This window comes from Ambystoma mexicanum, chromosome 3q (assembly GCF_040938575.1).
Source record: "Ambystoma mexicanum isolate Mex_15411 chromosome 3q, UKY_AmexF1_1, whole genome shotgun sequence".
Lineage (NCBI taxonomy): Eukaryota > Metazoa > Chordata > Amphibia > Caudata > Ambystomatidae > Ambystoma > Ambystoma mexicanum.
In genome coordinates this window covers 863,383,324-863,455,412 of record NC_090926.1, presented here as the reverse complement: position 1 = coordinate 863,455,412, position 72,089 = coordinate 863,383,324, and the positions used below count along the sequence as shown (strand labels likewise).

Genomic DNA, 72,089 nt, shown 5'->3' with positions numbered 1-72,089 from the left:
GAACTACTTTTCCTGTTGGGTGGGGCAGGAGCCACTCCCTAGGTTCAGAACACTGGAACTCTTCTGGAAAGCAGGAACTCTTTTCTTACCTAGGTGTGGCTGTGGAAGGAGACACCTGAGCACTACAGGAGGCTATTTAAACCACACCCGATGGATGAATCTTGCTTTGCGTTATTCTGCATCCTCTGCAGCAGAACGCTCATCGTGTCTTCTGCATCTGATCCTGGGCCTAAGGAAAAAGGCTTACCATCCTGAATCCAGTCTTCAGCAACACCTATAAAGACAAGAAAGAACAGGTTAGCATTACGGTCTTCAGTGACAGCGCTTCACTTACCTGGTCCATCGGCTGTCACCAACGCCTCGCACTGCATTCCGGCATCTGAAAGACAAAGGCTTACCTATTCTTTGTGCGCTCCGGAGGTCTTCGCACTGTATTCCGGCATCTGAAAGACAAAAGCTTACCAACTCTTCGCACGCTCCAGAGGCCTTCGGCGCTGCATCCCGCATCTGAAAGACAAAACAAGGTGCGTTTAAAGACATTGGGGAACTTTAATACTCACGTGCCATTACTCCTTTCCACATCTAACCCAGTGGGTATTCCGGCACCCTGCAGCCGCTCCGAACTTGTACCTGCAAAATAAAAAGACAGAGCGCATCGTGAAGCAGGCAACAAGCGCTTACTTACGTGCTTCCAGGCGCTTCTATTCATCACACGGGCTCCATCTTCAACTCACTTCAGCCCGTCATCCGCCATCGCCGGAACCCTGCAAAACAAGAGACATCATTACTAAAGACTTTTAAAGACATTAGAATTACTCGAAACTTACCGTTCGTGCAGTAAACGACGGACAGCAGTCCTCTGAAGTCAAGAGGCCTGCTGCCCTTATCCAGTGAAGAAACTGGTTACAGCACCCTGCCCCGAGGCAGATGGAGAGCACGGCGTTCACTTACCTAAGGTGAGAGCGTTAACCTTTGGGGCTCTACAGGAGAAGAGAAAAGGAAGAAGAGAGAGACATTCAATAACCCAGTTCATTAATCCCATATTTTCTATCTGCAGACATCTTACCCTTCGAGTCAGACATACAGTGCACAGAGGTCCAGCCCAAAGAGCCAGCCGTGTGTTACACATCACCTTTGAAGATACGGTATACGCCCAGTCAAGACCGGCGCCTCTACGGGAATCAGGTGAGCGTTACACCTAAATCCTTGGATCGACCGTCTAGATCCCCACAAGCCAATTTCCTCATCATACCTAGGTTTAAGCTCCAAAAGGCCGGGGGCAGAAGTTTTCCTAGCCTAGCAGCCAAAATTTGGAACACCTTACTGCCCACCCTCAGAGTTGAACCCCTCCTTCCACAAATTCAGAAATCATGTAAAAACTTGGCTCACCCTGAATGAAGACTAATATCTAGCACTGAGTCTCAGCGTCCTCCCGTTGCAAATTGCTCTTCCGCTGTGTTTATAATCTACTACCTCAAATCTTTCCATTTTTTATCTCTTTGCACAATGCCTATTCAATGTCATATGTAAATATTGGTATATTCTTACTGTAAATATATGTAATATAAAACTGAAAATATTCTATGTAAATGTAAGAAATGTGCCCAGATGCCTCAGGGCTTGGCGTGCTATATAAATAAATACAATACAATACATTTTTACATAGGGCCGTGTTACAATTAAATTAACCTACACTAACTTCAGCTGTTGAAACTGCCCAAAGTTTTGTAGATGCTGATCGTCATTTCCAATCTTTACATCGGAATGAAGAAAAGAAAGCCAGTCAAGGTCCTTATGGCTCTATGCGGTTCTCAACAAGATCTAACCGGGATACCAATTAAACCAAGGGAACCAATAAGTAGACAAAGTTGACAGAAGAGCAAAATTTAAAGGCAAGGAAGATGTGAAAAGGGGTGAGATTAAACCTAGTAAGACCATGGGCCTCATTACACGGTATTAGCACCTTGGTCCATGCCGGTAAAATACTGGCACCGCCTTGGTGGAAAGGGGAATTACCACCCTATTCCAAGGTTGGCGGGGCGGTAATTCCCCTTTCCCCCATTGCCCTTCCCCATTCCCATTTTTGCCCCATAGGGCTCTATGGCAATGGGGAAGGCGCTAATGACGGTGCCCCAAATTGCGGTACCGTAATTAGCACCCTGGTCCCTTTGCGGGTTGGTTTTGTAAGCGATCAACACTACAGCCAAGTCAATGCCTAGTCTGGGATGCTGAGGAAAACCCTTATTAATGTATTTTTATGTCTAGTTCAGTACTCTGGATGACCACCCTTGTATAACACCCCCCTCTTAGAATCCCCCTGACCCCACTGAGCCAAGAAGTAGGTTTGTTTTGCAAATTAAAAGGTTTATTTGAGAATTTAAACTATATATATATATATCACACTTTATAATAAATTAATATCTGATAGTACACTTAGACATATGATGTTGATCAACAATGGGTAATCTGGCACTAGCACACTTCTTTACAATCAATGAGGAGTTAGTATAGGATGGATAAAGTAGCAAAAATACTTTTATGATTTCAAGGGAAAAGTAAAGAGGAATAAAATGCAGTACAGAAATACTTGATATGATTTTAGCAAAAGATAAGATAATCACTTTTTCTCTGGCAATTCGCCCCCGTCCGCTATGCAATGTAAGAAATGGAAAGAGGAGCACACAGTTCTCAGGAATGCAATCAAATACAATAAGAAATTCAGTTCCCCCCCAGCAAGCTTAGAGGAAACAGGTAGGAGTTTGAAACACAGGCCCAAAATGCTTTTTAAATGTGATGGCAATGGATGGGAAAATGTGCCAACTGATTTTAATTCCCTCTAGAGATTCAGGGTGAGTGGGAGATGCGTGTTGGTATTAGTTCAGGCTCACTTTAGCAATGCTCTATGAGTTATTACCAAGCTGCAAACGGATTTTAACAAAAGAAAGAATGGAGCTGCTATTTTGACAAGTGGAGAAATTGAGCCAAAATCGCAAATCGCGGTAAATTTCGCAAGTGCGTGAATCGCGATTGCGGTAAAAGGAAGTCGGTTCTAGGTTTGTTGGAAAGCTTAGATTCTAAGCTTTCAGATGAAAGTTAAATTTCGTTCCTAGTCCAAACGGTTCCAGAGATACGGACGATTAAATAAAGGTAGTTTTTCGGATTTAAAGTAAACTCAAAATGACAGGTGACAGCTTGCAGCTGCAGAATTGACGGGTGACAGTTGTGCAGCTTTAAAAATGACAGATGACACGATTTCTAGGAGGCAGTTCTACTTAGGTTAAAATAGTTTGGATTAGATTATTTTAACTAAGAGATTGGTTCTGCACAGTTCTGCTAGTTACTCACAATATAAATTTGAACTAGGCCTCGTCACGGATCTGGTCAACACGTCCGGCTGCGGTTCTGTCTGCTCGGCGGGTCAATCAGGCACCGGTTCTGCTCACAGCGATCTGGGTCAGCTCTGCTCTGCTGGTCTAGCCTCTCTGGATTCTGGATGTAACACTGCTTTCTGGGTACTGCTACAGGTTCTTGCAAAAATTCTCAGCAAAACTTCAAACAGCTCGCCCGGCTGTTGAATAGTTTGGTTAGTTTTGAGGCCTGCTGAAGAGGATTCAGCTGGTGGATTCAGGCCTCTCTGCTACAAATTCTGGAGTTAGTTTCTGCTACAGGTTCTGGAGATTGATGGATTTGAAGTCTGGATCTCTGGATGTGAAGTCGTCGGTCAGCATGCTCCGCAGCAAATGGAATTGAATGTCTCTACCTGTCCCAGCAGTCTCTTTTTATGTGTTTTGGAAAGTGGGTGTGTGCGTTGGTCATAACTAAACCTGCCCCTCTCACTTATCATTGGCCAATTCCTCCTCTCTCCCTTGATTGGGGGAAGGAAATGTGAGTCAGAGTGATGCTGTAGGTTTTATGGTCAGAGGAACCTCCCTTTGTCAGATTGCACACAAATCTATTTCTGACCCAAATACATATTTATCTATGTACCATTTTTCTAATATTATAGGTCCAGTTAACATATTTTCTGTAGCACCAAACCATCCGATCCCTGTCTTTGTACGATGTCATGTCCACTGATGACAGAATTCTCCCCTTTTCATCCAGATAACGACCTCTAAACCTTTCCAGATTTTACACAAATGTGCACCAGGGATATGGTTTACAGATGATAAAGTGTCAGATTTTTAACATGCATACATTTGGAGTGAGACCCTATTTTCCGCTAGCAACCCCCCAGAATACACCACAGGGTCCTAACGCCTCTTAAAATGCTCACAGAAAAATCACAAAAATAATGATATTACTTATATACTTCTGACAAGTCTGCACTATGAGTTATCTATCTTTTTAAAATTATGCTCTGGTCAAAAAGGGGTGTGGCTTCCCACATCACAGAGTGGAATAACTGGTTTATCCACTTCCCCTAAGCTCAGCTGGCTTGCAGAGGCACTGCCCCTCCCAGTTTCCCCTAAGAGGAAGCCACATTACGACGCCCCCAATATAACATTTGCCTGAGTCCAGGACAGGCCTTTGTTCAACTCCCTGTAGTCCCCAGCTGCTCCACCCCTAATCTAATCAGAGAGGTGTTAACTCCTTTTGGCCAGGGGCAGAGTGGCTGAGCATCCAGTTTCAACTCCTGTCGGGGGTAGTTGTCAGGCAGAATTCAGTTTCATTAAGCCAGGTTTCAGCTAAATGTCACTTTTTGTTCCCAGTTTTCTACATTCAAATCAAACTGACAATTTTTACCTATACATTAAATAATTACTTCCTTCAAGTCATTTCAGAATATAGTTTTACATTGTATCCACCTCTTAGCAAGTCTTTCCTTGGTCTGATTTTGTTTCATTTGTTCCGTTTTACACAACAGTCTGGTGGTTTTAAAACGCCGGCTTTCTGATAGTGGTGAGTACTGGTAATGCAACCATTTTTGGGATTAAGAAAATGAATTCCCCACAGTTCTGGGTTGCTTTTGTCAATCAGCATTGCCATTCCCAATGGTTTCAGGCTACTGTGTGTGTAGCCCAATGGTGGTTAGGCAGTGCCCTCCTGTGCTCACAACATAGGCAAAAATGGGTGGCAGCCTATTCTTCATGTTTTCCCTGTGCACTCTCTGGGGAGTTCTGGCCATCATGATGTTTTCCATGCCAGTACTGCACAGTTTTATGGTAGGGCTTGTATGCATGGGTAAAAACATCCCACAGTTTTTAACGCCTGCAAAAAGCAATTTTTGAGTAATGAGGTCCCATGACACTTACGTTTCTCTTGTAAGGACATTTAGCAAGGAATTTTCCACAAAATAAGAGGACCCAATGGAAATTTGATATTTACTAGGAGAAGAAGAATGGGGGACCCAGATGAGGAAATATAAACTTGATGTGCCTGTTTTTGTGGAAAATCATCCAATTCCACTCATGAACCGGCTATATATTTTTTTTTTTAAAGATTTTTATTCAAACCAAACAACAATACAAACCAAAACACGCAGTGCAATTTACAACAGTTCCATTATTCACCAATTAGTCTTGGTCACTGCTGCCCCCCGTCCCACTCCCCTTTTTTGAGGCTACTTGTTCCTTGCGTTCCGTATCTGCTACACGTGGCAGGGTCTCGCTTCCCTCGGATTCTGTTGGATCCGATATTGCTCCAAACAGTTCTGCTATTAATAATTTCCATGCCATCAGGATACCCGCTTCTTCCTCCCCCCCACTATGCTGTTCGCCTCTTGCCATACCATCGTTTCAGCCTCCGCCCATTTCTGCAACTCCTTCCACCATACCTCCACCCGTGGCTTGTGACACATCTTCCATCCCATGGCAATCCTTCGTTTTGCGAGCACATATGCCATATCCTTTACTTTCCCAACATGTTTTAGCTTCCGTGATCTGGGGAACCCTCCCAGCAAGCAGGCCCAGGCCGTGTTTGTAATGAGCGTGACCCCTTTCTCTGCTAGTTTTTGTGCCACTTCACCCTAGAAACGCTCAATCACTGGGCATGACCGAAACATGTGTCATGTCGGCGTTTTCCTTGTCGCATTTGGGACACGCCTGTTTCCCAGCGTTTTCGAACTTAGATATTCTCAGAGGAGTCATGTATGCTCTATGCGTTATATACAGCTTTATTTGTTTTAGTCTAGCATTTCTTGACACCTTCTTGTGGTATCCCAGGGCACGTTCCCACATCCCATCCTCTAACGGGGCTCCTACCTCCACTTCCCAGTCTAGTCTCAATTGTGTCAGCTCCTTTCCGACCTTAGTCATCACCATCTCATACAATCTAGAAATCTCATGCCCCCCTTCCGATATGTCATATATTGCCCCCATGATAGCATCTGGTTCTTCTGCCAATACTGTTTCAGGCCACGTTTTCCGAATTTTCTGCACCATCCTATGATACGTAACATATTGGCCCGTATGTAATCCCGCCTCTTCCCCAAGTCCTTCCAAATCCCTAATGGTCCCCTCTTGCCAAATGTCCCCTAACGTTACCAGCCTCACCGATTCCCAGTAGGTCCTGATAATCACCCTCAGCCGCTTATCTCCCCCTGCCAATGCAACCAGCGGTACCTGCGGGGAGCATGGGAATGGGACCATCATCCGGCATGCTCGACGCCATATTTTCCACCCAAGCATCAACATCCCAGGGCGCTCATTCAGGCAGCCAGATAATTTCCCTTAAGTAAAACTGGGCACCATCCTGCCCAAACAACCTTAGTTCAGGGGTCGCTTCATCGGAGAGCCACTTAGCCACATATTGTTGCTGACTCACTACATAATAAACCTCAAAATTAGGCAGTTTGACCCCCCCCCCTTTCATAAAAGTTCTGCAACTTCCATAGCGCCATTCTGTTCCGGGTACCATGCCACAGGAAGTCCCTACACATAAGTTTCAGTTTAGCAAAAAACTTCTTGGCCATCATATGTGGAATATTACTAAAATAATGTAGAAGCCTAGGTAGGACTACCATCTTAAGCATTGCCCCTCGTCCCATCATCGCTAGGGGCAACTTCTCCCAAAACTTCATGCATTTCCCGATTTTCTCAATGGTAATCTCGGTGTTGTGCCTATGTTCCTCTTCTGCCGTGTGATACACGTTTATTCCAAGGTAACGCAAAGAGCTAACCGCCCATGGTGTTTGTATCACCGGTAACTTTTTCACAGTGGATCCCTTATAGCTACCCAGCGGGAATATAATAGATTTTTGAGGATTCACCGCTATTCCGGACAGCCCCGCATACCTCTCTATCACTTCCAGGATATACTGCAGATTTTCTTCCGGGTATTTCAAGTATAATAACAAATCATCCGCATATAAGGATATCCGGTGTCGTTCCCCCCCCTACCTCAATACCTATCGTATCATATTGTTGCCTAAGGTATATTGCTAAGGGCTCCAAGGCTAGAATGTAAAGCATCGGGGACCAAGGGCACCCCTGCCTGGTGCCTCTACTAAGTTGCCACCTCTCAGATATCACTGATCCTGCTCGAACTCTGGCTAGCGGCTCACTATATAGCATCTTCTCCCCCACCTGATGTAACCGGGCTCCATTCCGTACCCTTCCAGGGCCACCGGCAGCCATGGCCACTTGACCGAGTCGAAAGCTTTTACCGCGTCTAAAGACACAATCGCCATTTCGCCTTCAGTCTTACCCCATTCGACCACCCGGTGGAGTCGCCTGTAATTATGAGTTATGTTACTATTCGGGACATAGCCCGTTTGGTCCGGGTATATTGACTTGCTAATTACTCTTCGCATTCTGTTTGCCAGGACAGCTGTCAATATCTTGCTGTCCTGGTTCAGCATCGGCAAAGGTCTGTGTAAGAGCCACAGCTATGCCCCGGTTTGTTAGATTTGGGAAGCGGTATTATGATCGCTTCTCTAAGCGACTCCGGCAACCGTCCCACCTCAAACGCTTCATTAAGCATTTCTAGCATTGGGGGGGCACTTCCTCTCTATATACCTTGTAAAATTCACTAGGTAAGCCATCTGCTCCCGGGGCCTTACTGGTAGGCAACTGCCTCACCACTTCTTCTAACTCCTCCAAAGTAATTGGTGCATCAAGCTCCTCTCTTTCCTCTCCACTTATCTTGGGCAGTCCTATATCTTCTAGTGTTTCGGTTATCTCCTCTTGGCTGCCTCCCTCATTATCCTCGTACAGCACCCTGTAGTAATCTGCAAACTCCTTGTTGACTCCTTCTTGGGTGTCCGCTACCCCACCATCTTCTCTCGTTATCGTTCTAATCGGGGCCATGGAGGTTTCGCTCTTGTATAGCCACGCTAAGGCCGTCCCGTTTTATCTCCTCCCGCATGCTATCTCTCTATATATTTTTTATAATTGAGGTTGCAGAGCCTTTCCCAGTGTTCCGCACACTGCTGCTGTAGCTTAAGTACTAGCTCCATGTCCACACTTCCACTTTTTAATGCTCTTTCTAGTTCTCCTTCTGCTCTTTGTAGGTCAGCCAGGACCCCGCCCTGCAGGCCCTTTTACTTAGCTATGGCAGCCCCCACATAACTACCTGAAAGGCTTCCCACAGTGTACCCGCCGAGTCAATGCTACCAGTATTCACCTCAAAGTAGTTAATAATCTCTTCTCTTATGTCTTCTTTAAAGACTGGGTCTTTGAGTGACTCTGCTCGGAGACGCCATGTCGGGATCCGCGTCCTCGGGGGGCAGTATTGCCACGCGAGGACCAGGGGTGAGTGATCCGAGAGGACCCTCGCCTTATATTCTATCTGAGTAATCTCTGTCATTACATCTGGCATCGCAAAGACATAATCAAGTCTTGTATGCAGCTGCTGCGGGGCTGAGTAGTGCGAATATTGCTTCCCCTGGGGATATTTTGTTCTCCACACATCTACCAAGCCAAAATCATCTAGCAGCTTCTGTAATGCTTTAGCCGCTGGGGTGGGCCTATCAATCCTGCCATCAGATCTGTCTACCTTGGGGTTCATTACACAATTGAAATCCCCGCCCCAGATCACCGCACCACCCATACACATACTAAGGTTGGTGCACAGGGTTCTGAAGTATGCCGCCGTGTTTTGATTGGGGGCAAACGTATTTACAATGCATACCTCTTTATTCTCCAACAGCCCCCTCAATATGACCATCCTCCCATCCATCTCCACCACTTCCTGTAATAATTGGAACGGGACGTGCGGCGCCACCCAGACAAGCACTCCTCTAGCATAGGCAGAGTATGACGAGCCCACTACAATCCCTTTCCATTTCTTCCCCAACAACTCCATCTTCTCTTGCGTCAGATGCGTCTCCTGCAACAGTGCAATATCTATCTTTTGCCTTCTCAGATACAGCATGACCTTATTCCTTTTCAGATAGCTGTTAAGTCCCCTGACATTCCACGTAATTATCTTAAGATCGCCCATTGCTCGTTAATACTCCACTCCCTTACCTCCAGCCGATCCCTCCCGCCCGCGCAATACAGATACAACCATCCGGCTCTTCTATGTAGGCTCATGTTTGAACTTAAACCCCCCATAACTATATACATACCAAACTCCCAGCCTCCCCCCTCCACCCCCCAACCCTTCCCCAACAACACCCTCCCCCCTCCCAATTCTTCCCCAACAACACCCTCCCCAACTGTTGCCCAGCTCCATTCCTGGCTCTCAGGCACCCCCACATCTAGCCCTGTCTAGCAGAAGTCTATGCTCAGGGCTCAGTAGGGTGAAGCCGCCCTAGTGGCCACTTAACTACTAATCTTTCGGGGTTGGGTTGCCTTCATCCCGTTGCTCCTATTTTCTGACTTATTACGCTTTATGTTAATGCGATGCAGCTCCCACTTGCATTTTACCCACTATATTCCGGTCCATGCCGAGCACAAGGCCCAAATGTTACCCATTGTTCAACCAGTCTCACTTTTCCAGTATAACCAGGGTCACCCTCCCACTTACCCCCTCAGTGTCCGTGGCACAAACTCTTCAGTTGTCATGCTCCTGCCGGTCGTGGTCCGCCTCTTGTTCCGGGCAACCCTGCAGGTCCAGCCATGACACCACCTCCTCCGGAGTATCAAAGGAAAGAGCTCTGCTCTTATGCAACATTTTCAGCCTCGCCGGATACAGGAGCATGTGCTTGATATGATATTATATGGCATTTATAACGCGCCTATACACAAGTGTACAAGTGTATACGCACCTATACACGCAGCCTCCTTTTGACGGCCACATAGCTGTACCTCTGCACCAGCATCGTGTAATCCGGGTATGCCGTGAAGTTGGTGGATGCTCTCTCTATTGTTCTGCCTTTACGAAAATATTCCAGGATCTTCTCTCTCTGTCTTTATAGTTCAAGATCCTCGCGATGATCGGTCTCGGCGGAGCCCCAGGTCGTGGTTTCCTCGTTAAGGCGCGATGCGCCCGCTCCACCGTGAACCCCTCGGAGAGCTTGTCTGCTCCTATCTCCTGGAGGATCATGTTCTCCACGTAGTTTGTGGGGTCCTGGCCCTCCTCCCCCTCCGGCAGGCCGACCACCCGTATGTTATTCCTTCTCGCCCTTCCTTCCGCTTCTTCCACCCGATTTTCAAGATTGGCTACCTGCTGTTTTAGCACATGGACTTCCTTTGCATTGTTCGTGCTGACATCTGTATTGGTCTTAACTGCGCTTTCCAGACCACTCGTTCTCTCTGCCAGCGCCCTGACATCTTGTCGTAGCAGGGTAAATTCAGTTCCTACCGCATCAATTTTGGTCTCTAGGGCTGTTCGTAGGTCTGCCATTGCCGAGCCCCATTTGGTGCTCAACTCCGTTACAGCCTCCAGGATCTGATGCTTGTCTCCTTCTGGGGCTTCTTCTGCAGGAGTCGTGGCTGTGCTCTGTGCCGATGTTGTAGGGGTCCTCTGCGTTTTTGTAAAGACCTCCATTGTGGGTTGTTTGGTCTTGACTCTTAGTCCTTTCACCGACATAACGCCACCCTTCACACGTGTCTGGCTCCGGATCAGTGCTGCTGTTGTGCCACCTCCAGTTCCTTCAGTCGTTCGGGTCGCTATCTCCCAACTTACATTTACTATGGCACATGTAATTGTTATTCAGGTGGATTGTAGCCTCCCACGTTTCACTTTCCACATATATAATTCTTATTGGCGCACATGTCCGCTGCCACCTCTCCCTATGGTCAGGTTGCCTAGGCGCACGTGGTGTAAGCAGGGTTTGGGTGTTCTTTTGAGGTTGCACCAAGCGCCCTCACTGATTGGTTCCCGGCTCACCCTCCATGGCCACCAAGTGCCACTTTAAGGAGTGCGTTAGTGTTGCACTACACAGGTCATCCAAGACCTCCCAGGTCACTTTCCTGTAAGCGTCCTGCTGCATCCACATCTGACTTTGATCACAGACCCTCTGCCATGCGCCCAGCAGCGCTTTGCTCCTGGAAGTGTCCCGGTCCCCTGCAGGTGTGTGCCCCTTCTCAGCTTTGTCTTATCACTATCACTCCCGGAGCCATTCGCTGCAGTCTCCATCTCTCCTTGTATGAACTCTGCAGTGTTTGTGGAGCCTACTCCTGGACTGCAGGGCTTACCCTGGGTGGCTCCGGATGGCACTGTTCTTCAATGTTTACTGGTCATCTCGTTTTCTGCATCACTCATGCAGGCTTTGTCTTGGCTGCTTTCCCCTGTTCGTAATATATGCTGCTGCAGTGACCATATGTGGGTCTGAGGTGTTCACGCTTCCTCGCTACCGTTTCGTAGCACCAAGCCTTTGTCCAGTCGAGTGACGGGCGCCATCTTAGGTTTCACTGTGTAACGAATGTTCGGCAGCGTGTTCGTTTATTCCATGAATCTACTGCGGATCGCAGTTGAATACAGTTCCGTTGCCTGCCTCACACTTTATATGTCCGCTCCCTCTTTTTCCCTTTTTTTCACCAAAGGTACGTTTGTTCACAGCTCGCGCACTGCACGTTCCCCCACTGATCTGGGCTTGTACGTTGTTTGCAAAAGTGTATCTCAATTAGATACTAATTATCCTTGGCATCGCCCCTTCAGTGCCTCCGCCACAGGCGTGCTGGATACTTCCCACTATGCTTTCGTAATGTGCGCCGCTTCTGCTTGTCGGTCGGTGCCGTGCATCATTCTGTCACCGCCGTTCTACAGCACCGAGTCACTTGTTATCTCAGGGCAGGCGCCATCTTCCGATTTCAGTCACAGAGACCGCCGTACTTCTGTTGCTATATTGTTCCAGCAGGCTTTATTTTCAAAGGGCAAAGTTCCGCTGTTTGCTCTTCCCATTCATATAGCCGTGGCTTCACGAACACTTGACACTGCATGCATTTTAAGCCTTTATTTTCCTTCCGATCAACGCCGGATCACAGGAGCTCTCGGGATCCGTGACCTAGCTCATGGCCCTGTAGCCACGCCCCCCCCAGAATGTATACAGTTAACCAGTACAAGCATTAGTAGACACTGTGAGTAGACACTGCCATACAAACTGACCTCATCTTTTCAAAAAATCTAAAAAATGCAAACTTGGTAAGGGTGTCATGTGTCCATGGAGACCAAGAAGTCTATCCAAAAATACTCATTCCCATCCAAATAAGAGGCAATCATAATGTTGTTTCATCAGCCAATATACCAGGTCTCCCTGAAGATGTTATTATTGGTACTGACTTCCCAGAGTTTTCCTATCTGGTACAGGACGTTCATTCATACCCTCCAATATTTTCCCCTTTTTCCAATTGGCAGGAAGACCCCTTTTCTCCTTAATCGAGCTCCTGGAATTGGTCAACTTTCCTTGAAGATTGTAAAAAAAGGGCTGAATTGGAAACCAATACAAAAATCCCCTTAAAGCATAACCTTAACAGAATACAGGATTTCCAGGACCATAGACCTGGCGATTCAACAAAAGAACCAAGAGAGGAGCAAAAGCAAACTAAAGTAGTTTTTTTATCTTGGTTTCTTTGTGCAACACCTCCGTCCAACCCACATTGGGGAAGGGTATATGAGAAACCTGAAGGTACTCTCACATCTGCTCCCAAGGGATCTTCTGTTCAGGTGGCCAGGGAAGGGCCATCGGTTTTGGATCATGATCCTGGAGCTGATCTAGCGAGGGAGGATCAATTGGGTGGAGGGTCATTGGGGATTGGAGAGAGGGTACCTGAAGGCAAGACATGGTATACCCCCTTCACTAACATTGACTTATCAGACCCTCCCTCAGTCTTTATGGGTTATTGTCAGTCCTTTCCAGCTTTCCCTTCTAATCTCACATCAAGTACTGAGACGAGGAAGAAGCAGCTAAGAGTAATGCAGACAGAAACACCACTATAGTACTGGGAGGAAGAAGAGGGAATCTGAACACTACAGAGCTGAAAGTCTGGCATATCCCAGTAATTGGTCCAATTGGAATGAGGCAAAACAGGCAAGAGAAGCACAACTGAACACCCTTGATGGGATACCGGTGTATAAAAGTGTGGCGTGGCAGTAGCAGAGGGAGAAGAGCTGAAGAAGAGGGTGGCAGAGGGGAAGAAGAAGCAGCAGAGAAGCCATTGGGAATGGGAGGAGAGTGGAACGTGAGAACACTGGAAAGTTGCAGAGCATGGCGCTCTGCAGAAGCGTGGCGAGGGAGCGGTCTCCACGGAGCCGGTGAGGTTGGAGGAAGGAAGCCATATGCAGTGTCAGCCCTTCTCGTTTGGTTCTGCAAGTGCTCGTTCCTCTGGGCAGAGGAATCGGCCTAGGAGTGCCTGAGGGGCAGGTGGTGAGTCCCTGACCTAGGTTTGTGAGAAGCCGCAGAATCAAGTAAAGCGACCAGTGAGTTTGTGTGTAAAGAAACCGGTGTGCAAGCGAGAGGAAAAGATGGATTATGGCAGAGCGGGCACATGTTGCCAATAAACTTGTGAGTGCTTCTGAACTGTATGAACAATCGAATGCTATGCTAACAAAGCTGATTGAAGATACTGTGTATCAGAGTGAATGCGCATTTGGGATTTGAAAGCTTTTGAAAGCCTTTCGAGTAACAGAAAGACTGACATGTTGGCAACAGAATATCTTGAAACCGGATATCAGAGTGGTGAAGTGCAGGCAATAGGTACCGTTTCCTGGATATCTAAGGATGAATAAAAAGTATTTAAAGAACTACGAGTGAAGAGAAAGTTGATAATAGCAGTTGGGAGAACAGCAGAAGGGGCAGCAGTGAAGTGGGAGCAAAAGATAAACTCAAGGCTGCAAACCCCAGCGAAGGAAGAAACGGGCTGAATATAAAGTTAACAATTGAAAGTACGACGAGTCAAGTAATGCCAAAGAAAGACGCTTGGACAAGGTCTCAAGCCGAAACATACTGCCAAAGGCCCCTGGTTGCACGACCTGTAATGGGTGGACCGTGCGGTCAGACAACTGCGCCCAGACCAGAGAGCCCCAACCAAGTGTATGGAAGTTGCTGAAGAAAACTTAAGAACAAGTGTTTGGTAGACTTTTGCTGCATCTGTGCTTCTAGCTTGGTAAAGGGAACCCTAAGCTTCTTCTGAACTTTGTATAATGAAACAAAATGTGCTTTGGGGAAGATATGCTCAAGTTCTGAAAGAACAGTTGAAGCCTATAATTGTTGGAACTGTAGCCTGAACTTGGGGAAGGGAGCTAGAGAGTGTTTCCGACTTTATATTGAACACTATTTGAGTTTGAATAATTCTACACTAAATTTTTGTATTAGATGTGAGGGCAAGCATAGGTTTTGACACAGGCAGGCTTTTGATTTGGATTTACGGACAGAGACTTTCCTTAGTTTCTTTAGGTAGGGAAATTCCCTCCATAGTTGTAAGGCAAGTTAGGCATTAGATCCATCCTGATAATGAATACAAGTCATATTGTTGAATTCACATTTTCAGATTCTGTAATCTGTGTCATCTCTTAATAAATGACTGCCTCACAGATGTTAAATCTATATTGGGGTTATGATACTCTGGTAAGAGTGGAGGTGAGACTATTGATCGAGTACCAGACGAGGTTAGATCTGTCACTATTAGGTTTAACAGATTCATTTAATCAATCCTAACCTTGTCAGCTGACTGGAGAAGGCACACATATTGTTCAAAAAACTAAAAGCCCAACTTTGTCACAGCCTGGTCCTTATCAGGCCAGACTTATCAATGGACAGGCTGATGCTTCTCTTGTTGGTTTAGGGGCGGTCTTGTCACAGAATAAGGATGCGTAGTGTAAGGAAGGCATGGATATCCGAAGTACGACAGACCCAAGGAGTACAATCCAATGGTGTTTATTGAAGAGTATATGGGTGAGAAAATCACCTAATCTAAACCTAAATCTAAGATGGGAGCAAGCTACAACCATCAAAGTAAATAAAACGCTGTCCTTGTTGTATCATGTCAAACGAAATGGCCTATACTAATAAACCTATTGCCAAATCCTTACTCTATATGACAAAAGGGTGCGGAACAAAGATATGTATAGCAAAAGAGTGTATTACAAACTGGAATGTCCAAAAGGGTTTTATTTCAGGACTGTGGAACTAATGCACTACCTTCCCCACGTTGCATCATGGGACAAGGCAGAACAGTGGCATGACTGTGAGCACCCCTTCAGTCTATAGACATCAGGAAGCAGTTTCTTCAGAAAAGGCAGGATCCCTCTAATCAATTTCTTTTGTTTGGCATCACAAGACACTTCCCAAGCTCTCACCATGCGGGATTCCCCTCTTCCCCGGCTTTCTCGTGATACCCCTTTGTTGGGTTCACCTTCGTCTTTACACCACTGTTCAGTCACTTTATCAAAATGCGGGATTCACTTTCCCTTTCTTTCACTGGACATTCCTCCGTCAGGTTCACTGTAGCCTTCAAATCATAGTACAGTTAACTTTACCAGTGCTACTAGCTTATAACACTCAGGAGCTCTTAGTGTCTTTTTAAAACAAATATTTGGTCACTTTCACCGTTTCTCTCGGGTCCCCCTCCTCCAGGCTCAGACCTTCCACTGTAGGCAGTTCTTGCTGTCCTCGATTAGGCGCAGGCCTTCAAACCGCTAGCATCACACTTGTTAGTTTGTAATCTTTCACGCTTTCATTTCAAAGTACTTGCAAGTTCAATACAGAAACTTCTGATAGGTGATTGCGTCTCGCCGGGTCACTCTGTTATATTGGAGCAAGTGCGTTTACTTTCAACAATCAGGCTTCTCTTTCTCACGGCTGCCATCCTATGTGCATACCACAATACTGGAGACAGTTCAAAGGTTTATACCGGCCTCCTCTCCCAAGGCCTTCTGCTATCTGCAGTTCTTAGTAAGCATCACAGGACTAATAATTCCTTAGGTTAACTTTGTACTTCGTTTCCCCTTTTGTCAAAGACTTTGGACTGTGCAATAGGGGGTTTTTACCCTTGACTTTACCCTTGTATGACCACTTTGACTATTTGCCTCCTTTCTTGTTTATTCTCCCAAGTGCGTCAGATTTCTTTTGCGGCTTCTCTCACACACACACAATCTCGGCATTCTTCATTCTTGCTGTAATGTGCTTTCGCTTGTGGTTTCTCGACAACCCAACAAGCACTTCAAACGTTAATGTACTTTTCATTTGTCAACACAAGCCGGTCTCCCATTTCACTCACTGGCAGCGGCTGACACAGTTTATCAAGACCTTCCGTCTAGTTAAGCCTTTTGGCCCAGCGCTTCTCGCCTCCTTAAGTCCTCACACCGCACATGAAGGAGGTACCGCTGTGACCTTCTGCAGTAGCAGGGAGTTTCCCCTTTGGGATTCTGCAGCAACCTTCACCCCGTAACTGATAGGACCCACAGCCTTTCAGTCACCTCCTGGTACGTCTGCTCTGCTTCCATGGTTGCGTCGCTGTCCCAGGATTTCCTGCCCTTCCGTTCTGCTGTTCTTTATTGCTTCAGTTACCCTTCTCGCCTTGCTCTCCGGGTGCTTTCATGCTCTGCCTTTTATCCCAGTGGGGAAAGGTAACAGGATTCAGGTGCGAGTCATGTTAAACAGACTGGCTGTGAGTAAGTCTGTCTTTCCGTCAAGCGCTTTGTCCATGCAGCAGAGTGTGTGCAGGAAAGGGGATTTAAAGTTCCTAGATAGTGCATGGAAGGAGGGTGTTCTACTGGAACATGGGAACAGGAATACTGCGTCTCTCCTCTGGGTGCCCCACTCCCACTCCCCAGGGACGCCACATCCAGGTGATCCTCCCGCACTAGTCCACTCCTGGGGTATCTGGATAAAATAGCGATGGCCGTGCCCCGGCCACCTGGATGATTGATCCCAAGGGACTGGTCGCTGAGACACCCTTTGGGTTCTCACAGTAGGAACAACTGGTCCTCTATATCTGGAAGTTGTTTTTAAGGGAGAACTATCTCATTGAAAAAAAAATGATTGGCTATCAGATGGACCATTCATAGCCTGATGTATTACTTGGCTGGTAAGAAGCTCACAGTGGTCACGGATCATGCCCCTCTGTTCTGGATATCCTGTAATAAGCATATTAAGTCCAGGATGCTGCAGTGATGCTTAGTTTTACAGCCATACACATTATCCATGAAGCACAAGGCTGGGAAATGCCAAGCCAATGTTGACTTCCTTTCCCAATACCCTCATTCAGCTATACTGGTCGAAGAAGAGGGGGCGGGCTCAGAACAAGGGGAAGATGTGTGACAGGGACTGGGCCCTATTGAGGAGGAATCGAGACCCCCTTCCAGCCTGGAGCAGTGGCCCTACCAGCATAGAGCCAGCGACAGCCATGTCCCAGACGTGGGTAGTGGTGGGTGGCATGTTCTGGGGCAGGCGTGGGCAGTCCATGAAACCCCCTCATGTGCTTTGGCTGGAAATACCAGTACCACCTTCTGTAACACAGTGCCTCCCAGTACCTTTCCCAGAATGTTTTCTCTCTTTTACTTTGCTGGACTACAAGTACCAAAGGCCCTGGCGGCAAGGCACGAACAAAGTGAGCAGAAAGAGAGAGAGAAGGTGTCCACAAGATTACACGATGATACTGGAAAGAGATTCCAAGTTTAGAGAAAAGACACACCACTGACTGCCACCAAGAGATTTTGAAACCGCAAGACCACAGCATATCACAGAAACAGCAGGACGACCCGTGAGGAAATAGGGGTGAGGTTAACAAGGGTTTGTGAAGCCTCACACTTTTGTAACCCGGACCTCAGGGAAAGCAGACCAATGGAAGGGGGAGTGGTAGAACTAGAAGAAGAAGAAAAGTATGAAAGGAATGAAAATGAGTGCAGGATGTATGGGTGAGATTGGAATGAGTGTAGGCGGACTGAGGTATGACGCAAAGGAAGTATGGCAGAGAAAAATGCTGAGGCGTTGGTGCAGAGTTAGTTTTGAGAGAGTGTGGTACCGTTTTGTGAGTTTGTCGCTGTGAATGTGAGCGAGTATGTGAAAGTGATTCCAGTGAGATGGGTGACTGGGAATACAGGTTTGTTCAGGGGTAAGAGGTGAAGAGTAGATTGGCAAGGGGAAGGGTGAGTGGAGAGCGAGTGTAAACATCAGGGGATAGTAAGAGAGTTGGTGTGTAATAAGACGGCTGGCGGGAGTGAGAAAGGATGGGAGAGGGGGCAGAGTGAGATTAGAATGGAGGATCATATCAGATAAAGGGGCAACATGGTTCTCCTGAAGGAGAGAAAGGTGAAGGGTGTCTGGCAATCTCAGAAAATTAGAGAACCACATTATTTTTGTTCAGGTGACCTGGGTAGCAGTAGGTAGGCAATCCTTAAAAGAACCTTGGAGGAAGTCTGATGTATCAGGCCCTCACCTATAGCTAGCCTCAGATAGTAGATGTTAATGAATGCTAGTTGGTACGCACATGCTAGTGTGGATGGTGCCCACAGGGGTTTGAGAAAGAGAAACCTTTCCACCTGACCACAAAAAAAGCTATACCTTTCCCTATTTGTGAAATAAGGCCCCTTGAACCATCTTTCATAGGGTGTGTTTGTACTGCTATCTATGCACATTTTGATTGTATAGCATACAGTTCAAAGCTAGTGGAAGTTTCTATGATCTCTTCAAAGTTAAACTAAAAAACGAATGTGTTATGTGCTTCAAACGCATGTACCCAAAGGTGAATACATAGTGGATGGACTCATCTTGTGGCTGGCCACGGGAAATAAAAACAGGCCTTGAAGCCCAGCCTTGTAAGCTAGCTGAAACCTGGGGCATCATCATATGTCTTAAGGTCATAAGTTGGAACAAGCCTACAATTCTAAATGTGCTAAACAGGCAAATACGTTTTGTTCTCTTGCTCGAACATGCATCAGTTCAGTATGTATTCCTTTTCATTCGGCCCATGTGCTTTTACGACAAATCTCTAGGTGTACGAATTGCATTATGTGAGTGTGCATGTGTGTGTTTCCTTCATTTACATTCCCTTTAACCCTGTCACTCTTGGTTTTCAGTCCAATTCTTCAGAAAATATTGTGGATTTTTTGGGGGTAAAACTGGCAGAACCCACATACATTTTATCTTGCTGATTTGATCATGCATACATCTCCCACCATCATCTCTAGTATTGGATTTTTGGTTGTACTTGTCCCCCTAACTTAAATCAAAACATGGGTCAGGAGCAATGAGGTTAGATAGATATAATAAAACAGAAAAAACGCCACTGCAAATTTGCGTCTAAAGAAAAAATATATTATTAATTTTTTTTGTATCAATATACACGTGTACAATATAAAACAACCGTAGAAACTATATATGCCCAATTGGTTTGGGCCATACCTTTCATACACTTTCATACCATCTCATATTCCCATGTTGCCCACACATTTTTAGTATATATCACCAGTGTAACATACACTGTAGTTTTGTTTCACTTATTTACAGAAAATAATTGCGGCCCTATATTTCCTTTACAATTAGGTGCCTTTCCTCGAGCCACCTTTCTATACTGGTGGCCCCTGTCTACATATGTTTCAGTCCTCTACTGGCACCATTGTTGCCCCTGATTTTCAGGACTTTCTTCAGGATGAAATGTAATCTACAGAACAGTAGTGAAATCTTTCTGTTCGTGCCAAACTGTAGGTGATAGGTGTTTTCATAGGTTATATAGTTCTCAGTCACCTAAAAGCAATAAAACAAACAAACACACTAGTTACCATCCAACCTCTATTTCTTATTCACGGCATATTAAATTTATGCAGCACAACCGTAAATCAATCTGTTGTGTTCTCGCACACTCACCTCCGGCTATTATTTGCAGGGGGCTTGTGTGTGTCGGGCAAAGCTGTCCCTCTGGTTCTCGCTAAACCCGTAGTGGTCTTGGAACCACATGACATTACGACAAGTACAACAATCAAAGACGCAAAAGAATAGTAGGAAAAAAATTGAGGTTGAACTCAAAAAATTCCGAGATCTCAATTTGGACCGAAAAATCAATAAATTACAAAAAGATCATTACAAGGAGGAACGCACCTACCCATATTTGAGGGAGGGATTCTACACAGAGACCACAATTGGTCCTCAAAACCGAAGACCAAACAGGTACATAACGTTCTCAAATTCCTCAGGTTCATTTAGAGACCTGGACCAACTAGCTACACCACAGGAGAATAAAGAGGAAAAGGGCCCACAACAACAATTTTTTTTCCAAGAGGGGGACAGCGGGGCTGCCTGAGGTACCAGTGACAACAATTTGGGCCGGGCATGCGCACACGCCAGTGGTATTCGAACCAGTGAAGGTAGACAACATTCCCATTTTTAATCCATCGCAATATCCACTGTCTGATATCGAACATAAGGTTCTATCTCGTGGCATGTCATTTGTCCCAGTAACAAAAGCAAATCCTTTTCAGTGTGAAATGGTGCTCCAGCGTTTTTTCAGGAACATTAGACTCCAGCACTTCTTTGAGGTATATTTACCTATGAAGAAATCAGGCACTGAATCTATACGAGATGATGAAGAGATGCCTAATGTAACCGGCTTAAAGAACAAATCCCGGTTCTACCCTCCACCACATACCTGTCCACCAGAAATATTGGTATTTGAAAAAATTGTGACTAAATGGGTACAAGAGGCCCTTAGAGATTAGAACTTCCATAGGGATAATCTTAGTAAAATAGAACGTGACAGTCTGAAAAACCTGTGTGAGAATACGGATATCACGATCAAACCGGCCGATAAGGGCGGCGGAATCGTGGTAATGGATACCGTGAAATACGAAAATGAATGCCTAAGAAGATTATCAGGTGATATCAATGCATACAAGAAGCTGGATAGAGATCCCACCTCAAGATTATGTGAGGAAATAAGTAGCCTCATGAGACACGCGTTGGAAGAAAACTGGCTCAGCAAGGAAGAAGGTATTTTCTTGGTCAAGACTCCTCCCAAGACGGGGGCCTTCTATACCTTGCTGAAAATACATAAAACCCACTAAATCCACCAGGGAGGCCGATCGTATCGGCCATAAATTCTCTTTTGGAACCACTCTCTATCTATAGTGAGGTTTTCTAAAACCATTTGTCCTTAAAGTGCTGAGTTACATAAAGGATACTACAGATATGTTAAACATGTTGAAAACACTGACCATCAATGACGGGGATATTCTAGTGACCATGGATGTGGAATCACTTTATACATCTATCCCCCAATTGGAGTGTATGTCGGTATTGTGTATGTACCTTGACCAAAGATCAGAACCTCATATACCACCAACAGGGTTCATCCTCGAGTGTGTATACGCATAGACATGTGTGAAAACCTTTTCCTGTTTAAAAGACAGATGTATAAACAGCTGAAGGGCGTCAGTATGGGTGCTACATTTGCACCCGACATAGCAAACTTATACATGGTTAATTTTGAGGATTTGTACACCACTGGAAACAACAGTTTACTGAAACAGCAAACATCTACAGCTAGTCTTATATTGTGGAAACTATACAATAGACTACGTGTTTCTAATTTGGATGGATGATATTACCTCACTGTTGCATTTCCTAGATTGGGTCAACACATGTGACTCTAACATCAAGTTCACGATGGAACACAACAATACTAAAATCAGTTTCTTAGATCTACTGATTTCCAAGTCAGGGGACAAGATAGAAACAAATTTGTTCAGAAAAACCACAAATAAAAATTATTTGTTGCATTTCCAAAGTTTTCATCCTGAAGGCCTTAAACAGAACCTACCGTACGGGCAATGTCTTTGTTTTCGGAGAAATTGTGCTGAGAAAGAAACATACTTGGAGCATGCTAAAATTCTAAAAGAAAGACTGACAGACCGGGGCTACCCGAAACGGTTCTAAAGCAGAACATGAAACGGGCACTCAATACAAATAGGGATGTGTGCCTGTCAAAGAAAGAAAAAATCAAGAAAGATCAATTAATCTGTGTTTCGACTTTTTAGCCCATTAGTAAGGCCATTAAAAAAGAGCATTACACATAATTGGCACTTGGTTAAACACCCTGGCAGCCTTGAGAAAAAGCCCCTTTTTGCCTTTAAAAGGAACTGGAACGTGCAACAAAAGTTGGTGCACACTTACCTGGAGACATGGAATGATGAACCTACTGTGTTGAATCAGTGGGGGCTTCCCCCTGTGATAGGTAATTATAAGTGTGGGCATTGCGCAGCATGCCCTTATACAGAAACACTGCATACTTTCGAACATGGAAGAATTAAATGGACCTTAAGGGGCCACACCAACTGCCTCACCAAAAATGCAGTGTATGTTATACTATGCCCATGTGAGTTGATCTACGTTGGCAAGACCATGCTCCAGATGCGCATGAGGATTTCCGAACACAGGTCATGTGTAAGAAATCAGGTGAAGGACAAACCATTGGTTGACCACTTTGTAAGAGCTAAATGTAATGAAAATGACCTGAGATGGTTTTGTATTAGAGACTGTGAAAGTTCCTAATCGAGGGGGGCGACCTGAGTGGCCTACTACACAAACTGGAACAGAGATGGATAAATTTGTTTTATTCAGTCAATTAATGTGGCAGTGGAAGGGAACAGGCTATTATGAACATAGGTAGCTGTGATTTAATTTGTAATAAAGGGCGAAAACATAAACACGCTACTGTGGCTTAAGAAGAGACAGGAGATGCACATAGTTGAGTAGAGAGGGACTCGTATCCTCTGTTTTTGCCATATAAAAATTCGCCCAACACTATATTATTTTGGTTTCGCTGTAGATATGAGTAAATTTACAATTTGCTCCTATACTAATTCCTCTCCTCTTTCATTGCCTGATCAATGACACAAGTGTGCAAGAGACCTCCCTCCCTGTGATCTTCCACACAGTGGGCTGCACATGATAGATTGAGATATGCAAATACTAACTTATGTGCCAGACACGCACGGATTTAGTCATTTTTCGTTTAGTCCCATTTCTACAACCGTCACGGGATCCTATTTAAATAAGTCTGTCGTCTGTGTCTATTGAACTCTACACGGCTGCCGGTAGAGATAGATGCTGACAGATTTGACTACGCGGCAGAGCCATTCGCGACGAAAGGAGCGAGGAGACATCCATTCAAGTAAGGAACGTTACTTTTCCCTTCCCATTTATCAGCACCATGCGGTTTCCCGGATCCGCGTTGGGTGCAGCTCAGCCTTGAGCCACATCAAAAAGCGGCGGAAACCGCAGTACTTAGTTAACGGTCTTCGTATGCTAAGACAATCTAGAAACTGTGCTGCATAAATGATGTGAGGAATTTCTAAATGATTGGCAGAATTTTCCCGCACGCTATTATGGCAATTTTGTATCTACTTGTCCCAGACACTCACCTTAGGCATGTGCCCTTGATTGAGCCGGACACGAATTTGTGACTCTTTGATTCGGATTAAAGTTTATGCGATAGAGGAGCGAGAGACATCTTTCTTTCCCCTATGTGGTGATGGGCACTATACCAACTTGACGGGCACTGGGTTCCATATATTGAGAACTTCCATATATTGAGAACGAAGGAGGTTTTATTAGTAGGCGCTAATACGAGTGGCCTTCCATTTTAGACACTGCTAAGAAAATACAGTGCTCCCTAACCCCAGCGGAAGTGTTGTGATTCCTGCTTCAATATTGGTGAGGGTTGTTTCCGTCATTTGCAAAGGGAATGCAAATATATCAAAATTATTCTAATAAGGCCATCATGTTATAGGTTAACGAACGGTTATCCTGACCCACAGCAGATGACCGAGGCAACCAAATCCTTTGACATCTAGATGAAGAAAGTTGCCTTTAAGAAAAAAAAAATGTTTAAATATGTTTTTATTGTGATCGACAAATACATTGGCCAAAAGCCCAACAAAACAATTGACAAGATTAACAATGCGATCACTGACAATACATTTTTCTATTTGAAGATAACAGGTGTGTGAAAAAAACCCCAACAATGAAACAAGTCTGAATCGGAAAGTGGAGGGGGAATAGTAAAGGAGAAGAGAAGGACAGAAAAGAAAGAGGTGAAAAAATAAGAGCCAGAAAGCCGACCCCACCCACCCAACTCTTTTGTGGGCCCGACCAAGGACGACAATAGTAGACTAGCTGGATTCAATTGTGTTCAATGCTTATCAAGGTGGTATGACCTCTGACGTACGTGGAGGGACTCTGGCAATCCCGGCGCCAAATGTAATGCGAGGGAACTTTTTCCATGCTCGGGTCACCACGAGACCTGCGTTCATGTAGGGGTTTCCGGCCATGTAGGATGCTGAATCGTATTCGACAACACAGTACACTGTCTGTTAGAAGCAAGGGGGTGACCCCTAGGACTGGGCTGCCCGAGCATCCCTATGAAACTGCTTGAATGTTAACTATTGCTGGTCTAAATGCGTGCATGTTTCCATTAAAAGAGCAGTCAGACTTTCCAGTTCATAAATTTAATTCGCTTTTCTCAACCAGTCCTTTTTTGTAGGAAGGGAGGGGGCGACACAGACACAAGCTGCTAATAGTACATTTCTCGGCATGTGTGGGAGCAGCGTGTATCTGTCTTCAATTAGTTCGACCCCAAAGAGAATCGGGAAGAGGGACAAGTAGCTATGAATACCTATGAATACCCTCTATCTCGTAGATCTACCCCAGTATCTCCTTCCAGTAAAACTGATTATGGGGACCGCTCCATCACTGGTGCCAATAAGTGCAGACCTGAGTACACCCTCTCCAGCAGTAGGGGGAGATGCCCTGATACATTTTAGCTAAACGGTGGGGGGGGGTTAGATGCCACTGGTCCCACTTGGCCTTGGTGGTTGGAGGAGGAAGGTGGCCTCTGTCTGAGTGCCCTATACATGCTTGAAATGAGACCTTTGGTGCCTAAGTGCGTGTTAAGTATTCTCTCAAATGCAGTTAAGGGACGCTGTAGCTGGCCCTTCCACTTGCGATCTGTGAGGACCCCTTTAAGTTGAAGATAGGGCAAAGGATTAATGATCAGACCTTGTTGTGCGGCTTCAAGCTCCTCTTTAGTTAAAAAAGAGCCCTCTTTCCACATCTGTCCCGCCATAACCAAGCCATGCTCATATTGGGGCTTGAAATGGAGGGGCTCAAATATGGAATCTCTGATTGGCGGGGCCCAGATGCAACTGAGCGGCGACATCCATCTTGTAATGCCCTGCATACCGGGGTTTCTTTTGTTCCCTATCGCCCAGACTACTGCTAAGACTGGGTGTTCACTTGCCTAACATGGGATAGCTTCCCCGGGGACCCAGAGCCATTCTCCCATAGTTACTGGGACAAACAACCCATTCTCCAGAGCCACGCACTGCTTGCTTTTAGATTCTCTAATGTGATCCACCAATAGTATGGCAGCAGCATAATAAGAGTGGATTTCTGAATAGGCAAGGCCTCCCTTCTCTTTTGCCAAGATAAGGGTATTATATGCAATACGAGGTTTGCCCTTATCCCATAAAAACGCCAGCAGAGCTTCCTTGATTGTGTTAAAAAAAAGTATTGGGGAGAGCAATAGGAAGTGATTGGAAAAGGAGTCTAGGCAAGACATTCATCCTTATTGCTGTTACTCTACCGGCCCATCAAAGGCTAAGCTTACTCCAGCTCCGGAGATCCTGCTGGATCACTGCCCATTGCTTTTTGTAGTTGGCCACGTACAGGTCTGGGAGATGTCTAGTTATTGTTATCCCTAGGTATTTAATGCTAGTTTGAGACCTGGAGACCCCATGTCTGTGGGGCATTGGTGGGGGACAGATCAGGGTCCTTTAGAGGGAGTACTACTGTTTTGTGTCGATTTATGCGAAACCCAGATAACGCCCCATATTCTTTAGTTTCATGCAGGAGGACCGGGATTGAATGGTCAGGATAAGTGACATAAGCCAGAACATCATCCGCAAATAGAGCTAGTTTGTTCTCTACCCCATATCTATGTAAGCTTTTGATCCCCTCATTGTGCCTGATGTTTTGGGCCAGCGGTTCCATTACCAAGACATAAACCAACGGGGAGAGGGAGCACCCCTGCCTGGATCCCCTAGTTAGCTTAAACTGTTGTGATGCTACTCCATTTACCACTACCTTGGCATGGGTGTTTCGATACAGAGCCCCCGCAACCCGGATCCAGTCCGGACGCAAGCCCGCCTTGTGAAGGACATCCGACATGAACCTCCATTCCACCCGGTCGAATGTCTTTTTGGCGTCGACCGAAATCAAAGTGGTCCCAACCTCTGAAACCGGGACAGAGGCCATGAGGTCCAGAGTTTTCCGGACATTGTCTGCCCCTTGCCGTTCCGTGACATACCCTGCCTGATCACTGTGTACCAGTCGGGGGAAGTACTCTGCTCAAACGTTTGGCCAGGATGCTTGCATAAACTTTGGCGTCAACGTTTAGCAGCGAGATCGGCCTATATGAGCCACAATCCAGTTTGTCCTTCCCTTCCTTGGGTATAACAATGATTCTCGCCTCCGTGGAGGATGGCGGGGCAGTGCCTGACTCCAATATGCTATTGAAAAGGAGAGTAAGGAACAGGATTAGCGTGCCCCTAAATCTCTTATAAAAGGCGGAGGTGAATCCGTCTGCACCCGGTGCTGAGCCTGCCTTCAGGTGGGAAATGGCATGATCAACCTCTTCCGTGGTCACTGGGCAATTTAACAGGTCTCGTCTTCCCCCAGGAGTGGGGGGAACACTACCTTTGACATATATTCTTCGGTGCGTTCGGGGGAGGCGTGTGTATCTGAAGGATAGAGCTGTTTGTAATATTGGGCAAACCGGGCAGTTATGTCCACACGGTCTGTCAAAACCCGATTGGAGGGCGATCTAACCTTCAGAACCGCCCTGTCTGCTCTTTCCCTTCGCAATCTTGCTGCTAACAAAGTGTGGGCTTTATCCACTTTTTTAAAATATTTCTCCTTAATAAAACGCAGGCTGATTAGCACTTTCTCTTTCATATGTCTTTCAGCTCTTGCCTGAGGGATCTAATTTCTACTCTAATTTCGGTTGCTACTCCATTCTCCTTTGCGAGGACCTGTTCTTTCTCTGATATCAGTCTATTGACCTGGGACTCCCTTAGTTGTTTCACTCTTTTGACCGAGGCACCCTGCGCTATTATAAGCCCTCTTATTGTGGCTTTAGCCGCCTCCCATACAGTTTGGATCGAGAAATCACCTGTATCATTTCTTTGGAAGAAGTCCCGTATCTCCTTTTCTGATGCTTGTTAATCTGCTTAGAATCACATGCTGTGCATATGGTCCGACATACAGTGGTAACCGCAGAGTATTGCATCTTGTCTTTCGGGGACCAAAAGGGGACGTCGGCATAGGCATGTCTGTAACACTATCCCTATCGTGACGTGTGTAGTACCCAAAATCCCTGACGCGCCGAGGTCCCTCAGATTGTTTTTTTCCGCAAAGATAACTGGTCGCCCTATAGCAGAGCTCTTACTAGAGACATTGTTTATCTTACCGAATTGTCGGTTTCACTTCGCCAATAACCACTCTTCGACAAAGACTATGGGGGAATCGTCTACGGCTGTGGATTTCGGTGCCTAAGATCCGGCGGCCGGCTTGTCCACGTGGTCGGGCCCTCTGGCCGACCTATACAGTAGGGAGAGTGGGGTCAGGGTGGCCATATTATTTAGTATGTCTTTCCTCCTTTCCACTCTTTTCCCTTTTGGTCTGGTCATCCTTCCCTTTTGCTATGGAAAGGACTCCTTTTAGATTCTGCCCTAAGTGTAGGGTCAGATATCCTTGGAAGGACGAACACAGGACGTGTAACACCTGTCTTCCCCCTAGAGCACGACGAGAAGCAGTGTGCGGCGTGCAAACTCCTTCGGCCTAAAACCCTTAAGGAGCGCCGTGTAAAGCGGTGGGCCGCGTACGGTATGTCAAGCGTGGAGTGCCCCCTCCCCCACCGCCACACCAGCCGAAAGTGACGGGGGTACTTCGGAAGACCAAATATCCAACGCGGATGTTATAGACCTTGAGGCGGACACTTCTAGATCCGCCACGCCCGTCCTCGACCCTTCCAGGCTCAACTCTGGTCTTACTACAGGGACCACACCCGGCGACAGGGGCGTTCTACCGCATCGCACTAAACACACAACCCCTACACCAATTTCGACACCTTCGTCGAATAAGGCGAAAGCGCCAACGGGGCCGCTGAAGTCTTCTCCGGTTCCCTCGGATCGCTCTGATCCAAGGCCTTCCCCGCATTTACAGCAGCGCATGGCGACTGGGCAATCTAGACATACCAAGGGCGCTACTCCTAAATCTACACGCGTCGAAAGTCGGGAGCCCGACGCTTCGACGAGTTCCAAGGCCTCAGTAGGCTCGAAAACTATGGCTAGGCCTCTACCTGGAAACCCGTCCGCTAAGCCTCCTGGTGGCACGGACAGTATTTCTACTACCGACAAATGATCGGAGCCTTTGTCTCACAACGATTCGGTGACTATCCAAAGTAGCATCTGAAGAATCGCAGCGGCGGTAGGCCTTATTCCGGTTCCGCTGAAGGTTATGCGTCAATCCGCGGAAAAGATTTCGGCGGATTGGATTCCCGATTCCGATGATATCTACATAGATAGTCAAGAGACTCTCTCCGACACCCTTAGAGGTTCCCGTCGACACCAAAGTGCGGAGAATGTCACTTCTTCTCCCGCCGGCCCGTTTGGGTCCTCTAAATGGACTACAGAAAAATGTGAGGGTTGTATGGATCGGCTGGAGCGAATTATCAGTTCTTCTGATCATCCGCCCCCGAAAAGGGCTCGGGTAGACCCTAACCCCCAAATTCAAGTAGATCAGTCTCAGGTTTTCCAACAAGAACACTTGATCCAAATGGATACTTATAGAGACCTCTATAATGAAGAAGAGGAAGCTTCCTTTCTCTAAAACTATGAGGAGTATCAACAGGGTACGACGGACAACTGGGAGGAAATCCAGCAGGAAGGTGAAAACCCTTGGACACAACAAGATCAGGACTCTGATATTTTGTGCTTAGATTCTCCTCCGTCCACCCCGGCTCGCCAGGCCTCCCCTGTGGATGACCAAATGGCTTTCAAATCCATGTTGAAAAAAGCTGCAGAATTCTTCAAAATTGCCACTCAAGAGGCGGTACCGGAGCAGGATTTCGTGGAGGATATTATTAAAGAAAAACCTCCAGCGAGTCAATCCATCCCCCTCCTTAACTCTGTTAAGAGACGGGTAGCTCCCTCTTTGGTCACACCTGCTCAGACACGGGCAGTGAACCCGAGAGTCGAAAAATTATTTCGGCCTTCTCCTACCAATCCTCTGTATATCAAAGGGCATGCCATCCCAGACTCACTGGTAGTGACTACTACTTGAAAGAGGGCAGGGGTACCCCTTGCCACGGAAGAATCGCCACCGGACAAGGAGTCTAAAAGGTTATATGCCGTGGGCAAACGTGTTACATCAGCAGCTGCATACACTGTTTGGGTTGCTAATTTATTTTAAAATTTGTTTATTGGCATTTTCAATAACATCGGTTACATATTTCCATGTTGTGCCTTATTCTTGTACAAGTAAAATACATTTTAATTTTAACTTTAACAAACAGTAACAACTGTCTCCTTACAGTGTTCACGTGATTCAGCTTCTCTCGTCCCTGGGGGGTAGGGGTGTTCGGGAGGGGGCAATCAGGTTGTTTGCAAGGTGTGGGGGGATGCTTCCCAGAGGCCCGTAGCATCTCTCATTAGCTCTCATCCGGTCTCCCTGCATGGCTTGCAGGTATGTTCGTTCCAAGCCGTTGGCTCAGGGGGGCTTGTCGTCGGAGGGGAGAAACATATGTCTAGTGAGTTCTTTCCATGCTTCCAAGGCTCTGCTGGACTCATCGGTTGATCTGGCCACGCTTTCTTCCCAGGCCTTGGTCTCAGCCAGGAGCCATCGTTCCGTTTCTCCCTGCCATGCTTTATATTGTGGTCCGGCTGTTTTTTTCCAGGACATGGCTATGGTTCGTTTGGTTAATATGCACGTTATGTCCATAAGTCTGACTATGTGCTTTATCTTGGCTAGTCTGGGGTAGGTTCCTAGCAAGCACTCCTCCGGTGTCCATTTGTATTTGGTCATACCTGCTTTCTCACATGTCTGTTTCACCTTTTCCCAAAGTGTCTTCGTTTTGGGGCATTCCCACATCATGTGGATTAGGTATGCTTCCTCCTTATTGCACCAGGTGCAGTTTGACTGCATTTGCTTGCTAAATTTGGCTATCCGTTTCGGAGTTAGGTAGGTTCGATGCAGCACATTCATCTGTATTTGCCTGAACCAATGGTTTCTCGACACCTCCTTGGGGAATGTAAGCGCCCTGTTCCACTCCCCCTCTGTCATTTCCCTGCCTATATCTATTTCCCATTTCCTTTTCATGTCCATGCTTCGGGGGTTAGGTGTATCGCTCAGTTGCCTATATATTTGGGATATTGGTCTGCAGCCCTCCCCCATGTTGTATAGCAGCGTTAATAGTGGGTCAGTGTCCGGTTCTTCAGGCCATGTTTCCCATTTGCTTCGTGCCATGTCGCGGATCTTCTGGTACCAGAGGAACTGTCCCGGGTGTATGCCCTCTCTGTCCCGCAGCGTGACAAATTCCTTGAAGGTACCTTCCTCGTATAAATCTCCCCAAGTGTAGACCCCTTCCCTTTCCCATGATCTGATTTGTTTCAGGTCTGTGGCCGCTGTGTATAGGTCTGCAATTAGTGGGATCTCTGGTGAGTAGGCCCTCTGCACATGGGCGAGTGTCCTCGCTCTGCGCCAGACGTCCCTCCCCAGGGTGACTATGTGAGGTGTTTCTCCCAGCAACTTCGATGGTGCCCAGACCAGTTCTTTCAGGTGGTGAGGGAGGCTCATAGTCTGTAGTAGGGGGTTTTCATCGGTAGGTTCGTCTGAGAGCCATTTAGTTATAAAGCTGAGTTGGGCTGCTAGGTAATATTTTTCTAAGTTAGGGAGCTGAATGCCGCCCCTGGCGTATGGCAGGGTTAGTGTCGACAGTGCTATTTTGTGCCTATTTTCTCCCCATATGAACTCCTTTATCAGCGACTCCAGTAGTCGGAAGAAGGGTTTTTTGATATACTAGTGTACATTTTGGAACCCATACAGGAATCGCGGTAAAACAATCATCTTAACTATGGAGGCCCTTCCCATCATCGACAGGGGAAGTCGCGACCAGAAGTTCATGGACCTGCGTAGGTTCGGAAGTGCTGCCTTTGTGTTGTGTTCATGCATCAGTGTGGGGGTGTGCATTATCTGGATTCCTAGGTATCTGAATTTGGTGGTTTGCCATTTTATCCCTACCTTTGGAAGTGCCTCAGTCTCAACGTGTTTTAGGGCCGCCAGGGGGAACATGCAGGACTTCGACTTATTGAATTGGATCCCAGATACTCTGGAGTAGTTGTCCAGGACTTCCAGCATGACGGGTACGTTGAGGTGTGGGTCTCTAACATATATAAGGACATCATCCGCGTAAAGCGAAATGATGTGGTCTACCCCTCCTAGTCTTATGCCAGCGTCAAAAAACTGCTTCCTAAAATAGATCGCTATGGGTTCCAGCCCCAATATGTACAGAATTGGGGATAGCGGACAGCCCTGCCTGGTCCCTCTTTGTATGTCCCAGGCTTCTGATATGTGTTTCCCGGACTTCACTCTAGCTCTTGGTCCGGTGTATAATATCTGAACCCATCTAATGAACCCGGGTCCGAAGCCGAATTCTCTAAGTACTGCAACCAGCCACTCCCAATAGATGGAGTCGAACGCCTTTATGGCATCTAGGGACATTAGTGCATATAAGCTCCTGTCTTCATTAGTTTGGGCCATGATGTGTTGTAGTCTACGCAGGTTTATTGATGTGTTTCGGCCCGGTATAAAGCCGCACTGGTCGCTGTGTATTATGTCCCCTATTATTCTGGACAGTCGCTTGGCTAGTATTGTTGTTAGAATTTTCGCATCATAATTTAGCATTGCTAGCGGGCGGTAGGAATCGCACAGATCTGCCGGTTTGCCTGGTTTAAGGACCGGGACCACCAGTGTTTCCCTCATGCTTTCGGGCAGCACTCCCCTCTCATATGCCTCTTGGTGCACCTCATGTAACAGAGGTGTGAGGGAGGGTTCATATGCTTTGTAGAACTCCGAGGGCAGGCCGTCCGTGCCAGGCGCCTTGCACGTTGCCAGGGACCGGATAGCTTCTGTTATATCGTCAAGCGTGATTTCAGCATCTAATATCAGAGCTTGTTCGGGTGGTATCTTATGGAGTCCTATCTCATCAAGGGTGTCTGTAATATGTTCTGGAGGAGCCTGTTCCTCATGTGAGTAGAGTTGTGTGTATAAACGTTTAAAGGTGTTGTTTATGTTCTGCTGCGTGTGATGTGTGTTCCCTTCCTCATCTCGCAGCATGGTGGTGGGGTGTCTAGGGTGTTCCCTTCTGCATAGCCAGGCCAACAGCCTGCCCGGTCTGTCCGCCTCTGTGTGTGCCCTGTTCGTTTTGGCCGCGTGGTCGAGATTTTCCAGCCTATTCCACGCTGAATCATTTTCTCCCCTGAGTTTCCAAAGTTCCGTTTCCCTGTTCTGGTCACCTATGGGGGCTGCCTCTAACCTTTCTATCTTCTTTTCCAGCTGGTCTAATTCTTTCCTGAGCTGTCTCCTGATTCCCCCGGCCTTTGCAATGATTTCCCCCCTCATCACCGTTTTCAGGGCGTCCCACACCGTGCTGCTGTGTTCCACACTTCCCGCATTGTTTTCTATGTAGCTATCTATGGAGTCTTGTAGCTCCTCCCTAAAGTCTGGGTCTTTGAGTGCTTCCGCTGGCATTTTCCACATGGGGTCGGGGGTCTGGGGCCATTGTGGTTCCATGTCACCAAGAGTGGGGAGTGGTCAGATATGGTTCTTCCTAAATACTGCGCTCCTTCCACCTGGGGTAGGTGTTCTCTGCCTATGAGGATGTGGTCCAATCTCGTGTATAGTTTGTGCGGGGATGATTAGTATGAGTATCCTCTCTGTGTTGGGTGTGTTTCACGCCACACATCTGCCAGGTCCAGCCTATCTATCATTGCAGTCAGGGCCATTGTCGCTGCTGATGGACCCTTCGGATGGGGGATGGATCTGTCTATTGCCGGATCGCATACACAGTTGAGGTCACCCCCCCAGAGGAGCAGACTATCTCTGTATTGCACGATTTTGGGGTATAGTGAGTCCAGGTGGGCCGGTATATTGCTGTTGGGAAAATAGGAGTTCATTATGCATATTTCTGTCTGCTCTATGTGCCCCCATAGTATCACGAATCTACCCTCCGGATCAACCTCTGATTTTCTCAGGCGGAAAGGGAGCTGTGGGTGTATCCAGGTGTACACTCCCCTGGCATATTTGGAGTATGCAGTGCCAAAACCCTGCCCCCCCCAGTGTGTTTGGAGTTTGGCCAGTGAGTCAGTCGTGCAGTGGGTCTCCTGTAGTAACGCTATCATCACCCCTTTTCTATTCAGGTAGGTCTTAATTCTGTTTCTGCGAATGTATGTCCCCAAACCTCGCACATTCCATGTCAATATTTTAATTGCTGTTGTGGTCATGGTGGTTCAAAGTGGGCATAGTATCCGTTCTGCCCCTCTCTTTTTGGTGTCCGTGTGCATGGTACTAGCGTTAGTAGCCCCTTCCCTGTGTGGGACAAGATGCAAATTTCCTCCTCCCTCAGTTCAGTCCCTCTCTCCCTTCTTTTCATTCTTGGAGACTTACCAACAGTAGTAACTTCCATTCTTTTGAATGGGAACAGCAAACCGTGTAACTTTGAACTGCCCCCAGCAGTTGCTTCCAACTTGCAACGCTCGGGGGTCCCGAGCCTTCCAGGCCACTCCTGGCCTTCCGGATCAGGATGCGTGTAGGTAGATTGCCTACACAGTTTCCGTGGGGGTGGGTCATTTTTCCGTGCTCGTGTAGTCCTTCGAGTTCCCGTCCGATTCGGCAATCAACTTAGTAGTGTTCCGCTGGGATCTCATTGTCTGCTTTGGTGGCCGTGCATGGGGGGGCCTCACCTTTCTTATTATAACGGTGGGTGGGTTGTCATCCCATATCCGATTTTGGTAGATCATCTTTGCCATCGGCCAGGTTGTTATGTTCCAGCCATAGATTTGCTGCAGCTGGAGTCTCTAGGAATGTCGCTCTTCCTTTGTAGAGGACCTTGAGGCGTGACGGGTAGAGCAACATATACTTTAGGTTGTGTTTCCGTAATTGCGCTTTTATTGGGATGAAGGAGTTCCTTGCTCAGTGGGTGTGTAGTCCGGATATATGACTATCGTTGAGTCCTTCCGTTTGATTTCTCCTCCTTCTCTTGAATATCGTAATATGGTTTCACGGTCGCGGAAATTCAGAATTTTAGCTATAATTGTCGTGGGTGTGAGCCTGGCAGTGGGCGTTTTTGAAGGGATCTGTGGGCTCTTTCCACTGAGAACCCCTGGAAGAGCTTCCCTGGGCCTATCTCCTGCAGCAGCAGCGTCTCGACGAAGTCGGTCGGGTCTGGGCCCTCCATGTCCTCGGGAACCCATAGTATGCGATTATTTCGGCGGGCTCGGCCCTCGGCATCTTCGGAGCGCGCCTCCAGCCTTGCCACCTTCTGCTCAAGTTCCTGGACTTTCATTTTCAATTCTTGGGTGTCCTCTACAGTGTCTTGTAATGTATTTTCCGCCGCCGTGACCCTCTCAGTGAGGTTACGGGCATCCTGACGCATGAGCTGTATGTCCGATTTCACCTCCTCTATCTTCCCCTCCACCGATGTGCGGAGGGCAGATATTGCCTGAGGGACCTGCGCATGTTTGAGGTCTTCTTCCTTCTGGGAGGGTTCCCCCGAGGTTTCCTGGTCCTGTTGTGGTTGTCTCTGGGGTTTGGCCGTTGTGAATGAGTCCATTGTGACCAGTTTCAGTTTGCTCTTGGGGGGGTGACATCTCCCTCCCAGGGTCCCTCCTATGTCCTGTTCCAGATCTTGACCCGCAGGTTGTGTGGTCCTGGCTTACTACCTTCAGGTAGTGCTGTGGTTCCGGTGCTACTTGATGGGACCCTTGGGCGGGGCTCCGTGTCCAGCCAGTGTCTAGCAGCCCCAATAGTTATATGGGCCTTCTCGCCTCACTGTCCTGCTTGTCGATTTGTGGCTCAGGCTGGTCCTCCTGCTTGCTTTGGCCTGGTCCGGGCTTCGTTGGGGCTTGTTCCGGTGGGGAGTATCCCTGTGGCAGTTTCGTCAGGCAGTGGTGATTGCCCCGTATCAGTCTTGCTGCTGCCTTCGTCCCGGGGGGGGGTATTAACCTGCCAGTTGGGCCCAGTGTGTGGTTGAGGGTGCCCCGGCTTCCGATAGTTGGCGGACCTCAGCCGCTTTCAGTGCAGTCTCCCTGGGGGTACGTTGATCGCTCTTGTGCCCCCCAGCGGCCTGGTTGATGCGGTTGCCGTGCTGCCTGACGGGCTGTAGTTATTGATGTGGGCCCCCCTCGTTATCCAGCCTTCCGGGGGCCCAGATTAGGTTGGCCTTCCTCTCGCTCCCGGGTGTTGGGAGGTCATACAGGGCGAGGTCGGGTGCCCCCGTAAGGGGTGTCTTTGAGGGGTCTTCGCCCCGTGCGCTGCGTCGTGCTGGGGCCCGTCACCTCCCGCTGTGTGCCCTGTGGCTCCCCTCAGTTGTGGTCCTGCTCGGCCTCACCTGCGTTCGAGCGGGTCAGCGTCGCAGGCACGGCTCCGTGTCCCCTGCTTCACCGTCCCGCCGGGCGAATCTTCGTCAGGCCGCGCCCGCGCACCGGTTCTTCCTCGATGCGCCGCGGCCGCAGCAGTCCTCAGCCCCAGTTCTCTTCTCTCGGTCTTCTTCTCGCGTGGGCCAGGATGCGGTCGACGGAGCAGTCGGCAGGCTCGTCGGTAGCAGCGTCTTCAGCTGCTGCGGTCTGCGGAGTGGCCCGGTGTCGAGGCCGTTTCAGTTCTGCTTCGTGGCGGGCACCGCCATCTTGCGAATCGGAGGGGCTCGACTTCTGGCTTCCCGTTTTCAGGCTTCTGGTCTCCGATTCAGCCCAAGGTCGCTGTCTAGTGTCGGCAGTCGGTTCCCCTGCGCTGTTACTCCTTTGTCTCGTGTTGCAGACTAAATCTCAGCGGCATCTATCCATTTAAGGAAGGATCACGGACGGAGCTCTATGGAAGCCTGTCCCCACGGCATGCGTTGTGGGCTGGTTCCCAGAGCTCCCCCGCCACTCCAGGAGTCTTCCTCGTGTGGGCTTTTTTGTGCTTTTTTTATTTTTGTGGGGGGCAGTTTCTACTCTCCCTTCTCGGTCCAAGGGCGACAGGGGCCACACAGATCCGGGCTGCCCCCCCGTGCAGGAGACTGTGCAGGATCACAGGGTCGATTATTCTTTGCGCCCTCAGGCCGGGCGATGTCAGCTAACATGCGCCGGGGGGGTCGCTCTTATGTCTGCCTCCTCACCTGGTAGTGTGTGCGTCCATTTGCCTCCCTCAAGGCCTCCGCTGCCTCCTCCTCCGCTTCGTCGTTCGGGCTCTGTTTCTGTTCGTGCCTCGCAGCGCAGGTGCTATACGCTAGCTCTTGCTGTATTCGCGGGGGGGGGGGGCCAGCCCCCGACCCCGCAGCGACCGGTGTCCTGATGGAGGCCAGAATCAAAAGGGCCGACTCTCCGCCACTGTGCTGGGGCGCGTCCGGGGGGCTGCGTGCTAGCACCCCGCTCTGTAGCCACAGGGGATTCACTCTCAACCTCCGCTGCTTATCCCTGGATTTGGAGCCTGGGCGAGGCCGGGGATTGCGTGGCCCGGCTCCCCCGCCGGTGCGCAAGAGTACGTTCGCGGGGCTGCGGGCCTCTCCGCGCTGCAGGGCTCGAGTGGTCTGTGTCCGCTCCTGCCTTTCAGGAGCTGCAGCTTCTCCCACGTCCGTTGCGCAGGGTTCGCCGGCGTTCACGGTGTTCCGCTCACTCGGCAGCCGGAGCCCAGGTGGGGCCGGGGATCAGATGGTCCGATCAGTCGGTCGCTGCGCTCGAGCGCGTCCTCTGCTGTGGGCTCCACGGGGTCTCGAGTCGGCTGCTGCGTCAGTCACAGCTCGCAGCGGGCGGCGCCATCTTGCGGGCCCCAGGGGCTCGACTTTGGACTCTGCGTTTTCTGTCTTCTCCTTTCCGATTCGGCTCAGGAGTCGGGTCGAGTGATGGGGATTAGTTCCCCTGCAGGATTATGCAGGCAAATCGTATATTGCAGAGCTAATCAAGCATTATTAGTTCTTTTTGGCAGGATCTCGGACGGAGCTCCACGGGAGCTTGTCCTTACGGCATGCGTGCAAGCCACGCCCCCGTTTGGGTTGCTAATAATACTACGTTATTAGCAAGCTATGCTGATGCCCAATAGAACTTACTCCAAGAAGGCCTCCAGGAGGTTCCTGAACCCGCCAGAACAAAGCTTCTCGCTATTTTTTCGGAGGGAAAACTGGTTAACCAGAATGTGGTGAAGGACACCCTGGACACTGCAGAAACAGCGGGCAGGTCTCTTGCACAAGGTACTCTTCTGAAAAGACACGCATGGCTGCGTACATCGGGCTTCAGACCTGAGACTCAGGCATCCCTCATTAATAAACCCATTGAGGAGACTAACCTCTTCGAGAAAGCAGTTGATGAAGCGTTGGAGACGGCCAAGAAAGAGCACGAGACTATTAGGTGTTTGCACCAAATTACACAAAAACCCTCCTCCCAGAGGGGTAACAATTCTCGGCTGTCCTTTTCCAGGACAAGCCCGTGCCGGTCAGAACAACTACGGCACGGGTAACTTCAACACGAATCAAGCATCCGGAAGCCCTACTTAGTACCCCGCAAGGTGTCAGCAACGCGGCAAAGGTAGAGACAGAGGCCCCAATCCCAGAGGAGCCACAGCCGCTGGTCAGAAATGACCACCAAGTCCATGTCCCCTCCCATGTCTCCCCGGTCGGGGGGCGATTAACATCTTTCCTCAAGGCATGGGAGGGGATAACTTCTGACCAGTGGGTCTTAAAGACGGTCGCCCATGGTTATTGCGTTGAGTTTGCCCGACCTCCACAGTTCAGGCCGCCACGCTCACGGCGCCTTTCACCGGACCATCGGGAGATCCTGATTCAAGAGGTGGAAGCGCTGCTGGGAAAGGACGCCATAGAAGCCATCCCTATTCTTCAGGTAAACTAGGGTATTTATTCAGTGTACTTCCTTGTACCCAAAAAGGTTCTCACCATGCGTCCTGTTCTGGATCTGTGCCAGCAAACACATTTATAAAACCCCAGAACTTTTGCATGGTAACACCGCAGGAGGTGATCCCATTGCTGAAACAGGGGAACTTCGTGGCAACATTCGATATGAAAGATGCAAACTTTCATATTTCAATGTTGCCAGCGCACAGAAAATACCTAAGGTTCATGATCCAGGACAAACACTACCAGTTCAAAATACTCCCCTTTGGCATCGCCTCGGCGCCAAGGGTGTTTACCAAAGTCCTGGCAGTGGCAGCAGCACACCTGCGCAGACTATCAGTCCTAGTTTACCCTTACCTCGACGACTGGCTCATTACGGGGGACTCGTTCGACGCTTGTTTTTCGAACATCCAAAAAACAGTAGATCTCCTCTTTAGCCTGGGTTTTTCAATCAACGAAAAGAAATCCAGCTTAGTCCCCAGCCAAGTAAAACAATTTCTTGGAGCGTTAATGCGGACGGAAGACGGCCTTGTCTTCCCCTCCAGCGAGAGTGTTCAGAACATGCTCTCTCAGATTCCTCAATATGTAGCCAGTCGGGAGGTGACGGTACGAAAAGCGATGCGTTTGCTAGGAATGATGGCTTCATGTATATACTTGGTTCCCCACGCGCGGCTGCGCATGCGTCCCATGCAAGAGTGGCTCAACAGCCAGTGGTGTCAGGCCAGCGGACAATGGGAAGATCTGTTAGTTGTCTCGCCAGCCTTCGTTCTCTCTCTGCAGTGATGGTCAAGAGAAAACCTCTTGAAGGGGAAGACCTTCACCACCCCTGCAGTGGAAGCCACTCTCACAACAGATGCATCTCTCACGGGGTGGGGGGCTCACCTGCTTCAGCAGACAGCACACGGAGTGTGGTCCCCTTAAGTAGCGTCCAACCATATAAACTTACTGGAGCTACAAGTGGTGTTCAAAGCATTGAAAGCCTTTTGGGTGCAGCTGCAAGGGAAGACAGTGCTGATCCTAACCAACAGCACTACAGCAATGTATTACCTGAACAAACGGGGGGCACTCACTCTCCAGGGCTATCCAAGCTGTCCCAAAACATTTGGATATGGGCTCTCAAACACAAGAGGTTTTTGTTGTCCCAACATGTTACAGGGGAACTCAATCTTCTGGCAGACGTACTCAGCAGAGCTTTTCCTCTGCCAGAAGAATACGAATGGCGGCTGCACGAAGACATTGTGTCCAACGTCTTCGCAGAATGGGGTTTTCCAGAGATTGACCTGTTCGCTACTCAGGAGAACGCCCATTGCCAAGACTACGCCTCCAGGTACCCCCAGAACCGATCCAAGAGGAACGGTCTCTGGATAACTTGGTCGGGGAAATTTGTCTACGCTTGGACCCCCACCCCCTCCCCACCCCCCCTTCTCAAGAAGATAGTGCACAAGATGCACCAGGAACCAGTTACCATGATACTGGTAGCCCCCATGTGGGCCCGCCAACCCTGGTTCGCATACCTGATGGAAATGTCCCTCTCCCCACCAGTCAAGCTGCCCTCACCGTACAACATGTTGTCTCAGGACAGGGAGGAGACCTTACACCCATGCTCACACACTCTGAATTTAGCAGCCTGGCTCCTGAGATGATAGAGTTTGGACACCTGCAACTCCCTCAGAGATGCATGGACATACTCAGGGAAGCGTGAAAGCCTAATACACGTTATTGCTATGCCAGCAAATGGAAACGTTTTGTCACCTGGTGCTATTCCAAGGGCGTCGATCCTATCGATTGCTCACCCTCACACATTGTGTTGTATCTAACCCACCTGTTGGACTCTGGGTTAGTCTTCAATTCCCTAAAGGTTCATCTGGCTGCTCTGTCAGCCTACACCACATCACAACAAAATATATTGTGGTGGAAAATACCGGTGATTAAAGCCTTTATGGAAGGGGTTAAGATGATTTATCCTCCCATCTCTCACCCAGCCCCTGCATGGGATCTGAATGTGGTTTTGACCAGGCTCATGGGAGCTCCCTTCGAGCCTATGCATAAAGCAAGTCTGAAAGATCTGATTTATAAGACAGCCTTCCTAGTGGCTATCTCTTCTATCAGAAGAGTTAGCAAACTACATGCTCTGTCTGTTTTAGACCCCTTTGTTACAGTCCACAAAGATAAGGTAGTTCTGCACACACATCCCAGGTTTGCGCCTAAATTCATTTCGAAGTTCCATGTGAACCAGTCAATCGAACTACCCACTTTCTTCCAGAACCCTACTAACATGGCCGAAAGAAGCCTTTACACATTAGACGTGCGCAGGACATTCATGTTTTACCTGGAAAGAACTAAACCACTAAGGAAGACTAAACAATTCTTCGTTTCAGTGGCAGCTGGTAGAGAAGGGGATCCTGTCTCTAAATCAGCGATCTCAAGATGGATTGTCAAATGCATCACACTATGTTACACTCTTGCGAAGAGAGAACTGCCCTTCAAGCCTAGAGCACACTCTACTCTAGGCACTTGGGCATCCATAGCATTCATTGCAAATGTTCCTCTTGAGTCCATTTGCAAAGCGGCAAACTGGAGTTCTGTACACACCTTTATAAAACACTATTGCCTAGACACTCATTCTAGGTCTGATTCTCAGCTGGGACAAGCAGTACTAAGACATCTTTTCTCTACTGTTCCTTCTCACAACCCACCTCCAACTGCTTGCTAGTCTATGCACAGCATGTGATTCTAAGCAGATTAACAAGCATCAGAAGACATGCATTACTCACCGTAATAGCATTTCTGATGATTGTATCTGTAGATTCACATGCCCGCTCACTGCCTCCCCGCTCTGGGTGGAAGCAACATAGAAGTCTTACTATTTTCTCTCTTTATGTACTTGCTCACTATAGCCTTGGGCTCCCTCATGGCAGAAAAAATACAATCGGAGGGACCTCGGCGCGTGAGGGATTTCGGGTACTACACATGTCACGATAGGGATAGTGTTACAGACACACCTATGCCGACGTCCCCTTTCGGTCCCCGAAAGACAAGATGCAGTACTCTGCGGTTACCACTGGATGTCGGACCATATGCACAGCATGTGAATCTAAGCAGATACAATCATCAGAAATGCTATTACGGTGAGTAATGCATGTCATCTAGGCCCTCCCGGAACAGTTTGTCTTTGAACAGTGTATCGTTACACGTCCATCGACTGTCCACCGGTGTGCCCCGCCCCAGGTTCAGGTTGACCGTGACCATATCATGGTCCGACCACCCCAACACCTACTACTTTCCAGAAATACATAATCTATCCTTGTAGATGTTTGATGGGGATGTATAGTATAGGCTTTCTGGGTTGTATGAGTTATGCGCCAAGCATCTTTTAAGTGGTGGGCATCAATCAGACACTGAAAAGACTTGTTATTTGGGGGAGGGGGAACCCCCGTCCGGTAGGAACGCCAATCGAGCGCAGGGTCCATTATTTCGTTGAAATCACCCCCACAGATAAGAGGTCCTATTTGATCCCCTTCCAACTTCGCCAGCAGATCTCTGCAAAAAGATAGTTGCTGAGTGTTTGGGGCATAAGCAGAGCACAATGTGACTGGGGTGGATCCTACCGTGACATTTAACACTAGAAATACTGCCTTCTGGTCCCTGTGTATGTGAGTAATTTGGGGCCTCAAAGAGTAACGGTATAATATGCCTACTGCCCCTTTATTTTCCGGACCTGATGCCCACAGCGACCCTCCCAAGGACCCCACTCTCAACACAAATTCCCCCATTTGTTTAAATTTTGTTTCCTGAATGAACCTAATGTCCAGGTTCCATTGCTTGAACGTTCCCCTCAGCATTGATTTCTTCTGTGGCGAATTGAGACCCTTCACGTTGAGAGATCCTGTTTTAAGAGCATCAACCCCCATCGTCACTCACATTGAAGCCGGTCATTAATTTCCAGACGCATTGTGTCAATGTCTCTTGCGATGGTGATGCAGAGAGCTTGAACATGTTTGCCAAGTACCAAATGGTTTGATTGGGCCCCCCAACCCCTCCCTTTTCCCTCCCATGAGAAGAATTGCAGAGATGCAAAGGAGAAAGAAGGATAAAAGTAAGCAAATGCACTCCCTCCGTAACAGCGGAGACGGCCCGGGTGTTAACATAGGGCCACACAACGGGTGTTACCTCTAGAACCTTTCGGCGAGCAGTCTCTCCGTAACTATAGTGCATCAGCGAATACTCAATACCAGCTTTCTGTAAAGCACAGCCCGGCTACTGTGTTTAATACCTCCTTTAAGTAAGTTATGTTCTTTGGTCGCTTCATTTCACGCAGTGTTTAGCTTTTGCCGTCTTTGGATTAGCTTTTTTGCCTCCATGGGCCTGAGGGCTTCCGTGCTGGCTCCGAAGATGATGATGTTTCCTCTCCTCTGGACTCATTCGGACCTCATTGCAGGCTCTTAAGGACCCCCTCAGCCTCTTCATCTGAAGTGACTCTGAATTCTTTATTCCCATGCGTGAAGACCAGGGCAAAGGGATGAGTCCACCGGAATCTCGTTCTCTTTTCCCGCAACCATAAATTGAGGGGGCGACATGCTCTCCTCTGGGCTAAGGTGTATGCAGAGAGATCCTGAAAGATTGTGACCTTAGAATCTTCAAAGTTTATTAAATCCAATTCTCTCGCCTTCTGGAGGATCTCAACCTTGTGCCTATAGTGATGACACCGTGCCAGTGTAGATCTCGGTCCTCCAGGTGGGCCCCAGCTCGGTGGACCCTCTCGAACTCCAATTGAGGAGTGATCGGGGCGGGGAGAATCGAGGCTATAAGATCTTTGACTCTCTTTTCCAACATTGCGGGCGTTTCACCAGGAGATTCCCTAAGACCTTGTATTCTGATGTTAGACACTCTTGTCCTATTTTCTAGGTCATTGACCTTGGCCTCCAAGTCCTGGTTTTTCTGTTCTAGCTCTTGAAATCGGCCCTCCACCCTCATCTCCATTATGTCTGCTGATTGCTGATAATTTTCCAGCGCTTCCACCTTGTCCTCTATTTTATGGATCCTGTCTTGCAATACGCTTACTGTCGTGGTCATGCTAGTACGAAATGCTCGGATTTCCCCCAGTAGTAAGCGGATGTCGGCCTTGGTGGAAAGTTCTTGATCTCCCCCCGGGATCAGAGGGTCTTCTTGGGTGGAGAGAGCGGCCATTTGCGTGGATTCCCGCCAGTACCTCTGTAGCTTTTGAACAATGGAAACCGTGATGTTGGCCTGCATACAGTGTGTGCCGGTTTCTCCTTCGGGAGGCTTGCTTGTGGTCCCTGAGCAGAGGGGCGGATCCCCAGTGCCTTCCCTCTGCGCAGGACCATGCCGACCAACCTCCTTTCCATGCCCCGCAATGCCCCTGTATCACCGCTCTACTCACGGCCCCTAGAAACTGCGTTTTCCTTCTGATACTTCGTGGCAAAGCTCTGGACGTTTCTTCTCACCCCCAGTCTATCCACAGGAGGGAAAACCGTAGGCCTTCAACCTCAGCGACCCCTTCACATCAGAGACAGTGGCCTGTCGCTTATTTGGATTATGGGCTGGGGGGGCAGCTGCCCTGCTCCTTGGAGTGCATTTGGGAAGGTGAGAGAGTCTTGCGTGTCTCTTTTAGTACACAACTGGATATGGTCGCTGAACCACACTTGAGGAAGCAAGTCCTCTGGTCTCTGAGTGGATGCAGTTGGTGCCTTGCCTCCCCCATCAGGCCAGGTCCCCGCCTGGGGTGCCCCTTCCAAGAAATCAGTTCAGGGGTATGAGTCTGAGGCCAAACCTAGCTGGCCCTCAACAACCAGGTGCCTTGCCACAAATGAAAAGCTGGGGGGGTACCAGTCTCTACTGGTGTTATGTGTTGCTACAAGTCACTTTTGCTCCGTTACACAGAGAGGTGCTCAATTAGCAGTGCCCCAAGGCAACCCCCTGTATTTATTGACACTTTTGGGCCCTCAAACCACCCCTGGCCCTCCCGCTCTCCTCACCTGATTAGAACCTACATAGGAGCTGGAGGGGAGGTCCATTGGGGTCTCTCGATGATGCAGGACCCCTTCTTCGCTCCCGTGAGGTTCCGCGGCGGAAGGCAGGCGTGCTAGCCGCTAGTGTCTCATGTCTCCTGCTGGTCTTTAGAGATGCCTACCCCCTGCAGCATAGCCTCACCAGGGGAGCGGAGCGCACCATCAGGTAAGTGCTGCCTTGCTCTCCCCTGCTGCGGTAGATCCCGGCGTCACTGCGGCCCGGGAAAGGCCCCTCCGTTCAATGGAGGTCGACTCCGCCTCCCCTCGACCCGGGGCTCACTTCCTTGTCCTGGGCTACAGTTTTGATGCCGCCGTTAGTGCTGCTGTACTGTAGTCTTGGCGGGGGGGGGGGGAATCTCCTGGACTCATCCAAATCACCCGCGTTCCCCACCAGGATCCCCTCCGTCTCTGTTGCTTCGGGCCACAGCCCACGTCGCAGCCTCACCAGGGCTCAGGTCCACCAATGGGAAGCCCGCTCCAGTTCAGTCACTGCGTGGGGGACCGCTACCTCCAGATGTTGTGCCCTGCATACCGCGCTTCTAGGGCCGTCGCAAGCTCCCTAGCCTGGATGGCTCCCTCCTCTGTCGTCCTGGGCGCCCCCAGACGGCTCACTATGCACACCGCAATATGTCTCCGGCGGCCTTTGCCCCGGCGTCAGTGGGAGTTGTTTTGCGGGCCATATTTTCAGTGAAATCTGCTCCAATTCTCTCTGCAAGTACAGCCACTGGTGCATGACTTCTTCCGTTCCCCGTGCAATAAGTCACAGATTTTTGCGGGCTGGGCTAACTCCTATAATTCGTTTATCGCTGCACGGTACAAAGGCACTTGGAAATCAGGCTTCCATTCTGCCTGCGCCCCCCTGGTGGTCTCCCGTAAGTTGCCTTTTGATGTTTCCTGACATGTTATTTATTTATATATCATTTGTGCATCATCTGGCCTTTTTGACCCATTTGTAAGATGAAAGAGGGTTCACTCTGGGCCTATGTTCTTGTAGGTCGTTTTTGATATCCTACTTTGAAGGTTTCATGTGGGTCCAAGACCACTACGGGGTCTGCGAGAACTAGAGGGACAGCTTTGCCCGACACACACAAGCCCCCTGCAAATAAGAGCCGGTGGTGAGTGTGTGAGAACACAACAGATTGATTTACGGTTGTGCTGCATGAATTGAATATGCTGTGAATAAGAAATAGAGGTTGGATGGTAACTAGTGTGTTTTTTTTTGTTTTATTGCTTTTAGGTGATTGAGAACTATATAACCTGTGAAAACACCTATCACCTACAGTTTGGCACGAACAGAAAGATATCACTACTGTTCTGTAGATTACATTTCGTCCTGAAGAAGGTCCTGAAAATCGGGGGCAACAATGGTGCCAGTAGAGGACTGAAACATATGTAGACAGGGGCCACCAGTATAGAAAGGTGGCTTGAGGAAAGGCATCTTGTAAAGGAAATATAGGGCCACAATTATTTTCTGTAAATAAGTGAAACAAAACTACAGTGTATGTTGCACTGGTGATATATGCTTAAAATGTGTAGAAAACATGGGAATATGAGATGGTATGAAAGTGTATGAAAGGTGGTTATGAAAGGTACGGTCCAAAACAATTAGGCATATATAGTTTCTACGGTTGTTTTATATTGTACAAGTGTATATTGATATAAAAAAGAATTAAAAATAATATATCTTTTCTTTAGACCCAAATTTGCAGTGGAGTTTATTCTGTTTTATTATATCTATCCACCCTCATTGCTCCCGACCCATGTTTTGATTTAAGTTATATTGTTTACCTGAGGGGGTTTGGAGGCCATACAGGTATCCCTTTGTGAGTTCTATAGTTTGTACGTGTCCCCCTTCTGCCTTCTTCTGTCCTAATGTCAAACCACCTATTTGTACACCTTTTCAATTGCCTTCATTTTCTCCCCCACAAAGTTGCCTGCTGCTACATCCCATTCAATTGGAATGGATATGCCAACTTGATATCTCCAGCAAGTATTCACCTCATCTCTCTTTAGGCTAGTTAGCCTCTCTGCTTTATATGTGGCTTCAATGCCATGAATGAGCATTTCCCTTGGTCCACAAGGTTTCTCCTCGAGTCATCCCCTTAATGCAGTGGTACTCAAACTGTTGCATGCTGTTGATCCCCTTGAGTAAAAAATATAGTTATCGAGCTACCCCTGTCCCCTTGAGTGAAAATAGTATTTTCGCCCCCCCCCTCCCAGATGCCATTTCTGCTTATATGTATTCCAGTAAAAGCAGTTACTCCCTTTTTGAAGAGCCTCTTGCCCTTCCATGGCCAGTGCCACAGTTTGAAGACCACTGCTAATGTCTACACCAAACACTCAGAGTAGAATTTCTCTCAAACTCTCGTTCTCTTGGTTGTAAACTGATGCTTCCTTTTTATCCCAACATTTAGAATGTTCCTTTGTTCAATCCTTCTCTTACTTACAAACTGCTCTAGCCTTTCTTAATACAAGCCTTGGCCTGTAGCATTTCACTTGGTAGACGTTCCAGTGCCCCACTGCTTTTGCCAACTTCTCGTGAACTTCCTCTCAGTTTAAACATTGCCCAGCTCGCAGTAGATGTGGTGCTGTTTGGTCAGTAGGCTCTTCTTATCATCTGATACCTGACTTCCCTTCCTGGGCAATGATTGAGCATGCCTAATCTGTTCTAGAGTCTGCGTTCTCACAGCGTATTTCCTTCTCACAGCTCCACCCTGCTCTCTGCAGCCTAGCATTCCTTTAGTAACCTGTGTGGCTCAATGTCTACTTCTTCCAGGATCGCATTTTCATCCTCTATCCACCTGACGGTCCTTTTTATTTGCCATGCTGTGGCTTTACTCAAGTTATAGCCACAGAGGTTTGACTACCTCTCTACTACCAACAAACAAAATAATCTTCCAGTGGTTTGTTCTTCGTCAGTTTGCCACAGATTTACATTCCTATTGGTGCATTTGAACATGCTCAGAACACAACTCTACCTGGCCTCTTCGGCTACGGGTGTGGAGCTGCTTGAGTACTCGATGGTTCCCTTGATCTGTGACTTCCATAGACTAGTGAACTGCGCACAAATGTGCTTGAAATGAAGACAACTTTTCAAAAATGTAATTTATATATGAATGAACAGGGCTGCAGTTGAAGCAACTAGGTTGTCTTGCTGTAGATTTGGTTTTGGGTTCTCCGCTATCAGATCTGTGCCAATTTTGCAGTAGTCTGCATCATCATGTTGAACATATTGAGAAGATTATTCACGCCCCTTGTGAAAGAGAGCTCACCATTTAGTAGTTCTAAATCATTTTTGGTAAAGATTTCTCTTCTCTGCAGTAAACCCAAGTATCATAGTTGAGTTTTTAAAATGGAAGACCATCTCCAAATAGTACTTCTACTTTACCCACTCATGTCAAAGGTGGTGATGGAAGCTAAGAAAGGCCCTGGGCAGCTCTACAGAGAAGTGGCGTACCAATACGCATGCCAAATTGGTTGGGATAGTCTGCACCACAGGCTGGACAGGAATAAAGGTGCTGTCACTTTTGACAATTTACCTGGCCTTGCTACGTGCATGTCTATCCACGCACCTGCCCCCAACCCCACATGGGCGTCACCTACTGACACCTCACAGTTCCTGTTTCTACACCTATGCGGTTGGATGTGGGCAGAGTTTCTCCTTGTGCCTCCATTTATGAGTGATTCATTTTTCTTCTTTCGTGGTCTCCCTTCCCTGAGGAGCTTAATTGTTTTAAGATTATTTTTTATCCACTTGGATATATTTTTGTCAACATTGCCTCCTCTTCGAATGCTGCTGACAACCGGGTTCAAGCAATACATTGGATGAGGTAAGCACTTCTCTGCAGCGGACCCACACAGGGCCTGTGAACTGTCTCGGGAACTTCCACCCGGTGTGGTCCTGTCAGTTCTGTGAGGGAATAAAACCTAATTTGCTGAGAACACGCTTTGTCTCCATGCCGAAGAAGGGTCCAGTACTACAAGCCACTGACTTCAGGGAAGGCATCCAAGCATTAAGAAGGATTTTACACTGATTTGGCATCACCTTTCTGTGCCATTCTTTAAGGGGCCAACACAGATAAACCCCATGGACCTTACACCGCCCGTTCAGAAGTTCACTCTGGACTGATGCACTTGTGAATACCTCTCGATGGTAAAGCACCAGAGACTTGGCCTTCAGTAACAACATACTTTTCGTTTCAGACAAGGTTACCGGAGAGGAGTGTTTTTGAGCCTCTGCACTGTTCCTAACAGGCAGATCACATAAAGATTGCATGGTCTCGAAGAAGGTGGACTCTAGCTCCCTTCATTAGGAGATTGAGATTAACTCCCTCAAAGGTCCTAGTACCGCGAAGTCAGCACCAGCAGTTCAGAAGTCAGTTTGGTACTGACAAACCAAAAGCAGGCCTAATCGACTCCCATTAAAAAAAAAAGACCATAGACCACATTCGGTACCGACACCAAAAACTGTTTCTGACTATAAGAAGCATACACCTCTTCACATAAGAACATGCATAGTTTTCCCTCTGAACCTATTCAGGTCTCTGACGCATAGTCTGATCATTTAAATCCTTCAAAATACTTTACAGTACCACATTGGGAAAATGTTGGCATCCCACTGCAAGAAGAAAACTATCCTACTACACATTTTTCACCAGAGCAGGGCTTTCCATTATCATCTCAACTTTCAGTAGCAACTTTTTCCCCGCTCCCTCTTACTAACGTTCAAATTCCTAGACCTGTAGTTTTGAATGTGTGCCAGAGTACAGTTAATCAATCTGTATCTCCTTTTTTGACAAGAGCTGAGTTACCAACTTCAGGGGACGCTTCTACCTCCCCTATAGATGATTTCCTTGGTAGAAGCAGTTCCAGGGCCTTCTGCTCCCTTGGTTGAATTAATTGTTTCTTCCCTCTGTAGTTATGTAGTCTGTCATGATGGATGGGTTTTGGTCTTGGCCAACAAATATTATGATAGACGCCTACCTGCGTCGTTTACTACTTCAACTATGGTACCTATAGATTTTACCAGTTGATGCACCTACTCATTCCTCAAAACAATTTCCCTTGGTACAATTTCAAAGGCTATGCATGCATTGGAGTCATTACCACCTGAAAAATATACTGCAGCATGTCTTCAAGACTTTCTTCTTTGACATCAGATAAACAGATTTACCTATGGAGGACTCACTAATAGAGCAAGTAATAAGCAACTGGTCGAAGCCTAATTCAGAATCAGTTCTTAGCCTCTATATATAACCCTCCTAATGATGAGCCTTTGGAAATCGCTCATCCTGACACCGATATAAATCGGTGTCAGGACTTACCTGAAAACCCATCGGGCTGCCTGGGTTGCTAGCACTCCTGGCCGCTCCAGGGTATCAACTTGGCTTGTGGGACCCACCACAAAAGGTGACGACTGGGATGGACACAGCACCCATCCTTAGATGACGATACCTCTGCTTCCAGTTTATCGTGTCGGGATGCTAGTCTTTCTTCCCGCATCAGGATGGGGTAGGTGTGACTTATTGCACCCCCCACACCCCCAACCGCTCGTTTTGCTCTTGAATCTTCTTGATGATCCCTTCTGAAGTCCTTGCCTTTCTGTGTTCTCTTGTCCTTGACTTTTAGCCTTTCCTGATATTATCTTGCGTTACCGGCTGTTTATCTTCAGCTGTGGAAGCTGCCCATTCTAGTGTGGAATTGCCTTACCTGCTATTGACCCCGCCTTCCTGTCTTCCTTGTTCTCTGTCGCTCGCTGCCTCTCGCGCTTCCACATCCTTACTGGATTCTCGCCTATTGGACCCTGCATCCTAAATTTCTTGAGGGTTTTTTCCCATTGGGTTTTCCCCTCTGACGTTTGGTCCATGTCTTCGGGGCTACCAACCTGGTCAGTATTGGACCGCAGGAGGGTGGCTTCAGCAGACGGATGACCATTATCCAGCAAAAAGATAACCAAGGCCTCTGAGGTAAGGCCTGCACTTCTGGCGCACAGTCGCACCTAGAAACATTTGTGTTCTGGTGCGTTATAAATGACTTATCATATCACAGTCTGACTGTGTTTGCAGCCCTTACTAAGAGCAAAGGCCCAATTCAGAACTCAGCATCTGTATTGACAAAGATTCAAAATTGTGGGATTCTTTGGGGAAAAGGGGTTTACCAAAACCCTTATCTTTCCGGGAGAGAGATTAATGCAGCATCTGTACTAGCCAGTTACATCTTACAGAACTGGGAAGCCTTACAGATGTTCAGAGATTTGTTTCTTATTGAGGCTCAGGAGGAATTGCAGCAGTTGCTGGTCATTCTAGACATTACTGATTCCACTTCTTGGGCAGGGCCCATTAGTTTGTATGAGGAGACATTCCTACTTTAAAACATCTTCCCTTTCTGCTGCCATTCATGAAAAAGCGATTGATTTACACTTTGGAAAAACTTCAAACCTGCAAGACTGTCATTACGGCCAAATCATTAAGTGGCATTATTTCTGTGTTTACTAGAATCAGAGTTCAACTCTTGTCAGCTTTTATGGATTTAACAAGCCTGGTTAAACATTACACGGGATCCCTGTATGCTTTACATTATCATAAAAGGTCTGAGCTTAAACATCCCCTCTCAACTTCCCTCATACACAAGTTTCCCAGGTCTTCTCCACTGTTTGTGCAGCAGATCCCACATTTTCTCTTCCTCAAAGCAATAGAGTTGGGCAAAGAGAGTGAACAAATGCAATGATTTTACTCACTTCACAGTACCGAAGAAGACGACAAATTCGGAATCTTTCAGGGCTCAACAAGTTCCTCTCTGGAGACATTTCATATGACCACTCAAACACAATGTTGGGAAGCTAGCCATGAGGGGGATTGGCCAGAGTTGTAAAAAGCTTACAGCTATTTAGCTCCTGTTTCTACCCTGGAAGAGATTGGCTAGCTTGAAACCAACAGCTACCAATAGCTGTTTTGGCTTCCCCGGTCAACTGATGCATTTCAAACATACATTAACTAGAGTATTTGCGGATGTTAATAAAGAAGTAATACATGCCTAGTAAACATTTAAACATAATGGATCATACATAAAGGGCAAAAGGTTAGTGTGCGCCATTATAGCACATGATTTTAACCACTTAATTTATTAACGCCTTTTGTATATTTTGTATTCTTCCTTTAATCTATTGACAATTCATTTGTAATACTTAAATTATACTTCTCCAGCATTGGATCTTTCATGGATTCACATGCTTAGAATATTCCCTGTCGACAGCTGTTTCCCACTTTCGTGTCCTATCTACGTCGTTTTGGGCCGCGCACGCACGCCCCACTAGGACGTAGCGGTATAAATGCCCCGCCCCCGCGGCTCCCTTTAGATTTCAACCGTCTCCAAAGTAGTGGGAGCACCTCGTGTAGTCTACTATTTGGTTAGGTTGTGCTGTTGCAGTTTTCTCCTGATGTCGGGAAAAGCGCTATTCTGCCAGTGTGCAACGTGCGGTTCGAAGGTGGTGTACGAAGGGGACGGACATATGGACTGCATATACTGTCTACACCCTCATCATTCGGCAGACAAGTGCGACATATGTAAGGGCTTCTCCCAGAAGACTCTTAAAGATCAGAGTCGCAGACTTGTGGCCTGGTTGAACGACTGAGCGGGGGCATACCTGCCTTCGGAGGTGGGCACCACGCGCAGCGCGGCCTCATTGTCAAAATCTTCAGGGGCCCCGCGCCGCTCAACGTCGTCGGAACCCACGATGAAGAAATCGCGATCAGTGGAGAGAGAATCATCGGAAGGCCATTCCAAGGACTCTTCTTCGAAGAAGGCCTCTTCATCCTCATCTTCAGCGAGGAAAGACAAAAAAGAAAAATCTAAATACTCCTCGGGCGATCGTCCTAGATCGGCCTCGAGTCGAGATGCAGAGAAACGCAGGTCGAGTTCGGAAAAGGCGGGAACGCCGCATAAGCCTGCACAACCACCACTGTCGTCGACAGCTTCTCTGCCGCTGGCGCGGTTGACCTCAACCCTTCCTGGACCGCAGACAACGACGACGTCGATGACGGAGCCGACTATCGCTTTGTCGACGGAGATCCCGCAAGAGGCCTGGCGTCCAGAGGTATACGACCCAATTTTGCCAGAGACACTTCTACAGCAAGAGGCCTTGTCGGTGTCCTCCGGAGACGAGGATGTGCGAATAGCTGGCTGTGCAGACCTGGGGTTACAAGTTACCAAGCCTCTCTCCGGGAGCATTCCGGGTTCTACCTCTCTGCTCAATCCACAGTCACTTTTGTCATTGGAAGTCTTGTCCACGTTGCAAACATTGCTGAAGACACTGGATGACAGACTACCTCGAACAATTCCGGCCAGGTCGGTCATCGACGACCCGGGCCCGTCTCGTCAACCACCGCCTTCAACCCCCGAGGCAATGCCGCCGGATGCAAACCTCTCGGCCCCACTGATGGATTCGGACTCGAATAGCAGAGCCTCGTCAGTTGTCTCCCTTTCCCCCTCCAGGGATCCAACCTGGGAGTCCAAAGCAGAATTGGAAACCCTGAGGAGCCTGGCTCAGCCGTCTCCCCAGATGATATTGGGTCATTTCACACCATGATGGCCAGGGCTTGTACAGAATTCGGGCTGGCCCAGGAAGAAGAGAAAAAGGACTGTTTTCTTTTCGGCCACATGGGGAAAAGGAGAAGGTCGGTGTTTTCAGTGCCCATCCTGGATCATGTGTGGAAGGAAGGACTGCAGACCATGCGCCACCCTTTCTCGGAACCAGCGATAAAGGGTCGTCTAGAGAAAAAATGTAAGGCCCCAGACTCTACACCCAAGTGCCTTTCCTCCCAACCAACTCCTGACTCAGTGGTATCGGCGACGAGGAAGGCGAGGGCCCAGCACAAGTGCACGACCCCTCCCGAAATTGATGCCAGACGACAGGATGCTTTCGACAAAAAAGTGCTGTCGGTAGGTGCTACCACAGTGAAAGCGGCCAATTCTCTAGCCATAGTTGCCAGATAAGACGGGGAGATGTGGCACCGGCTAGCTCCTATACTGGAACACCTTCCGGATGAACATCGCAAAGCGGCTATGTTGCTTGTCAGGGAAGGTGAACAGGCTTCCAATCATGCCATAAACATCGCAGTGGACATCGCGGAGTCGGGGTTTAAGCAGGTGAATAACGGGGTGGTTCTCCGACGGCAGGCATGGCTAAAATGCACCAACTTCCGACCGGAGGTGCAGTACAAGGTACTGGATATGCCTTTTGAAGGAGACCTCCTCTTCGGCGAGAAGGTGGACGAAGCCCTGAAGGGCATGAAAGAGGACTCGGACACGGCACGTTCCTTGGGGGCCCTCCAGAGTGGCCGGAGTTTCCGGTCTTTTCGTCCCTTCAGGGGAGCATCGGGAAATTCCAGATTCTCGGCATCGAGGGACAGATCCTTCAGTAGGCCAGCATACCCCTCCCAGGGATACAGACGAGCTTCGCAAGCGGCTAAATGTCGCCGGGACTACCAGGCCCCCAAGAAAGAGAGCATGTTACTCGTCGACGAGGGATAAGCAGACCAAGGACCAGCAATGACGGGCATCGGAACGTTCTGGGGGGCAGAGTATCATGTTACATCAACGAATGGGAGCCAATAACAACGGATCAATGGGTGTTGGACACTGTAAAATACGGACATTCCCTGCAATTCAAAAGCAACCCTCTGCACATTCCACTGGCGTTTGTAGCTCAATCCCATCTGAGCGTGTTGCAGCAGGAAGTAGCACTTATGCTACAAAAAGGTGCTATAGAATTAGTTCCGTCGTCACACAGGGGTCAAGGGGTTTATTCCCGATACTTTGTGGTGAAAAAGCCAAACGGAAAGTGGCGTCCCATCCTAGACCTGCGCGAGCTAAACAAATCGTTGAAAAGCATAAAGTTCAAGATGCTCATGCTCATGCTCCAAGAAGTGATCTGGTCAGTTCAAGAAGGAGATTTTCTGGCGTCTCTGGACCTGCAGGACTCGTACTTCCACATACCGATGTGTCGGCGACACAAGAAGTTCCTAAGGTTTGTGGTAGGGCGGACTCAATACCAGTTCACAGTACTTCCCTTTGGACTGAAATCTTCTCCCAGAACGTTCACGAAATGCTTGGCCCCGGTGGCAGCCTGGCTGAGAAGGCAAGGCCATCATGTACACCCGTATCTCGACGACTGGTTGGTGAGGGGGTCCTCCCCTACGTCGACGCACAGGAGTCTGCAAGCCACCATGAGCCTCTTACAACGGCTGGGGTTTGTGATGAACTTCGAGAAATCCTCGTTAACACCGTCAAGAAGCTTGGTGTTCCTGGGCGCACAGTTCGAGACCCAGTCAGGGTTAGTGAGACCATCCCTCGACAGGATCACCAAACTCAGTCGATTGGCAGGTCAGTTGAAGATCAATACCAGACTGTCAGTGAGAAAATATACATCGATCCTGGGCGCTATGGCGTCCTGCATTCCTCTGGTGGGCAACTGCCGCCTGTTCATGAGGCCAGTGCAACAGTTTCTGGCGGACCGATGGACGCAGGCTCAAGGCCTCTGGTCAGACAAGCTGACCGTCGACGACAACGAGCTCCGGTTAGCTCTTCGGTGGTGGAAAAGCGTCCAGAATCTATCCAAAGGAGTACCCCCACAGGAGCTGGAGTTTCGGTTAACCGTAGTGACAGACGCATCCCTAAGTGGCTGGGGGGCACACATGGGCACTCTGCAAACACAAGGCCGTTGGTCTCGGAGGGAATCTCTACTGCACATCAACGTTCTGGAACTGAGAGCAGTGCGCTGGGCCCTGAGAGCGGTCCTGCCTCACATCAGAGGGTCCACAGTGAGAGTTTTGACGGACAACACCACGGCGATGTTTTACTTGAGGAAGCAAGGCGGCACACGATCCAGAACCCTTTCCTTCGAGGCTCAGAAGGTGTGGCACTGGGCTCTGAAACACGATATATCCATCGTAGCTCATCACCTTCCAGGAGTAAGGAACGAACAGGCGGACTCGCTCATCAGAAATATGGACCAGATTCACGAGTGGGAAATAGACCCCGGTCAATTGTTGAAGGTCTTCGAGAAATGGGGGTGACCTCCGCTGGATTTCTTCGCCACGAAGAGGAACAAGAAGTGCGAGATGTATGCCAGCAGGTGGCCACAGGAAGATTCGATGGGAGAAGCGTTCTCCTTCCCGTGGAAGGACAAGTTCCTCTACGCCTTCCCTCCGTTTCCTCTGATAGGGAGAACTCTGCAGTGGATACGCAGGTACAGGTGCCGAGTCATCCTGGTAATAGAATAAGACATGAATCAGCAGTATACATGTTGAAGGCAGTCGTCCATATCAACAGGGCCCGTGGGGCCGAGGACCGAAAGACATCAATAGGACAAGGCAGGCAAACAATGCTAGCAGCATTACCGGTGTGCCCCCACCCGCAGGGCTCATTGAACATCTAGCCATTTACCCCATATTTTTTCGAATTTGCGGGGGCAGCCCCTTGCATTATAGATCCAGCGCTCTAAGGTTGCGCACCTGTCCAGCTCATTACTCCAGCGGTTGGGCGGGGCATTTATACCGCTACGTCCTAGTGGGGCGTGCGTGTGCGGCCCAAAACGACATAGATGGGGCACGAAAGTGTCGAACGTTTTCCTATGGGAAACGGCTTTATAAGCTTACCGAGGGTTCCCAGTCTGTCGACTGGGAATATTCTAAGCATGTGAATCCATGGAAGATACCAATGCTGGAGAAATGGAGTTACATTCCCTTCTCTTGCTATGTAATGTAATGGGCATTTGTATAGTACCTTTCACCTCCCAGAGTACAGAGAGCATCACATTTCCTGTTCCACTTACTCGAAGCTGTAGTGTGGATGAAGGCAGTGAGGGAATCTTCTTGTTCCACATCAGGAAAAGATGTGGTTACCAAGGGAAATGCAAAGTTAATTTCCATCTACCGTACATATGGCAGCTCTTCACTAGTGGCGCATTGGAATGATATGAAGGATATGGAGTCGACTGAAAAGAAGTACTGTGATCCCAATTGCAGGTACAGCAGTCGTAGCCTGTGTGTTACTACACAGGGGCTATTTTGATGGTTTGATGTTCTTGTAAGGCCATTACAATCAGAAACTTCATTGAGGGATCTTATATCCAGTCAAGAGAATATGTGGAGTCAATCATTCGAAAAAGACAGTAAAAACTGGAAAATCTGCATGGTCCCTTAGGGAGAGAGTTGGATAAGGCCTTTAGTTCCCTCCTGGGGTAAGCAATGAATCCAGGCATGTTACCTGGTGACAGTCAACCAATATTTCTGGGGCAGTAGGGAAGCTTGGGCTGTGGAGGTAGAGGTTTGCTGCAGGGACCACCCTTACTCTGGAAGCTGTAATGAATCTGATGGAGTCATCACTTCTCTTCCGGAGGTAGCCTCTCCCCATGTGGCCGGGGGGACTGCAGCCGCTATCTGATCTTGACCCTGGGGTTGGCTATATGAGGGAGGATCACATGAGGGGAGGCAGCCATCGGGAGGGTATCATGACTTCATCCGATGATACATGGTATAACCCAGTTCCTTTGGAATATACCCCAGCCATTCCCCATGCATTGATGGCGTGTTGACATATCTCTCCTCTCGCTCCTAGGAAATACATTGGGGGTCATTCCGAGTAGGGCGGTAAGGGTTAACGGTCACCGGTAACGAGAACGGTGCCGTTAAACCCTTACCGCCCTATTCCGAGTTCCCTTTGCGGGTTGGTACTTAACGCCTGCTTTTTGCAGGCGTTAAAAAACCAACCCGCAAAGGGACCTAGGAGCTAATTACAGCACCGTAATTTACGGTGCCGTAATTAGCGCCTTCCCCACTCCCATTGAGCCCTATGGGCCAAAAATGGGAATGGGGAAGGGCCCATGGTGAATGGGGAATTACCGCCCCTGCCAACCTTGGAATGGGGCGGTAATTACGTCATTCACCATGGCGGAGCTGGAAAGATAACGGCGTCAGCCTTGGTTAACGCCAGGGTCGGAATGAGGCCCATTGAGGGCATTCTCTTTGACTCTGTACATTCATCAAATGTAGATGGGCCTTTTAACACAATTAGAAACACTCTGCTAAACTTTAATTCCAATTGGTCAAAACCGAATTACCAGTACCATAAACCCAAAAGTACTGGGACGGATGAGACCAAAGCATACACTGCACTCTAGTGTTTGGGGAAAGTCAATCCTAAACTGGGAGATTTATACTGGCGAAATATCTGAGAAGGAGTCGACCTCATTGGCTGGCGAACGCGACCTCTCTTGATGCAGATCGATAGACCGGCAGATGGCAACGGTGTCCATGGAGCAAAGAGCCTTTCCAGGAAGACGAAAGCAGTCAGCCGGCAGGCGGAAGCATGCATCTAGGACACCAGAAGCGGATGAGCTTCTGGGCATACGCTGGTGCTGCAAAGTAGACTCCACTGTACCGAAGCCAGGAGAACCATGAACCCGAAAGGTGGGAGCCACAAGAAGCCATGTAGAGGTGGCGAGAAAAGGCAGAGAGCCGCACAACTTCCACAGGCTTACAACAGGCAAACCGACATACACCAGCTAAAGCCGGTGAGTCCACCCAAGGGACACAGGGATCCCAGGTGTGTCGGAAAGCATGGCAAAGTGCAACCGACATAATTAAAGCAAATGAGACAGAACGAACAAGGCCTAACGTACGAAGGCATACCAAAATATGCAAAAGAAACAATCAAGTTTGTGCATTTAGGTATTGCATCTGAGTGAGAAGCCCTGTCAAGATGGTGCATCAGGCAAGTTAAGAAAGTGGCAGAAGTATAAAAGACAGACAAGTTTACAGGTGTGCACAGAGTACACATGAGGGGAAAGCCCTGGCAGGAGACTATACCAGGCGAATGCAAGTTGCAAGTGTGTTATAATCCAAAAGCCCTAGCAGGAAATGTACCAGGCAGTGTTAAGTTAAACAGTGTATGTTATACAAACAGCCAAGCAGGTCCCGAGAAGGATATATATCAAGATTGACAAAAGATTCTACGAGCATATTAAGAGAAAGTGAAAACCTGGCAGGAGAGTACACCAGGAACCCTGACAGGACAAAGAACAGCGGAAAAAGCGTTATTTGTGCCAGTTGTGCTGTTGGGTAAGAGAAAACTAAGGAACTTATATCCAACCTTAAGCAGAGTGCAGAGAAAACCAGGGGAAGAGAGTCAACCCCTGGAATAAAGACCTCTGACTTTGTGGAAATTTTGTTTTGAAGTTATTTATTTTCTTTTGAAACCTGTATACAACTCAAGGACAAAGACATTAACCCTTTTCACCTTAAAATTAATTTATTAGAATGCGAGGTTCAAAATAGAACTTTGGGGACACATGACAGTTTTTCTTTGGACGTTCTGACTTTGACAGGCGTTTAGTTTTGCTTTTAGGCAGGGAAACACCTCTAGAGCAGGGACAGGGAGGCATTTCCCCACCCCTTTTATTTTAATAAGTCTTTGACCAACACCTTGATTCACTTGTGTCAGAGCTTTGTGTTTATTATTATCAGTGAATAATCTTTTATAATGTGCAAACCTGACCCGTGGGCAATGGAGCTCAGTGCCGTGAGTCAAATGTATAAAAATAAATTGGGGGTGGAGAAATGAGTCTAATATATTTTAGAATTAATTGATTTGCATATTTCTACTTCTTTGTAATAAAAAGTCAGACATTTGTCCATGTTGTGAGGTTCTTTGACCTATGTGTCACAGTTGTTGATTTCTGCAGGGCCAGTGTGCCTCTTAGTGATGACGTAAAGCAAGGGACAAAACATTTCAAGTTGCAAGCTGCTAGCCAGACATAACAAACCACTTGCCTGTTTTGTTTTCCACAAGCACAGAGCATACCATTTCTTGCCCGTCAAGAATCACTTATCACTTGCCTAGTGGCAAGTGAACATTTCAAAGCTTGCTTAATGGGTGATTCTCTTTGTGATGTTACCTGTGACTGCCCCCTCCCTCAGGAAGGGGGCTCCACGAGGATGACCAGGGAACCCTTCCAAGGAAACCCCCTTGCCACATCATCCTCTGGCTTGTGGAGGTACCTTGTCCCTTGGCATCCCACTAGAAATCCCCATAACCAGGCAAAGGTCTTTGTTATAACTCCATATTAAGATCTATTAATAACAATTAGAAGAAAACATATATCTGTATGTGACATTGGTAAATGGCTGAGATAAAAATTAAGCAAGAGAGAGCATTGGTGATGTGATGAATACTGTGGGGTCAGTGCTCCAGATAAGATTTTGGAGGTGGGAGTATTTGACTCTCTATTTTTAAACTTTGAGGGTAAATGTTATTTTAAGACAGTAAAAATGACTTTTCTCCTTCGCAAGAGAGTAAAAGGTATGCGACATCCAGCCGATGTGTGAAAAAACTGTATGGAAATCATTACTTTGTGTCAGCTTTCTGCATTGTGACAGAATACACCTTTCATTATTTCTGGCCATTTGATCTCTCCTGTATATATTTAAATGTTGAAATCACAAAAACCTAGCCAATTATATAGTAAAGCATACATGAATTTATATTGTGCGTTTTGAGATTCGAAAGCAGAATTGTCTTTTGATGTTTAATGAAAGTCCTAATTTCCTGGAGCTATTACTACCTAATGGTATGCCAATGTTATGATACAACAGTGCAGAGAGGCAAGGACTCCATGCTAAATTCTATATCTAATACGGTGGTCAAATGGCTATTTAAATAGCTCTTTTGGCAAAGCTCTGTACATATAACATATTTATCACAATTACCACCAAACCAAAATCGGTACTCCTTTATCGACCTCGAAAGGATGAAAGGCTGAGTTGGACTTGCTGGGATTTGAACCAGAAACCCACAGATCACGCAGAGATTGCAGCAACGAGTGCTCAACCGGCTGAGCCATCTTATTTGCCAACGTCCTTCAGAGGTTGGTTAACTGAGTATCGACTGAGGTATAATGATCACAGTACCTAGATGTATGACGAACCATTTATGAAGCCCTACATAAAGTTAAATATCTATCTGGATTATCACAGGGACATGTTTTGCTGAATTTCTATTTCAATAACCAATGTAACTTTCATTTGTTTGTTTTTGAACAGCGCTTGCACTTTCTTGTGAGTCAGGTTTTGGATGTTTGATTTATAGTCTTGAAGATTCGAAAGGCTAGAACACCTGTGATCAGTGTAATGACAATTACTCACCCTTGAGCAAAGACTCTGCTGCCACTGACCATTTATAGTAATGTACCCCATTGACTGCAAGGTTGAATGGATGTAAACTAGACTGTGCATAGTCATCATTTTACACACTGTTTTTATAATTGGACTATAAATTAAATTAGAAGTGTAAAAATGATCTGCCTCTGCATGATTATGCACACAGCACCGGAACTCTGAAAATTACAACTGTGCAATACTGGTTTGCTTTCACTGGAAAAAAAGCATAACAACTTGTTAAAAAAAAGAAAATTCTCAATTGCAACTTATTTTTCCATCTTAATAATTATACAATCCTAAAATTCTAGGAAAACCTGCACAGTGCTTTTGAAGCTGAATGGAAAGAAACCATTTCTTTTATCAGTGTGCAGTTTATTTTTTTGAAAGGCTTCAGATAAATACATTCTCTTTAAGAGGTGGCTTGCAATTACATCCATGTAGATAAAAATCACAAGAAGCCTTCTGGTTTCTGTCAAGTAACCTGACCTTTGCACTGCCCTCTGCTCTAAACCTGTGTGTAAATGTACCCATGAAAATAATAAAGCTGGCGTATTTACATGATTTTCATGCGTAAAAAGGCCTGGTACTCGGCGTATCTGGAGCCCTGTGTGGGGTCATCACTGATGCCCAGCCTGAGATCTCCTCCCATGTGGCCAGGGGACGGCAACCGCTACCTGATTCTGACCCTGGGGATGGTATTCTGAGAGAGGATCACATGGAAGGAGATGGCTGTCAGGGAGATGTCCCATAAGGAGAGACCCAGCATTCTTCCCTTCCATGTGAAGAAGACCCTATAATTCCTGATGGTATGCTGTCTTTATACAAATCCCTCCAGTTCTAAAGCCCCAAGACCCCATCTTGCCAGACATTCAAGCAGGATAACATTCTCACCTCGTATGTATATTACACACACATAACACCTCCTGTCTGTTGTTTTTATGCTAAGCAAAAATCCAGAACAAAATCACCTTATAAATCCTATAACACCTATGGACTCCAACTCCCATAAAGCCTCAAGTACTGAGATGTGGAAGAGGAAGAAGGAGTTAATATGGATCAACAGAAACCATAAGCTGAACATGCAGACTAGCGGTTATAATGAAACCCCACTACGTGGGACATTTAACAATGGTGTTAACATCTGTAACGCAGCGAGAAGCCGAACAGAAGGAAGCAAAACCATGGGAGAAGGCAGAGGAACGGGAGCGGATTGTGCTGATGAGAACAGGTGTTCTCAGACTGTGCAGGCAGTGCTTACTGGTGTGGCACGATACCACATAAGATACTTCAGGCACCAGGAGAAGCTCGCTGGGGATCGGGCAGCAACAGCAGAGCTGCCAGGAGCACAGTCTGGTCCTATAGCAGCAGATGCATGGGGAGACAGCTGGGAGAAGGTCTGCAGAGCGGCGAACACCATCCCAAGGTGAAGGCTTCACCGCAACACGCTGCAGGTTGGAGGAACTGCCAGACAGGAGGAACTGCCAGACACCGGTGAGTCTGCCAAGAGATCTTGGGTAACCCAGGCATACCGACAGGGACGTGAACTATAAATAACTTTATTTGAATACCGACCAAGTAGAAAACAAAGACTGAATTTGCACACATCCTCATGTATGAGATGTCGATATGGGGACGATTGGAGCAAGTATTGCCACAAGCCAGTGAATGCTAATGATAGAATTAAAAGATAAACTTGAACAAATCTCCATATGTTCATATGGGGAACGTTGATACAAGTTCTACCTTAAGCCAAGAAAGTATAGACTGTAAAGGAATACAACTGTACTATATTGAAAGACATTGACAACATTAAAAAGGAAGCCCTATGAAAGAAGTACATCAGGCAGTAAGTATTTGGGGAGAAGATACCTGGCAGGAGAGTATACCAGGCGACCGACAGACCTCAGAACGGGATTCCTGGCTTAGGAATATACCAGGTAATCCATTTGAAAGACAGAAAGGCCTCCTTGCAGGGGAGTATTTCAGGTGGTTATCCATAAGAACCTATTGTTTTGAAGAGACACGTTTACCATCCTTGAGAAGTGGTTATTTGAAAGAGACAATTTTGCTATCCTTAGGAAGTGATTGTTTGAAAGAGACATTTGTTGCCATCTTTAAGGAATCATTATTTACAAGACATCCTACCTGAGACATCTACCTGAGATATCTAGGGGAAGGGAACTCTCCCTCTGGATCCAAGGATTATTGTGTTGGCCTTATTTGTTTTTGAACACTTATTAATAAACCTACATCGAGATACTTTCCTTACAGTTTTAGTTGTTCATCTTAAGTGTGAGGGTCAGATTAATGTTTTGGACACAAAGACAATGTATATGATTTTGATGACGAGAAGCACTGATCTACTTGGGGAAACTCCCTATTTAGGATGGGAAAAGATGGGCCTTTATCTAACCCTTTTATTTAATAAAGATGTTCGATGTTGAAAACACTACCACTTTGGGTCTGCCTCTCGTTTCTGACTCCTCACAGTGATGAGGCTCGCACCAAGCTCTCTTGGCTTGTTGCTTGCGCCCAACCTTTAATCCTATAAATACTTATAGCATCTGCGGTAAGTCCCATAATAGCAACACTCCTTAATTTTATACAAAACTCAAATCCTTTTAGTTAAAAACATTGATCGTACAAAATATGTTCTTATAAAATGTCAAACAACTGATCAGTATCAGTTTGGATGGACACACATCCGATGGCTCTCACAAATTCTCTCCATGTAATATGAAAAGCAAACTTTTTTAAATTTGTTAATTACAAAAATTAACAAAGACATACTCAAAACATATAAATGGATGTTGTGAGAAACCTGAGGGTATCCTCACTCCTACACCCCCTGACAAGGGAAAGGCCATTGCTTTTGGATCCTGAGGTTTGGATAAGCGAGGGAGGATTACCTGGATGCAGGTTCTTGGGGATTGGGAGTGGGGTACCCACAGGCAAGACATGGTATCCCCTTTTCCTATTGAAGGCCAAACTAACCCTCCCCCCAGCCCTTATGGGCTATTGTCGAGCAGCTCACCTCATTTTCCGACACTTTACTTATGACGGTGCTGGGATGAGGAAGAGGTGGCTAAGATGAATGAACACTAGTGGGTTATTTCACAACTCTGGTACTGAGAACAGTAAGAGGCATATAAAGTATTGTAGAGATCAGGCATGTCTCCTTAACTATGGTGAGGCACGTAGACCAAATGACCCACACCTGAGGTCATTTAGTAATTGTCATGAGTATAAGAAGGCGAGCAGTTCGGAGATGAGAGAGACCGGTGAAACCTGCTGGTGGGAAGCACGAGACCTGGTGGGCTGCGGGAAGGAGATCGGCCTGCAACCTGGTGGCTGGAGTGCTTGGCGAGGCAGAGCGGAGAGAGGGAGCAGGCGGCAAGATGGCAGCCAAGAGCAGAAGGGCTGTGAGAGGACCAGAAGTGAAGCAACTGTTTGGAGGGTCGGGCTGCTCACCTGCCCAGAAATCGCTGCTCTGCCAGCAGAGAGGAAGCCGGCAAGTGCCCGCAGAGCTGTGTAACAGGTGGGAGAGGCAGCTGGATCTTCCTAGCAAATGCACAGCCGACTCTGCATTAAGCCGAGGTCGTTGAATGTTGCAAAGACCGATTAGCCTGCCAGACACCAGTGGGAAAAGGGTGGTCTATAAGGGGTAGAGCGTAATCATAAGGGGCTGATAGATGTAACCTTGTGAATACTGAATTAATTGGAAATACTATTGAATACCGAACTGAATGAGAATTTGAAAGCAAGCTAAACGTATGCATATTGAATACCGAACTGAATGAAAACGTGAAACTAAGCATACTGAACTGAATAAAACTTTATGGGCAAAGCTAATAGCTGATGAAAGCCAAAAGTGAACGCGCCCATTTGAAAGTAACCCACAGAAAGAGAGCATGAGTGTGAAGAAGGGCAATAGAACGGTGGACAGGAACAAGACCACCACAAAGTGAACTATATGAATGGATGCAGTGTGGCAAGGCCAAAGACTGACAAGAGGTGTGTGACACGTTATGGCAAAGCCAGGAGGCTGACCAGGGGAAGACAGGAGAATGTAAGGCTGCACATAAAGCCAAGAGGCCGACAAGAAGAAACAAAGTGAATGTGAATCTATACACAGGGACAAGTATACAAGAACCTGTGTGGGCTGATAAGCCTAGGGTTCCTGGTTACGCGACCTGTGATGGGTGGACTGTGTGGTCTGACCACTGCGCCTAGACCAGTGAGCCCTAAATGGTGAAAGTCAAAGACTTTGTGAAAGAAACCCAAGAAAGAGTACTTTGAGTGAACTGGTGAGGTGAACCAGAAGGAGGGTTAAGTGGACCTAGATTTATGTTGAACTTTGAAAGGTTGAAACCAATGCAAGTTGTTATATTGAAGTCTTGGGGAAGGGAACCCTGAGAGTTGCTGAACTGTAAATATTGTCTTGAGGACGGAGCCTCAAGACCCTTTTCTTTTGAACTGTGTTGCCTTGACTTGGGGAAGGGAACCTCGAGGATTGTGTGAACTGTTATTTTATTTATTTATTTAAAACGCGCCAAGGCCTGCAGGCATTGGGGCGCACATAGACACACAGACATTTCAGCAGGAGGATGGGACAGAGAGACGGTTAACAGTTGGGATTACTCGTTGAGTAATGTTTTAAAACTTTTTCTTCCAAGCATGCTTGCTGGGAGAGTATTCCATGCTCTGGCAGCTCTAAGGGGAAAAGATCTGCCCTTTCCCGTGGCTCGTCTTGTGCAGGGAATCGTCAGGAGTTTTGCTGAGCTAGATCGCAAGGTCCTGTTGGGGATGTATCGTGTCACTACGTGCTTAAGATAATCTGGGGCATTACCATATACACATCTATGAGTTAAGGACAAGGTTTTGAAATGGATCCTCTTTACCACAGGCAGCTAGTTTTCTCTGGAAATGGGTGATGTTATTTTCTGGAAATGTTGTATATTATCCTGATGGCATCATTCTGGATAATTTGTAGTTTATGAATATCTCCCTTGCTGGCTCCACTCAGTAAGGTGTTGCAGTAATCCAGCCGGGGCAGTATTATAGCTCTGACTAAGATCTTGCAGTTCTTACTCGAGACAAGTGGATTCATTTGACGTATGACTTTGAGATGGTAGTAGGAATCTTTAGCAACATTGTTGACATGCTTGTCAGAGTTGAGTGATGCCTCCAAAACTGTGCCTAATGTTTTTCTTTTCCATCTACTGGGATGAGGCAATCATCAACCTTGAAACTTGCATATGCCTGATTTAGATTGTACCTTGTGTGTTTGGAGCCAAAGATCATGAGCTCGGTGTTAGGGTTGTTGTCTGACGGAAGAGAGGTGTTAGGGTTGTTATCTCCTTTCCTGTTAGGCTGTTTAGTAACCTTTTGGTATGTATGATGGGTGATTGATGTATGAGGTCATGTTTGGAATGTTTGGATATGACTGAGTGGAATGTTGTGTGTGGAGGTTCCACCCAGGACAGTTGACAACGATGTAGCTTGGTTGGTGGGAGTCGGTGGGCGTCCCTTGATCCTGTAACTATCTGATGTAATCTCCTGATATTATGGTTGCTTCTGAAAACTGATTGTTTAGGGTGGAAAGCCCCTGATGTCTCGAAATGCGCATGTAGTTGCAAAGTGGCAACCTTATCCAGGATTTCTAGCAAAAAAGGTGATTTGTGATGGGCCTTAACTAAGTAGGATCACTAGGACTAATACCATGCTTCTTCACAAAGGGGGCTACCTCTACTTCCTTAATTGCTACGGAAACATTTTTATGTAAAAACGAGGCATTGACAAACCTGGTAAGGAAAGGAGAAAAAATGCTGCTGTCCTTTAGTATGATCTTGGTAGGTAAGAGGTCTCCTGGGCAGTATGTAAGCCTAATGTTTGCTAGTATTTTGGTCATTTCTTCGATCGTGATGGTTTTAAAAGAGAAGCCTGGCGGCGCATTTGCTTCCCCTTGATCGTTTGCTAGGCTTTGTTGAAGTTGTTTCCCTCTATTATTTTGCCAGTTTAAAATTTTATTCTGAAAGGCTTTTTGAACTTTGTTGCAATCTGCTTTCTCCGGATTTAAGGTGTTACCTTGAACGTGGGGAAGGGAAACCCGAGGATTGTGTGGAACTATATTGCCTTGAACTTGAGAAAGGTAATCTTGAGACATTTGTGGAGCTTTCCTGAACTTGGGAAAGGAGAGCTGAAACGGAAGCTAAGAGCTGGAAGAAGCTCAGAACTTTATGTTAATCACTATTTCTTTTGTTCTTGACATCCATACACATTGTTTAGCTTTAGTTGTGAGGGCAAGGGTAGGTTTTGGACACAACTTTTTAAGTTGAACTTTCTGACTCAGACTTTTCCTTAATTTCGTTGAGGTAAGGAGATCCCACCTTAGCATGTGGCAAGTAAGGCCCCAGGATTCCATACCTTCCAATTCTCCACATTTAAAAAAGAAAATCTATTCCAAAAATGTTACCAAGGCCCAAATCAACCCGACATTTTCTCCACAATACAGGATCTCCCACCATGCATCCGCATTGAGTCTGAATTTCTTTTTTTTAAAAACTTTATTTAATGATTGTGGCACACAACATTGCAACAACACGACACCCCATACATAGCCATATCCGAGACATACAGTTCATAATGTGCGGTATTACAGAATAGACGTATTACTGGGCCCTGCCGGGCTACTGCTGGTCGAGTCCATTTCGAATAGGTATACTCTGAACGGGGCCCAGATGTCCTTTGGTTTACATGAGTTTGGGAGTGACATTACATAGTGTTCCTCACATTCATTAACATACATTAGTTCCTTAAGAAAATGGTTCACTTGTGGTGCCTGTGCACTCTTCCACTTTTGCAGAATGCACTTTTTGGCCACCGAACATGCAATATTAAAGAGCCTTCTGATTACTTCAGACCGTTTTCCTATATCCCCGAACAGATATTTTGGTGGTGTGAGGTCTGCCGGTATCTGCGTGACTTCTTCCAGGATTTTCGCCACCTCCCCCCAGAATACACCTATGTGTGGGCAGCTCCAGTACATGTGTATCGAGTCAGCCCGATCCGCCCCACATTTCTGACACCTGCCGGGACTGTTTTTTGTAAATTTTGCAATTATTTGGGGGGGTATAGTGCAACTTAGTCAACACCTTAAATTGGATCAGCCGGAGGCCCGCGTTCATGAACACCCTCTTGGTCAATTCACAATATCTCTCCAAGGATCTATCAGTTATGGTAGTACCCAGTTCCGTTTCCCAGGAGGTCTTTATAGTGTTTATCGTTGGAGTGTTGGCCTGCACAGCCGTGTAAAGCCCCGAGACACTGGTTCCCGACTGGGTTGACAAAGCCTCCAGGCACGGGTGTGGTGGGGGCCCATCTGGGAACAGTGGCCACCTAGCCTTAAATGCCATTCTCATTCTGTAATATTGCAATATCATCAATTGGTCCCTTCCCATCCCTGTTTTGAACTCTTCCAATGGTATAAATCTGCCGTTAGGGAATATGTCTTTGATTTTAAATTCTGCCTCCGGGTCCCATGTCTTTTGCACATCCGGATCATATGTGGGTGCTATACCGGGGAAGTTCCAGAACGGGGCCTCAGAGTAGTATGATGTCTCCAGCCCGAGCCTAAGGTAAATCTTGGACCATGCATGCACTGTTGTGCTGACTGGATCAAATGGACACTCATCTTTGTGTTTTCCTTTAAAGATGACTGACCTTAAGTCGGTTGGGCGTGCAGCATGTTTTTTTAAACAAATATGGGGTGAGGTATCCTGCTCATCATACCAGTGTTTAACAAACTGGGCCTGTGCCACTATGTAGTATAATTCAAAGTCTGGAGCTGCTATACTACCTTTGTTATAGGGTTCCACCATTTTTTCCCACTTCATTCTGGCTGCCCCCCGCACCAGACAAACTCTACAGCCATGGATCTAAGGGTATCAAAGAACCGCCTACCAGCCCATATCGGGATATTAGTAAATCTATATATCAGCTTGGGGAGAATAACCATTTTCAATATAGCGACCCGGCCGATAAGTGAAATGGGAAGTTTGGCCCAGAAGCGGAGTTTAGTAGAAATCGTGTTCAATAGGGAGTCATGGTTGTTCGAGAATAGGGATGCTTTGTCTCCCGACACAATAACACCCAAGTATCTTATCTTAGCAGGGAAACATTGTAGGCCGTGTGTGTTTGGACATCTAGTGGCGGGGGTTAGGGGAAAGATTTCAGATTTGGAGCGGTTGGTTTTGTATCATGAGTACTCTGCGAATTCATGCACGGTCTTCATTGCTGGCCCCAGGTGTGTGTCTGGCTCTCGGATGTATAACAGGGCGTCATCTGCATATAGTGATATTGATTGGGTCAGGCCCAACACCCATATACCCCTCTGTCGCTCGTGTTCCCTAATTGCTGCTGCGACTGGTTCCATAGTAAGGGCGAACAGTATAGGGGAGAACGGGCAACCCTGTCTCGTAGCCCTTCCTAGCTCAAACCATTCTGACATGGTGCGATTAGTCAATACCCTGGCTCCCGGGTTGGTGTATAATACCTTGACGCATTTTAGGAAGTATGGGCCTAGTCCAAATTTCTCAAGCACCATGAACAGGTATGACCATGACACTGAATCAAACGCCTTTTCGGCATCTAAAGATACGGCCACCGCCTGGGCTTCTGGCTTAATCTGGGCCATGATACCAAACAACCTACGTAGATTTAGTGCCGTCGATCTGGTGGGGATAAATCCGCATTGGTCCGGATGCATCAACACGGGCATGTTGGGTAGGAGTCTTGTGGCCAGAATCTTTGCAAATACCTTGGCGTCACAGTTTATAAGGGATAGGGGCCAGTACGAGGACATCTCATTTGGCGGGCGCCTGGGCTTGAGGAGCACCGTTATTATGGCCTCTCTCATGGAAGTTGGAAGTGTCCCTAACTCCAAGGCCTCCTCCCACATGGACAATAGTACCGGGGCCAGCTCCTAATGGAGCTCCTTATATAACTCGGCCCCCAGTCCGTCTGAGCCGGGTGCCTTTCCGTTGGCTAGCGATTTTATCGCTTCCTTTATCTCATCGACCGTTAGGGGCTGGTCTAGCAACAGTCTATGTTCTGTTGGCAACGTCAGGAGCGTGATGTTGTCTAAGTATTCTCTAATGTCATTGGGAGTTTTCAGGTCATGATTGCCATACAGTTCTGTGTAAAAATTGGAGAATTCTCTGTTTATGCCCTCCTCACTTGTGGTCCCCCACTACTATGCTGGAGATCGTTGTGTGGTGTCTCTCGGCCTTCAGCAGGTTGGCTAGGGTGCGACCCGCTCTGTTCCCCTCTCCATACCGGCGTGCTCTGACTGGAGTGGCCATATACAGCAGTTCCCTGGTAGCTAGTCTATTGAATTCTTTTAGGTTACTATTGATGTCCGCCAGGATGTTGTCTTCATGTGCGGCTGTATATCGCTTTTCTAATTCACCCAACCGGTTCTCTATTTCCGACAGCTCCACCCTGACCGCCTTCAACAGCCCCGTGGATTTGGAGATCAGGATCCCCCTCACCCATGCCTTAAACGTCTCCCATAGAGTTGCAGAGCTATTGACTGAGTTTTTATTAGTTTCAAGGAAGAATTCTGCCTCTGCCACTGTAGGATCCTTAAGAATATCGGATGGCATTCTCCATCTTCTGACCGGGGGTTTTAGATTTCCTAGTGTCATGTCTAAAAGGATAGGGGAGTGATCCGGTAGGGTACGGGGAAGTATTCGACTATTGTCGATTTGGTTCATAAGAGATGCGGACACCAGCCAGTAATCTATGCGAGATTCAGTGTCATGCACCAAGGAGTAAAATGAATACTGTCTTTTATGGGGGTGTAGTGTTCTCTCAGGTGTCTATTAGTGTTAGTTGCAACATGATATGTTGCAGAATACCAGCTGTTTTTGTGGAATTCCTGTGCTTGGAGGTGGAGCGGTCTAGGGTAGTGTCCAAAATGGTGTTGAAGACCCCCCCGAAGCCTATCTCTTGTATCACATTTGTGTAAAAGTCAGGGTCGTCCACGTTCGGACCATACGTGGACGACCCTGATGCTGCCCCACAATATTACATAGCGACCCAGCGGGTCTATTTTACTTTTCCCAAATTGAAACCCAACGGAGGGGTGGATCAGGAGGAGTACTCCTCTTGCCTGTGAAGAGTATTCGTTGTAGTATCTATGCTGACCCCACCCTTTCAAGAGCTCAGTGTTGACTTTCTGGAGTGCGTGAGTTTCTTGCAACATGATTATCTGGGGATGGTGTCGAGTGACATAGGCCACCACCTTGTTCAACTTGACTCGATTGTTTAGCCCACGGACGTTCCATGTGAGAAGTTTTAGTCTCAGCCCTCGGGCCGTCACAATAGGATTAGCCATGTCTGTACGCCTTGGTTGCGTCTCTTGTCTTGCCGTTACTCAGGGGAGTTCCATGTGCCGCAATGCCACCACGATTTTTAACTTGTAGGACTCCTCCAATTGAGTCCCAAACCCTCAACACCCCCGCCCATTCCCACATTGCCCAACGAAGCTGAACATCCTGTGATACTTTGGTCCCCCACCCACATCATCGCCCCCAACTTGAGAATGCTGCCGTGTAATGTTCATTCCCTTAAACTGATGGAGCTTTCCTGAGGGTCGCCCGTTGTAGGCAACTGGCTTGCCCCGACGGAGGCTCACGGCCCGGTTAATCATAAGTCTTCATTCAGACCGTCCATATTACATTGTTTTTCCTTCCTTTGGGCGGTTAGCAGCTGGCTATCGTTCTCTCTTTTAGTCTGTGGGGTCTCGCCTCTCATCTCTCGGCTGTGGTCTTGCATTTTGGTCAACCGCTCGATTTCCAAGAGGTAACGGAATGGAGGCTTCCACATATGTCATGGCTTCTGTGGGGTTCTCCAAGAAGTGAGCTCTTCCCCCATATTGTATTCTCATCTTCGCCGGGAAGATAAGGGCATATGGTACGTTTCGCATCCGTAGCTGCCTTTTCACCCCTTTGCGTTTGTACATTAGCTGAACAGTCCGGGTATATGTGGATTCTGTTTTGAACATAATGCAAAGTTCCTTTCTCTCTCGATAATCGGAGTATGGTGTCCCTGTCTCTGTAATTAAGGAGCCGTGCAATTATGGTGCAAGGGGGAGCTCCTGGTCTCGGGTGTGGTGCTAGGGTACGGTGGGCCCTTTCAATTAGGAAGTGTTCCGAGAAGGAGTCTGCTCCCAGGATGTCTTTCAACAGGCTTTCCACTTGTTTCTCCATGGGTCCCTTGCCAAAGGTCTCTGAAACCCCAACAATCCGGATGCTGTTCCTCCAGGATCTCGATTCGAGATCCTCGCACTTGTTTTGAGTTTTGTGCAC

The 72,089-nt window shown here is 47.5% G+C and overlaps 1 protein-coding gene across 1 annotated transcript; it reads left to right on the top strand.

Moving 5' to 3' along the window:
* The first annotated feature begins 52,235 nt into the window (after nucleotides 1-52,235).
* LOC138448021 (uncharacterized) lies at nucleotides 52,236-53,087 on the top strand. The gene has a single exon (XM_069604557.1). It carries the CDS (start codon nucleotides 52,236-52,238, stop codon nucleotides 53,085-53,087), a length of 852 nt encoding a protein of 283 aa, XP_069460658.1.
* The last annotated feature ends 19,002 nt before the right edge of the window (nucleotides 53,088-72,089 follow it).

Bases quoted from the DNA above. Each gene is read 5' to 3' on its own strand.
- LOC138448021 (XM_069604557.1), top strand. From the start codon at position 52,236: ATGAAGAAATCGCGATCAGTGGAGAGAGAATCATCGGAAGGCCATTCC.